The sequence below is a fragment of the Aegilops tauschii genome, chromosome 5 (assembly GCF_002575655.3).
Source record: "Aegilops tauschii subsp. strangulata cultivar AL8/78 chromosome 5, Aet v6.0, whole genome shotgun sequence".
Lineage (NCBI taxonomy): Eukaryota > Viridiplantae > Streptophyta > Magnoliopsida > Poales > Poaceae > Aegilops > Aegilops tauschii.
In genome coordinates this window covers 319,601,920-319,674,008 of record NC_053039.3, presented here as the reverse complement: position 1 = coordinate 319,674,008, position 72,089 = coordinate 319,601,920, and the positions used below count along the sequence as shown (strand labels likewise).

Below are 72,089 nucleotides of genomic sequence, written 5' to 3'. Positions count from 1 at the left end.
ATCTTCACAATGTTTTGAGTTGGAGTTCATTGCCTATATATATATATATATATATATATATATATATATATATATATATATATATATGTGTGTGTGTGTGTGTGTGTGTGTGTGTGTGTGTGTGTCTGTGTGTGTCTGTGTGTGTCTGTGTGTATGTGTGTGTGTTTTGTCCTCTACAGCATTCACTTATAGCTATGTCTTCAAGTTGCCTTTTGTGCACTAAGTGAATGTGATCGGACCTCGACCCCATCTGTGCTTATCTCTCCTACTCTCTCTATCTCTTCATATGCATTATATTGACATGTGTCGATTGTCTTCACTGTGTCCTTGTCAGTCGAAGATTAAGAGACTAACATTAAAAATGCTTTTAATATCCTTATCCTTTTTGCCTAAATCCGGAGAAGCCGGAACGACCACCCGACAAACCTGGCGCGCATGGGGTCGTGGCACAACATTTGAGTTATTGCATGCATGCCACGTGTCACTCAGATGTGAATCGCCAGGGGTAGCTGAGTAATTTCACTGCTCCACCTCCCTCCTTATAAATACTCGGCGGCCACGGCCATTAAATCTTACTCCCCTGTCTCGCTCAAAACCCTAGCATCGTCGCTAGCTTCCGTCGTCGCCGGACACCAAGCACTTCGCTGCCGCGACTTCTCCGTCATCGTCATCACGCCGGTCACGGTCTTCTACACCCCGCCGCCCCCGTAGGTGTCTTCCGCTGCCAAGTTAGGGCGCGGGAGATCGAACTGCTCGGCCTCCGTCCCACCTCATCTAGCAGTTCTTCGTCTGTTCTTGAGTAGTAACTAAAAGCTTACTTTTTACCGCACGTTTGATCCGATGAGTTTTCTATATCTTTAGAAAGTTGTTTTACCACTTCCAAACCTAGATTTTCATTCTCTGTATCTCATAACTTGCAAGTACCTTCGCTTATGCTTCACAAATAGTTTGATTCCTCACTTGTACTTATTCATGGATTCGTACAAATTTGGAACCAACTTATCACGATAAGTGAATGTCTTCGAACTATGAGGTCAATATCTTCACACTGATTTATCTTCAAAATCTTTTGAGAATGCATATGACCTCTTCCCCTTCCCTCACATCTCTAATGTTGTCATATGTACATGTCCGTGGGTGAGTCCGTAGGTTCTCATAGTCTGAATTCATTTGCAGACTACTTACAGGTTCACCTTGAATCTCCTGCAGCCAGTTCTTGTCTGACCAGCAAAGCGAAGCCTATCACCTCTGTGAAGCCAATCAGTCTTGTGAAGCCAATGGCCAGTGGAAAATCTGTAAAGAAAGGGGGCAGACAGCACCATGATAATACTGCAAAAGACCTGCCTCCAAATCTTTACAAGTTCTACAAGTCTGATCCTGAAGAAAGCTATGGAGAGCGCAAGTCCAGAGTTCAATGGATTCGTAGGTACTGGGCTGAACAGTGGTTTCTATATAACTTTGTGACACCTGAATATGCTGACAAGAACGCTGTGAGGTCGCCGTGGGCTGATATTGTGTACAAGAAACTTCACCCAAAGACAAAGGTTGAAGCCATTCGACAAGGTTTCTACCCCTGTATGGTAAGGGGGCCAATGCCACAGAATGCTGACCCATCCAGTCTTCGATGGTGTCATAAAGATGATATGTTTGAAGCCAATTATCAGTTCACCAGGGCTTCTGCAGTTCAAAGCAAGAAAGACCTTGGAATTGACATCAACCCTGGACCACCTAAACCAAGGCCCGATGGTAGCCGTGAAGCCGAACCCAATCTGATTGGTCCCTTCAACAACTTCAATGGGTTTCTCACACACATAGCTGAGCAAAGAGCTAGTGTTGACGCTGCTCAAGATAAGCCACAATCTGAAGACCCCGAACCCCCGAAGCCTGTGAAGAAGTAAAAAGCTTCAAAGTCTGCATCTGCACAAAAAGCTTCAAGAGTGAAGCCATTGAAAATTGCAGCTCCTGAATCCAGTGTGCATTCTGAAGATTTGTCTCGTACTTCTGCAAAGACAAAGAAAAATTTCTGGGCAAGGACTTACTCCAGCAAGCATTCTGCACAATGAGGGACATGTGATTGATCTGTCAAGTGATGAAGATCTTGTTGATGATGCCCTTGAGCTTCTGATCAAGAGCAAGCAGGAGGCCCAAATCTTCAAGGATTTGCCTCTGTTTGATGATGACATTTTGAACAATTTCATTGACGAATGGTTTGAAGATACTTCTCTCACCATTGATGATCTGCATCTGCCAATTGACATCAGCGTCACATTCCAGGGTTGCATAGCCAAAGAACTTGCTATTACTCAGAAGGTTGTTGAGCAGAAAAACAAGATTGATCATGAGAAAGCTCTCTTCAAGAAGCACATGGCAAAGCTCAGTGCAAGTGATGTTCAGAACTTCAAGAAGATGATGGTTGATCTTAAGGCAAAGTTCCTTAAGCGTCATGATGAAGCCAAAGGGTCCCGAGAGCACCTCAAATACTATGCTAAAAATGTGTTCATGCTCACAATGAAGCCCTGAAGATAAAGGCACTTGGGTGCCTAGGAATTGATCCAAGACTGGCTGCCAAGAAGAAAAGCCAGCTGAAGCAGAAGCGGAGGCTCCAAGGCAAGAGTGGCCAAGCATTGTCTTCCCTGCTAGCATGACTGGCTCAAAGCCAAAAGCTCCATCTGCTGCTACTGAAAGGAAACGCACAAAGTAGGCAGAGGCTGAAGCCAAGAAGAGCAAGCATCAAGAAGCTTCTACTGTCGCTCCGTCTCAGAAGAAGCTGAAGACAAAGTGTCCAAAGGCTTCAAGAAGGGCCCAAGCACCAACAGCTTCATCTACTCCTCAGGAGCTGCTGCTTGTTGAGCCCATCTCATTTTCTCTACCTACCTCTTCCAACTGTGAAAAAAGACTTATTGTGCATGAGCATGCTCCCACAGAGGCCCATGACACTGAAGAGATCCCAGCTGCTGGCACCACCGCAGCTGAAGACATTGGTCGTGAAGACAATGTTGACAGAGAAGATGATGAAGTCCTTCCTCAGGTTCCCCTGCCGACTCAGAAACTGGTATCATCGCCTACTCCCACAAGGAGTGAGCAAATCAGCATTGGCGGTCCCACGACGTCAATTACACAAGATGAGTTCTGGGAAGAGCAACACCCCAACTCCCCACTACACGAAGTCATACCACGCACTCCACCTGCTCATGTCACCACCCCAGTACTTGAGACACCCCACGCAACACCAGAAGACATGGAGAAGACTACCCCATCACCACAAGCTTCACCCTCATTCCGAAGGCTTTGCAAAGGCCCAAGGACATCAGTCTCCATGTCTAGCATTCCTGAAGAGGATGTGCATACCACAAGCTCAGTAGCACATCAAGTGTTCCTGAAGCCATCCCCTTAGTATCTTCTCAAGAATCTGAAGCCAAAGAGGCTGAAGATATTCTGGCTGCATCAGCCAATGAAAGAGAAGAAGAAGAGCAAGTTGTTATCCCCCCTGCTGCACCGAGTGTGATTCCTGAAGTGATTGTGCCTCACCCCCCCCCCCCAGTGATTGAAGCCTCTGTGTGACGCCCCCGATTCAATCGTACACTAATCATACACGCAAACGTGTACGATCAAGATCAGGGACTCACGGGAAGATATCACAACACAGCACTAAAAACAAATAAGTCATACAAGCATCATATTACAAGCCAGGGGACTCGAGGGCTCGAATACAAGTGCTCGATCATGAACGAGTCAGAGGAAGCAAAAATATCTGAGTACAAACATAAGTTAGACAAGGTGCCATAAGATGGCTAGCACAAACTGGGATACAGATCGAAAGAGGCGCATGCCTCTTGCCTGGGATCCTCCTAATTACTCTTGGTCGTCGTCAACGGTGGCGTCTGGCTCCTGGGCTCAAGCTACTGGTTGCGACATCCGAGAAGAAAGAAAAGGGGGAAAAGAGGGAGCAAAGCAACCGTGAGTACTCATCCAAAGTACTCGCAAGCAAGGATCTACACTACATATGCATCGGTATCAATGAAATGGATAGTATATGTGGATTGAACTGCAAAATGCCAGAATAAGAGGGGGATAGCTAGTCCTATCGAATATTATGCTTCTGGCAGCCTCCATCTTGAAGCATGTAGAAGAGAGTAGCAAGTGCAGCATCAAGGAACACCGCATAGCATAATCCTACCCAGCGATCCTCCTGTCGTCGCCCTGTGGGGAAAGCGATCACCGGGTTGTATCTGGAACTTGTAAGAGGTGTGTTTTAGTAAGTATCTAGTTCTAGATGTCATAAGGTCAGAATACAACTCCGGGTTGTCCTTTTACCGAGGGACACGGCTATTCGAATAGATAAACTTCCCTACAGGGGTGCACCACATTACCCAACACGCTGGATCCCTCTGGCCGGACACACTTTCCTGGGTCATGCCCTGCCTCGGAAGATCAACATGTCGCAGCCCTACCTAGGCCTAACAGAGAGGTTAGCACGCCGGTCTAAATCCTAAGCGCGTAGGGGTTTGGGCCCATCGCCCGTTGCACACCTACACATTGCGAATGCGGCCGGTGAGCAGACCTAGCAACCTCCATTACAAAGGAAGTTGCGTTACGCGGTCCAACCCGGCCCGCACCGCTAAGTCGGTGACGTCTAGGAGGCTTCGGCTGATACCACGACGTCGAGTGCCCATAACTGTTCCCGCGTGGTGGTTAGTGCGTATAGGCCAGTGGCCAGACTCAGATCAAATATCCAAATCTCGTTAAGCGTGTTATTTGAAGTATCCGCGGACGTCGACCAGGGACCAGGCCCACGTGTCTCCTAGGTGGTCACAACCTGCCCTGTTGCTCCGCCACAAAGTAACAGTCGGGGGCCTTCCGAAACCCAGGCCCATCACTACCTAGATGGAACCACCTGCCCCTTTAGCCCCCCACATCGAAATCACTTGCAGGTACTCTACGAGCCAACCCAACTTTAGTCACGTCATGTAACCTGTATAGTATGTATGTATTTATGTATATACCCGTGATCACCTCCCGAGTGATCACGGCCCGATAGTATAACATGGCAGACGGACAATAATGTCGGGCCATTGATGGAATACTAGCATCCTATACTAAGCATTTAGGATTGCAGGTAAAGATAACAACAGTAGCAACAATGACATGCTATGCAACAGAATAGGAGCTATCGAATCAACAATAGTAGCAAACCTAATGCAAGAACAAGAGAGAAGAGAGTGGGCGATATCTGGTTGATCAAGGGGGTTTGCTTGCCTGGAAGCTCGGTCGAGAAGGAGGGGTCGTCAACACCGTAGTCAATCGGGGCAGTAGCAGCGTCAGTCTCGTAGTCTACCAGAGAGAAGATGGGGAAGAAACAATGAATATAATGCAAACAGATGCATGATGATGCATGACATGACATATAACGGTGCTAGGTGTGCCCCAATGCGGTATTAGCTGATACCGGCAAGGGGGGGGACATCCGGGAAATTATCCCAGTGTTTGACGTTTTCGGACAAATGAACCAGAGGTGGATTGTTGCATGTTCGTTATGCTAGGGACGTGTGGTGGACGAACGGACTGCGTATTCAGTTTCGTCTCGTCGTTCTGAGCAACTTTCATGTACAAAGTATTTTCATTCGAGTTACGGATAATTTTCTATTAAATTTTCAACATTTTAATTCATTTTTCGAATTAACAAAATTAATTTATTTAAAGAATGCAATTATGATGTCAGCATGACATCAGCAGGACCAAAGGTTGACTAGGTAAACCCTGGCAGGTTGGACCCGTTCGTCATTGACTCAGTTCTATTTAAACAAAGCTAATTATTTTAATTACCTGATTAGGTTAACTAAATTTATTTAGTTTAATTAAACAGAATTAGTTAACTTAATTAATTCACTAATTAATTAATTATTATTTTTATTAAATTCATTTTCTTTTTCTCTTTTTTTAATAAACGTTCTAGGGCGTGGGGCCCCTGTGTCATAGGCAGGGTGAGTCCTTAGCGGGCGAACGGGTTACGGGCGCCGGCGCCCAGCCCGATTGGGCATATGCCCAGATCGAAGGAGGGGGCGCTGGCCATGGGCACGGCGAGGCCGGTCGCCGGCAGGCAGTGGCGAGACCATGGCGATGCGCGGGAGCAGGGGAAACGGCGGCGCGACAGTGGTGGGCTTCGGGCATGGCCGCGGGCGGCAGCGATGCTGGGTCGCGGAGGTGGCTGCAGCAGAGTTGAGTGGCTGCAGGCGCGCTGCATGTCGACGGGAGCGGTGGCAAGGCGACTGTAGTAGGGGCGGCGAGTAGCACGAGGCTCGGCGAAGTGGGCAGCAGCAGGCGGCAGTTGAGCAGCGGCGTCCTGTAGGGGCGAGCGGGAAGGGGGCGACGTGGCGCTAGGTGGCGAGCAGCAGTGGCCAGCAGCAGGGGTGGCTGGCACGCCTTTGGGAGGCCGAGTGCGGTGGGGTGCAAGGAAGGAGGCAGCGGGAGCGTGTGGCGCGGCCGCGAGCGCGGGTGGCGTGCGCGTGCGGTGCGACGGGAGCACGAGGCGGCCGACGCAAGGGGAACATCGAGCAGAGCGAGCAGGGCCGCGACGGGGCTCGTAGCACGCGCACAGGGTGTGGCCAGCGGACGGCCGGAGCGCGCGGGGGGGGGGGGAGAGTAGAGAGGGAGCATGGGGCGGTGCTCACGTTCGTCGTGAGAAGGGGGCGGCGAGGCTTGATGGGGCCATTGGGGAGGAGGACGGGGACGACGTGCGGCGACAGAGTTGAGCCGGCACGGGGCTCCGGCGATGTGGTCCTCCAGGTGGCGGTGACGCGGCGTCGAGCCCCGATCCAGATCTGGATCGGGGGGAGGGGGAGAGAGCGAGGGGGTTGATACGACTCCAACGTATCTATAATTTTGATTGTTCCATGCTGTTATATTATAAATGTTGGATGTTTTATAATCATTTCATAGTCATTTTATATCATTTTTTTGTACTAACCTATTGACATAGTGCCAAGTGCCAGTTGCAGTTTTCTGCATGTTTTTTACATCGCAGCAAATCAATATCAGACGGAGTCCAAATGCCACGAAACTTTACGAAGATTTTTGATGGACCAGAAGACACGTAATGGGCCCTGGCTGCGCCTGGGGGTGCTCCGAGGAGAGCACAACCCACCAGGGCGCGCGAGGAGGCCCAGGCGCGCCCTGGTGGGTTATGCCCACCTCGGGTGCCTCCCGGACCGCCTCTTTGCTCTATAAATACCGCAATATTCTAGAAACCCTAGGGGAGTCGACGAAATATTGATCCAGATGCCGCAGAGTCCAGAACCACCAGATCTAATCTAGACACCATCTCGGATGGGGTTCACCACCTCCATTGGTGCCTCTCCGATGATGCGTGAGTAGTTCTTTCTAGACCTTCGTGTCCGTAGTTAGTAGCTAGATGGCTTCCTCTCTCTCGCTGAATTCTCAATACAATGGTCTCTTGGAGATCCATATGATGTAACTCTTTTGCGGTGTGTTTGTTGGGATCTGATGAACTTTGAGCTTATGATCAGTTATATCTTTTTATATCCATGAAAGTATTTGAGTTTCTTTGATCTCTTTTATGCATGATTGCTTATAGCCTCGTATTTCTTCTCCGATATTTGGGTTTTGTTTGGCCAACTTGATCTATTTATCTTGCAATGGGAAGAGGTGCTTTGTAGTGGGTTCGATCTTACGGTGCTTGATCCAAGTGACAAAAGGGGAACCGACACGTATGTATCGTTGCTACTAAGGATAAAACGATGGGGTCTATCTCCACATAGATAGATCTTGTCTACATCACGTCATTGTTCTTATTGCATTACTCCGTTTTTCCATGAACTTAATACACTAGATGCATGCTGGATAGCGGTCGATGTGTGGAGTAATAGTAGTAGATGCAGGCAGGAGTCGGTCTACTAATCTTGGACGTGATGCCCATATAATGATCATTGCCTGGATATCATCATGATTATTTGAAGTTCTATCAATTGCCCAACAGTAATTTGTTCACCCACCGTTTGCTATTTTCTCGAGAGAAGCCACTAGTGAAACCTATGGGCCCCGGGTCTCTTTCTCATATATTTCCCTTTGGGATCTACTTTTCCTTTGCATTTATTTTCAGATCTATTAAACCAAAAATACAAAAATACCTGGCTGCGTTTTATTCTTATTTATTTTATTTGGCGTTCGATCTATCAATCTACTACAATTTCCTCACGTCCGTTTGCCCATCTTGAGGTGCTGCTACCCGAAAGGGATTGACAACCCCTTTTACACGTCGGGTTGCGAGGATTTGTTATCTATGTGCAGGGGCTGTTTACGTTGTGTTGCTTGGTTCTCCTACTGGTTTGATAACCTTGGTTTCTCCACTGAGGGAAATACCTACTGTCGATGTGCATCATCATCCCTTCCTCTTTGGGGAAATACCGACGTAGTCCTAGGCGACATCATGGGGGAAGGGGGGCGTTAGAGCTAGGGTTTCGGTCGGGTGGGGGTTAAGGGAGTGAGGGGGGCCGGTTAGGGTAGTGGGCTGGCCAGCTGGGCCGTTTGGCCCAGTTGGCCAGGGGGGTGGGGGTCCTTTTCTTTTTATTTCTATTTTTGTTTTGCCTTTTCTTTTTATGTAATTTTTCCTTTTGCTGTTTTATTCAATTTAGAGTATTTAAGCATTTTGTAAAAGTGTGGTTCCTTCACCAATATCATTTGTGATTTATTTGTCATATCCAGAACATTTTAGTTTTAATACTTGAAACTTTTACCGTTATACTTTATTTTGAAATTCAATTTGAATCGGTTTTGAATCAACGAGAGTTTATCAACGGTAACCAAGGTGACGTGGCATCATTAGCAGAGGTTCAGTTTAGCTTAATTATCCGGGTGTTACAATTCTCCTCCACTACAAGAAATCTCGTCCCGAGATTTAAGGGGTGGAGTAAGGGGGGAAGACTAGCTTATGAAATTCTAACGATTTTTCTTGGTCTTGGTTGCTCTTCTCGAAGAGGTCGATCCACTACGTTGATGTCTTAATTCCTCATCTCCAGGTCATCATGACAAAGTTGTCATCCTTTCTTCTGGGCCTTCATCGTACTTACGGAAGGACAAGGGGTAACTTCGGAAGAACGGACTTTACAAGGTTGACTATCTGGTAGATAGCTCAGGGAGTGTGGTAGAAAGTAACTCTCGAATTGAAACTTAAGATAATATCGAGAGCAAAGTAGGAAGGTGCAAAATGGAGTCAAGCGCGAGGAATAACCTTGGCAACAGGGGTGTGCAGGAGAGTCAGGTTTTGATCCTATGGAACTATGGGTTATGGTCCCACCATGTGGTTTAAAAGTAGAAAGAGCGGTGACATCTTGCACGGTCATGATAGCAAGGCAGGTCATAGCATAGCCTGTCATTTATGTTGGCAACAATGTCAGTACCAAGGGTGAGGGACAAAGAGAACCATTTTCCTGCTCGTTGAACGAGGCGGACCAATATGCAAAGTTCTCGACCATCGATGTTTACCGAAATGCCATCAACAAATGCAACAGGGTCTTACTGACACGGTTGTACACCAAGGTGTTTACATAAGCAGAAGAATATCACTACTTAGATCATATAGATCACAAGAAAGGTTAAGCAAATCAATGGAAAGGAAAATGCGACCATCAGATTAAACAGAACATTGGAAAGGAAAATGTGTTTAAACACTTATTTCAGGGTATATCCTTCCTAAGGACAAGCAGAGCATGATATCCATGACAGTGTAGAAAGTAGTAAACCATTTAGGTAATGGGAGAGGAATTTCATGACATTACCCATACAACGGTGTTACGATAATTGATAAAGAAAATTTAGCATTGTGCTTCAAATGTTCTTATTGAAGATCGGAGTACCACAAACATGCTTTGAGATAGCATTGACATGGTCTTCAAGCAAAGGCCAGACTATGGATACACAAAGGATCCATCGAAAACGACTTATCAAATAAGTCATACAATTTCAGCAAGGAAAAGATGAGGATGTGGCCGATGGGCTCAGCGATAATTCATCAAGATTTCCATAAACATGGATGTCCACAATTATGTGAACAAGGAGATAGCATTTGCCAGATCAAACGATATACTGACGTATGCTCGAGGAAAACATCCCCAATTAAACATTGATCGAAAAGTGCACCCAAAAATATGGACTAAGTAGCACCATCATTGTTAGGATGATGAGTCCATAACCAGCACATGAAGAATGAAACTATCATTCATAACTTACAAGCAATAGGGTTGCTAGAAGATTTGAATTCGTACATCATAGTTCAATTGTCAGTATTCCAGTTAGAAACAACACGGGGACCAAGGAATGAATGGAGATGGCGAGAAGTATTACGATATCAAGAATTCTTAAGAGGTGGAGCAATTCTCACAAAATCCTAGACATAAAATATGGTAATACTCCAAGGTAGAATAGAACATGAGCTAGATAGTAAGGAACTCAAGGTACAACTCAAAACATGAACAAGTTTGTGTTGGGGGAAGGCAAGGATGTTGTTGATGATAATGCAAACAATCGAGGGGAAAGGATGGTATTTCTCATCACGAATTCAATTGATATCCTGGAAGAGCTCAAAATGCTGATGATGATCACGACATACTTGTCGAGAGATTTCATGAAGATGTAATCGATCGGTGATGACATCAAGTCAAAGGAATGATGAAGCGAAAGGTTATTGGAACCATGGGTACGACACAAACTCGAAATCAAGTTTTATATTCAAGGACAAATGATATGACGAGGAAGATCGACGTAAGATTAGCTCACCGTCGCAATTTGTGCTCCGGGAAGAAGGACCAGGTAGCATAGTTAAAATTAGCATGATAATGATGTAGCCGAGTAGGCTAGGAATGACATGATGGAGTATTAAACTTGTAAGCAATGAAGATTTCTAATACTTGTTGAATCGCAATGCGGACTCGATTCCGTTATGGTGTCCTTGAGTGTCTAACAACTCAGAACCCGGGGAAAAATTGGAATCGGTGAGAAATAATAGTAGATGAAGAACTCGTAAGGAGTTATGTAGTTCCGTGATATTCTCGAGATACCAGTGGGTAAAACTCGAAGGTAGAGCAGAGTAGAGGTTGGGCAGACGTATTGATCTGCAGAAGACAAGTATTTTAACTTGTCTGAGAAAAGGGATCAAAGAAGATCAACATGGTCGGAACCGCGATTGCAAAAGACGAGGTCCCATATATAAGATGAACTTATACCGGGGAACATATACAAAATTAATTTAATTAAAGAATGCAATTATGATGTCAGCATGATGTCAGCAGGACCAAAGGTTGACTAGGTCAACCCTGGCAGGTGGGACCCGTTCATCATTGACTCGGTTCTATTTAAACAAAGCTAATTAGTTTAATTACCTGATTAGGTTAACTAAATTTATTTAGTTTAATTAAACAGAATTAGTTAACTTAATTAATTCACTAATTAATTAATTAATTTTTTTATTAAATTCATTTTCTTTTTCTCCTTTTTATAAACGTTCTGGGGCGTGTGGCCCCTGTGTCATAGGCGGGGGGTCCTTAGCGGGCGAACGGGTTATGGGCGCCGACGCCCAGCCCGATTGGGCATATGCCCAGATCGGAGGAGAGGGGGCGCCGGCCGGCAGTGGCGAGACCATGGTGATGCGGGCCCGCCCATCCGGAGGTGGGGAACGGGGCGATGCGTGGGAGCAGGGGAAATGGTCGCGCGGCAGTGGGGGGCTTCGGGCATGGCCGTGGGCGGCAGGGAGGCGGGCGGCGGCGATGCTGGGCAACGGAGGTGGCTGCGGCAGAGTTGCGCGGTTGCAGGTGCGCTGCACGTCGACGGGAGCGGTGGCAAGGCGACTGCAGCAGGCGCGGCGAGCAGCGCGGGGCTCGGCGAAGCGGGCAGCAGCAGGCGGCAGTTGAGCAGCGGCGGCGGCCTGTAGGGGCGAGCGGAAGGGGGCGATGCGGCGCTAGGCGGCGAGCAGCAGGGGTCGCTGGCGCACCTTGGGGAGGCCGAGTGCGGTGGAGTGCGGGTGAGGAGGCAGCGGGCGCATGTGGCGCGGCCGCGAGCGTGGGTGGCGTGCGCGTGCGGTGCGACGGGAGCGCGAGGCGGCTGGCGCAAGGGGAACGGTGATCAGAGCAAGCAGGGCCGCAGCGTGGCACGCAGCACGCGCACAAGGCGTGGCCAGCGGACGGCCGGAGCGCGGGCGCAATGACCACCGCGGGGGGAGCACAGCGGGAGCACGTGCTCACGTTCATCGTGAGAAGGGGGCGGCGAGGCCTGATGGAGCCGTTGGGGAGGAGGATGGGGACGACGTGCGGCGACGGAGTCGAGGCGGCGCGTGGCTCCGACGATGTGGTCCTCCAGGCGGCGGCGACGCGGCGTCGAGCCCGGATCCAGATGTGGATCGGGGGGAGGGGGAGAGAGCGAGTGGGGGAAGTGGGGGCATTAGAGCTAGGGTTTCGGTCAGGTGGGGGTTAAGAGAGTGAGGGGGCTGGTTAGGTTAGTGGGCTGGCCGGTTGGGCCGTTTGGCCTAGTTGGCGAGGGGGTGGGGGCCTTTTCTTTTTATTTCTATTTTTGTTTTGCCTTTTCTTTATATGTATTTTTTCCTTTTGCTGTTTTATTCAATTTAGAGTATTTAAGCATTTTGTAAAAGTGTGGTTCCTTCACCAATATTATTTGTTATTTATTTGTCATATCCAGAACATTTTAGTTTTAATATTTGAAACTTTTACCGTTCGACTTTATTTTGAAGTTGAATTTGAATCGGTTTTGAATCAACGCGAGTTTATCAACAGTAACCAAGCTGACATGGCATCATTAGCAGAGGTTCACTGTAGCTTAATTATCCCGGCGTTACACTCTGATGCTGCTGCTGCTGCCACACGTAGTGAAGCCAATGACGTTGTCATGGCTGAAGCTCATGCGCAGCCTGAAGCCAATCTTCAGACTGAAGCCCCTGACCCCACAGAAGAGATTCAACCATCCACATCGGATGTTGCTGCTGCACCACCAGTTCCACACACTATGGAAAGAGCTTTCAATCGTTAAGGTGAGTTGATCAGCGTCAGATAGCCAGTTCTTACGCCTCCTGAAGCTCCAGGGCCCCAATATGACTATCACATTGAGCAAATGCCTCAGATGAAGAAGCCTATGCCCAGAATGTCAAGGCATCCAAGCACCGTCACCACTCAGACATCCTTCAGCGTCTTAAGCTTCAGAGAGCACAACACATTTTTCAACAAGGCCGATAACCCCTACAAGAAGTCCAAGATTTATTCAGACAGATTCTGGAGTCATATTTAGCAAAGCTATTACTCATGCATCTTATACAACCAGGACAAGATTTTCCCGCACAAGCGCCTTTGTTGTGATGCCATGGCTGGATTGCCATGCCTAGAAGAAGCCCTTGATTGCTTCCGAGATGTTGGCTTGCTCCCTTTTGTCGTCGACAAGGAGCACTGGAATGAAGAGCTTCCTCTCCAATTTTATGCCACTCTACACATATCAGGCTACAATATGGATCCGAAGACATGGGTCTTTGAGTGGATGACAGGAGATGTTTACCATGAAGCCAAAGCTCAGGATTTCATTGACCTTACTTCCCTGCCCACTCCTGGTGATCTTTATGAGCCAGGTTGTCAGCTGTATGAGAAGGAAATTGAAAGCATCTTTCAGAAGCCAGAGCCAAACATGAGCCAAATGCTGAGCATGATGAAGCCATTGCCTGCAGATGCTGACTACCCAACGCACTTCTTCGTTAATGACCTCGAGTATTTGCCTCGCACCATCCACCACATTGTGCGGCATACTCTGTGGCCAATCAAAGGGCACTCTCCTCATGCAAATATTGAAGGCACAATGAAGACATTGATCTTTTACATTCTCAATGGCATCCGCTTCAACACTCATGACTTTTTCATCAGGGAGTTGGCAGCTTTAGGCATTGCTCTATTTGGCCAGAAATTCTATGCACCATGGATAATGCGGCTGATTAAGCTTCTTTCTTCAGTCAACTATCAAGTTTTAGCACGAAATCATGTTGTCTTCCTGCCTGAAGTTGACATGTCTCATGAAGCCATATATCCAGAGCCTGCCAAGGAACTAGTCCAAGAAGCCCATGCTGCCTTCCAGAGCTTCTCAGCACCACTTGAAGCCATTCATGTGCCAAATCCCCCTACTGTTGCTGGTCCCCTCGTCAGTTAGCTTAGGCTGCCACATCGTGCTCCCATTGATGCAACAGCCAGCACGGTACCTCAAAGGCCTCAGAAGCGTGCTCGTGTTCTAAATGACAGAGAACTTCTAGTTTCACTTCATCAAAAGCAGGATAGGCACCATGACTGAATGAAGCGTCAGATGCAAAATCTTCTCGTGGATGTCAATCACATTTGCAACCTCTCCATCAAGAATTCATTTGTTGCACATGAAGCCTGTCGGCGTGCCTGGAAGAGCCTCACTCTGCTCTGCTCTGAAGATGAACTCACTGCAGATGGCTTCACTGAAAGATTCAAGTTTGACACCAGGCCTCCACAATCAGCAAGTTGGCATCCTACACCATCTATTGAAGGTTCTGACTACTCATCATCGGCTCCCACTGTTGTTGCTCGAGTTATTGATAAGGAGGACGACGCCACTTCACCCGCTACGGCTTCACTGCATTAAGATGCTGCATCAGGCCCACCTACACCACCAAATCCAACATCGACCCGACTGCCCCAACTACTTCACCAACTCCTCCAGGGAACGCTTAGACACCCTATGTCTTCATTCATTTTTGGTCATCCGATGACAAAAGGGGGAGAAGCATATGAGTTGATAGTCTTCAAGCGAGTCCATATGGGTCGGCTGCTATATTTTTGTTAAGTTTTGCATCTCTCATTCTTGAACTGTTGGTTTTGAGTTGTAACACTTAAGCCCAGATGGGACGTCCACTACATTTTCTGCTATCCTTGATTGTGTGGTTAAATTTCTATCTTATGCACATGAAATCATACTGCAGACGCCATTTTTCATTGTGCATGTCATTATATTCAATAAATTTTTGTACGCACGATGATTCGAATTCGTGAACAGAAGGATATCTCCACAAAGCAAAACCTGCAATGTGCATTTGCATTCAAAGGCAAATTACTTGTATGCATATCTTCAGGGGGAGCCCTTTCAACTTCATGAAGCCAATGATCGCGTTCTTTAACTTTCACATATTTTTATCCCCATTGAAAACTTCAACAAGTTTGTCATCAATCACCAAAAGGGGCAGATTGTAAGTGCATCTAGTGGCACCCCTAGTTGGTTTTGGAGTATTGATGACAAACGTGGTTGAGGGACTAATGTGTTTGTGAGATTCACAGGAGAACACAGGTAGAAGTCCCTCATTGAATCGGTTTACCTATTAGAGATGCCCCTAAAAATGTATGAAGACATTGAAGACAATGGTGGTTCGTGAAGACATTCATGTAGAAGATAATGACGTGTGAAGACATTCACTTGAAGATAATGGAGTGCGAAGACATAGTTTCTTTCGTAGTTTCATTTTCTTCTTTCTTGAGTCATAGGAACTACCGAACTGTTAATTAGTGGGGTCCAGGTGAACAAAGTCAGAGAAACTAACGTGATGCTCAACCCAAATCCTATGTCTTTGAGTGAAGACAATGAGAGAAAATCTTATCCAGAGTTGGATGAGTCAGCTTGGCTTGTAGCCCAAGTCAAGCTATCGCGTGTGTTTGAAATCCGACCGTTGGACACGTGTCGTTCCTTAGTGACCCAGGGTCATTTCGGACATATCATGTCGGGTTGCCTCCTGGCTATCAATAGCCCGCCCCTACACCATAAATTCATGGCTGCTCAGAGTTAGTGCAGGGCTTTTGTCGTTTGAGAGCAACCCACCTCCGAAGCCTTTGAGAGAGAATCCTTGCAAGGACAAAACCCAAAACACCCAAAGCCCAAAGTGTGTTGGCATTACTGAAGTCTTTCTATCCGCGTGATCTGAAGACTTATTACATTTGAAGACTGTGTATCTTCCAGTCGGTTAGGCGTCACGTTCTGAGGATCCAAGAGTCATTGTGGATCGCCGGTGAATGAAGTCTGTGAAGGTTTGGAAGTCTACCTTGAAGACTTACCTGAGTGATTGGGCGGTGACTAAGTGACCTTAGCTCATGGGGAATAAGGTGAGGATGTGGTCTTCTGAGTTCAATCTAAGCCTCCCTAACCAGACGTACAGTTGTCAAAACAACTGGAACTGGTCTACCAAATCCTTGTCTTCACCAAGCAACTAGTTCTATCCCCTCTCTCCTTTAATTACTATTTAACTTCGTGAAGTCTTTGCTTGCTTTCCTGATCTGTTTGAGTTCATTGTTTGAAGAGTTTCACTCCGTTCACTAGTTTGGCTTCATACTATCTTCCTATTCCGATATGTTCTACCTAGCAGCTATTTGTCTTCGTGCTTTCATTGTACTGCTTACTTGACTATGGCCTCTCTAGTGTAGTTTATCTTCTGCTGCATATCATATAGGTGTTATTTGGTTGTCTGTCTTCGAAGACATTGCTTCTTCCTAAGACTTTCATAAAAATCGCCTATTCACCCCCTCTAGTCGATAACTAGCACTTTCAGATATGTTGGAGACGTATCAGCGACAGAGAAGAAGATCAAGCTCGAAGAGAGGAGGACCATGATCGAATAGAGGAAGGCAGCGCTCGAAGAAAAGAAGGTTGTGCTCGAGGAAAAGAGGGTGAAGATCGCGGCCAATGCGGAGGATGCCAAGATGTTGATCTTGAATATCGAATCTTTGGATGTTGGCGCTAGAATTTTCGTGCAATTCGTCCGCTACCAGATGTTGGAGCAGTAGAAAGATGAGTTGGAGGCGGCGGAAGATGAGGACACGGTAGAGGCGGAGGCGGACGCCGACCCGGAGGCTGCCTACGTGGCGGCGACGACACCTCCTTAATCAGGAAGCAACTTGCTGGGATGGTCGGTCCGGCAGGGAAGAAATGCACGGACTGCCGGATTGATGTTCTTTTGGATTTAGGCATGTAAAAACTAAGCATATTTGTCTCCTTTTGATTGTGATCGGGGATGCGATCCGGCATGGGTGTGATCCGGTGCGTTGTGTGAATTAGCATATATTTGAATTTGAATTTGCTGATGGACATAGGATGACGTCCTCTCGCATTCGTGTCCGCAGACTGATCCCCCTGTCAGCGAACGGATGCGGGAGAAAATTTACGCATATGCCCTTACAAGTATAACTTGGGGGTGCATATGAGCTGGAGCAGGTAAGGCGGGAGTAGTATTGAAGGATGAATGTATTTGATTACTTCTCAGGCAAATTAATTTGCGACTAAAAAACTTATGCCGGGCTGACTGTGGGTTCTATGTCTTGCACTAGATGCAAGAGTTTGATGGTGTCATGCTCAAGACTCCAGCAACTCCTTACTCCTGTGAGTTTGTGTACGAATGTCAATTCTACAGGTTTCGCATAGGATAGTTCACATTCTAATGGATATGTGCCTTAATTCAAAGTCTGATTTGCTATCTACGGAAGTAGATGGCTTATGAAGTGCTCACCTGGAAAGAAACCATGGTGACTACCTCAACCACATGTACGGGGGAATCTTGGAGTGATGACCTATTGTTACCAAATAAAAAGTGTGCCTTTCCGGTCTGAAAGCGGAACGAGTCACTCAGGACCAAACATATTCCCTGCCGAGCTTGGGCCCTATCATCATGTGAATGAATGCATGGCCCATGTTTAAGTGGTTTTGTAAGGGAGGCATCTTTGCGTGTTTGTGAACTGCAATTGTGGTATGGAGTGTTTCCGTAAGAACTTTGTGGATTTGAAGGTAATTTGGCATTGTAATTAATGGTTCTAGTTATTCGGGGCGTATTTGATTATTTGAAAGGTGTTGGCGAAGGTTGATAGCCATCCAACCGTAAGGGGCGGGTTTTCAGAGCATCTGTGCTCGATGGGATATTTTGCAAGCTTGTCTTGATCGCAAAGAGCCAATTGGAAAAATAATTACAAACCACCCCAGCCAAGCAGGTTGGTGGCATCTTGCAAAATCTTATATTTTTACATTGAAGCCTTTGACAAGCATGCTTTGGAAGAGCAGTGATTGACACAGGTGTCCAACAGGCATGAATTAATGTTGGCAACTAGGGGGTCATCTTTTTAACCTGCCTGGTTTTGTCAAGCAGGTTGTAAATGCATGCACGATCACATTCCGCAGAAGAGACTTCGCAACCACCATGGGCGTGCTTGGTTGCTCGTATCTTTTTTGCCCATTTGCATACTTGTCCCAGTTGGTCCTGGTTGAGCATATGCAGGCAAAAAACCAACATCTGCATGTTGATTGGTTGCCTGTATGTCCTCTCCCTGCATCGTAGCGACGCCTCTATGCATCGCGTTTGGTTGCTCGCATTATATGTGCACACACGAGTGCATGTTGCTTGGTTATATATGAGGATAGAGTTGTGCTCACCTTGTACCCTACTTGGTGAGCTTACCAATACTACTACACCTTACACACGTTCACACCGAGCACACTAATGCCACATCACTGCTATGACGATGAACTGGACGAAGATGATGAAGTTCTTCATCCCTAATGGTCGATCCACCTTGCCAACCTCAACCTTGCTGTATGAATGCTCTCGCACATACTTGGAGTAAGCATCTTCTGCCACCTGCCTAGTCTTAAACCCTCCTCTATGGTTGCTGTCACTGTACCCTGAAACTTATTTGTTGCAAGCTTCCCATGAATTGTAAACTCCTGGAACCCTACCTTCGTGTTGGGAAACATTGTCGGTGTCAAAACCGGCAGATCTCGGGTAGGGGGTCCCAAGCTGTGTGTCATGGATCGATGGGTAACAGGAGACAGGGGACACGATGTTTACCCAGGTTCAGACCCTCTCTATTGAGGTAATACCCTACTTCCTGCTTGATTAATCTTCATGAATATATGGTTACAAGAGTTGATCTACCTCGAGATCATATGTTGTGGTCTAAGACCTAAGGGTATGATGAGTAATGTCATAATGATCTAGCGACTAGCCTGGCCTCGGCTTATATAATGTACCAGAGGCCTAGGATAACAAGAGTCCTAGCCGAATACGTTGATGGAGAGGAGTCCTTGTCTTGGTCACCAAGTCTTGTGGAATACTCCTTGCATGCGGCATGGGCTGCCCGAAGTGGCCCATGAGTGAACTGCCATGGGGGTCCTCGGCCCGATCCACCTGGTCGGGAGACGATGTGGTGAGTACCCCCTAGTCCAGGACACCGTCAGTAGCCCCCTGAACCGGTCTTCAAGTTGGGGACGCTCCTCGATCCTTCCGAACTGTTCTTCATCTCCGGTCGTCGGTCTTGAAAACTGGTTCAACAAATCTTCTCATCTTCGATCTTAAGGATCGCCGAAGTAAATCCGAAGAGTTTACACGTCGGGTATCCGAGGAGTCCCTTTAAGTTCTCGGCCTTTATCAATGCCTTGTTATTTTTTACGCCACACCTCGTGTTTGAAGTTGTTCCCGTGCGGTGGTGTCCTCTTGCATCCGAGCTCCAACGCCGGACTGCATTCGAGATATCTTTTGCTGCCGAGCACCAATGCCGGACTATATCCGAGCTCCAACACCGGACTATATCCGAGCTCCAACGCCGAATTGTATCCGAGGTGTCATAGATCACCTTGGCTTGAAAAGATTTGAAGGAGGTTATCTGAGTTTAACGCTGAAAAGTTGTCTAGGGAACGAGCCATTTGAATCCGAGCTTTATGCCGGACCACTTCCGAGCTCCAACGATGGTCAGCGTCCGAGGTGTCGTAAACCACCACGGTCTTTTAAAAGATTGAACGAATTCAGCCGAGCTTAATGCCGGAAATGCCCTCTATGGAGCCAGCCACTTGCGCCCGAGCTTTATGCCAGACTGCTTCTGAGGTGGTGCACCACCCCGACCGCGGGCTGATTCTTTGTGAATAGTTTTAATAGGTGCAATTTATTCTCTGTCGAGATATAGCCAGTATATGTATATCCAGTAGCCCTCAAGGTGTGTGTCGGTCCAAAACCCGAGATGCACCTGAAGAAAAACATAAAACTAATGATCCTAGTAGCCCCTGAGACTCAGGTCAATTTGCAAAATCGGCCTAAGGATCAACTCCTAGCTCGGCAACATACGTAAGAATAGAAATGCAGTGTAATATATTAGAAATAATGATCGGTGCCGGACAAGCCCCTGAGAGAGGGTTGTGAGAAGTCGCCGTGATATATTAGCTTGATGCCTGATAGGTCCAGATGGTACCTATTGTTGTCCGAAGACGCGTTTGCACATAGTTCGGTCAAGCCGAACACTGAGCACTTTGAATTTTCTGCATTGAATAGACAATGCAGTAGCCCTCGAGACACTGGTCGGGTGGCAACACCAGATCAGGGGATCGATGTACCCCTTTAATATTTGTAAATGATAAGCACGAAGCCTAGTAGCCCCCGAGCCTTAATGTGGGCACATGTGGCCGAATTAAGGATCGATATCCAGAGTAAAATCACAAAGTATGTCTAATGATTCTATGTATCCAAGTACTCTACATCATTAATGCTCGGATCCACATTGTACAAAACTTTGTTGACCGACCATCGGCTTCAACCTCCTCGGCCAGCAGCCGAGGAGTGTTTGTCCTACTTTATAAAGCCTTTATGAGGGCAAAGATTTATGGCAAACAAGGCAATCCGGCCATACGGTTTTATAAACAAAGGTATGTGGAGAGATATGTTATATTACTTTTTAACGTAAGAAACATCTTCCAAAGAAAATAGTCCCGCTATCGGTTCCTTTCTTTAGGTTTTCATGCCAACCATGATCATGAAACCTCACCTCCGGTCAATCCAGGAGAAAAATATTGAGGATTTAGTTCGGGGAAAGTTCCCGAACTCTACGGTCTGAATGGACCAAAATTTTCACTTCCGTCGTTGCCGACCAATTATATCCTTTAAGATTGCTAGCTTTCGGCTTCACCCAGTCTGAGGTACTAACCCAGATGACCCGGTAGTAACAATCACAGAGGCGCTCCCTTTACCGCCTAGCCGAACAATCGGGAACGTAGGGGTAAGCACACGAGCCAGGCAACCCATGGCCAAAATCTTAAGTCAAATTGATGCATATTTATGGCTTTATAACGATGATTGCGGAAGGCAGCCCTCGTATATTAAATACAAATGCCGATGATATGTTTATTTTGACTCCGTTGCGACCGTTTATCAGTTGAAAGTGGACCATCGTCGGCTTCCACCCCCTTGTAGATGCTATGCAGGGTGTTTTCGCAATAACAAACCAACCCTTAGCCTACGTCTCGGCGCCCGAAGGCGGTTGTGTTAGCGGAAACGAGGCAATCAGATATGCGGGCTTTATAACTTTCACTTAGTCATAGGAGCTTAAAGTTGGGAGACCAGTTATTAGCCCCCGATTAGTGTTCGGCGACAGTCGAGGTCAAGCCGTAAACACTTCGGCCAATGTTATGAACGGACCGTCATTTAACACGGGGTGACCTCTATCGATCTTTATAGTTTAATACAGTCATCAAATCGCTGACTAGTTTACGCTTATTGTGACAGTCAGTTTTCGGCTTTCTCCACTGAGGCGCTTAACCATGCTAGCTCGAAGCACAATCACAGTGGTTCTCCCTTTGCGCACCTAGCTGAACAAAGCAGAACGTAGGCGACAAGCACAGGAGCCAGGCAACCCAACTATTGACCAAAGACACAATTCGAAACTGATGCATATAAAGCAATATCCGAGAATGTTTTTTCCAAATCTCTAAGTGGTTGTTTGGATAGCAAATATTAGGCGTTGTTTTATAGAAAATGAGTTTTTAGCTGATTTTTAGCAAAACAAGTTTTACTATCATTTCGGTTAAGAATGAGTTCGTATAAGACTACGTTTGGGTTGGAAAGTGTGTTTGTCACTTCCTTATTCGATAATGATTCAAAGTACTATTCCTATTCTGCGGTGAGTTTCTTATTTTCCCGTCACATTCCATCGAGGTACGCAAATACAGGAGAGTTGACTCATCGATCTCGCCGGACAGCCGTGTACACGCTCATGTAGAAGCTAGCTACCGAGGCAAGCGCTCGATCAATTCGATCCGCCTGCTGCCGGACGCACGAAATTACGGCTGTGAACACGCACACAGATGTAGAACCTTGCTGCCTAGAGCGATGACTGGATCAATTCTATCGGCCGGCTGCAGAATGCACGAAACAATGCCGCCCACATGTGTATGTAGAAGCTAGCTACCGACGGGAACAAGCTGGATCGATTTGATCCGCTGGCTGCCGACGCATGTACACGCTCAAGGAGCTGACCTTGGCGGCGACGATGACAAGACAGATGGCGCAGAAGAATTGGCGGCAGGCGGCTGGCGGCTGGCGGCTAGAGGATGACGGCGTCGAGGTGTGGCACACCAGTCAGTTCCCATCAAGGCTGTCACTGGTCACCGGCACATCTGCAGATTCTAATTCTTTGGCTGATGAACGTGCCCACGAGGATCAGCGGGAGAGATATGGGAATCGGATTTATAGAAAAATAACTAATAGTAGTTTTTGTACAAACCTGAAATTCCAGGTTTATAGGAATCCAGTTTTGCATATCCATGGATTAGTTAGAAGAGCCAAACGTGGTTTTAGTCGGTTAAACAGTTTTTCTGTTTTATATAGAACCGATTCTCTATATTCCATCTATCCAAACAACCCCTAAGGGTGTCCGGCATTGCATTGTGAGACTCATGCTGGAAACACACAAATAGTTTAAAAGTGCCATATGCTCGAAAAGCCAAAAAAACTTATGTAAAAGCTTGACGTCCGGACTAAATCGGGATTTGGTGCCAATCCGGAAATTGGTCTTAAAAAAACTGTGCTTCTGTCATGCTTTAACATGACACATCCGGTCTCTAGACATCAAGTGGGCCAGCCTTCAGCTTCAACCTCCCTATCCCGAAGGCAGAGTGTTTCTCAAGCCAGTTTAACGAACTAAGCGCGAGCGGCTTTAGAGAGAAACCAGGCAATCCGGTTGTTGACCATCCACTCGAGTCGAGAAAGGAGTGGCAGAAAAAGACTTTGCAACGACTAGGAAGAAAACATTTATTATAAAACGGCTCATATAAATTTAAGAGCCTCCAAGTGATTTGGGTAAAAGAATTTTACGTATAATGATTGTATGTACCGAAGTACTTATATCATATCTGTGTTCACCCAAACTTTAAACGCGTCTTAACCGACCATCGGCTTCTCCCTCTTCGGTCAAGGGCCGAAAAGTGTTATGTACTCCACCTGTCGAGAATATCGACGGTGTTTCCAATAACCAGGCAATCAGGCCATAAGGCTGTAACAGACAAAGCGCGCTTAGGGAACTTATGCTATATTACTGATGAAGTGTAGGAAGCATCTTCGAAGAAAATAGTACTCCCACCGATACCTTTCTTTGGTTTCTCATTGTTACTATGAGACTTGTGCAATAGATTTTTGTACTCATGAGTTCCTTTATGTGCCGACCATGATTGAAAACAATAAGAGTGCTAGCTTTCGGCTTCACCCAGTCTGAGGTCCGAGCTCGGATGACCCGATCGTGACAATCGCAGAGGTTCTCCCTCTACTCCCTAGCCGAACAATCGGGAACGTAGGGGTAAACACAGGAGCAAGGCAACCCAGCTTGCGGAACACTTAAGTCAACATGGCGCATATTGTGGCGTAATACACGAACAAGGAACGAAGCCATACAAGTATAATCATATGCAAGAGGAAAGGCTTCATAAAGGAAGCCCCCAAGTAAACGGGGTATTTGAATTTGTGTGTCACAAACAAAGTTTTGACAAGGAAGTTTTTCACAAACAACTTTTTGCCAAAAAAAGTATAATGCTTGGTTGAACCGAACAAAATTTAAAAATAAATGCTTTTGAGCATGAAAGCGACTTAGCTGGTTAATGTGTTCGGCATTGATGACGCGGTCCGAGCTAGATGCGGGACAAGGTTCCATCCCCCAAGCCGGTCCCGAGGTGGCGGAGCGAAGAGCTCGACACTCCGAAGTGGTGACATCACACGGCCAATGCAGGTCAGCAGAGTGACGCCAAAGTCTCCGACATGGGTTAATCAAGTGTTGACGAAGCCCCCGGTCCAGTCAAGGTGACGTGGTATGTCAGTACGCCGAGGTGACAACACTGCCCGACCCGAATCATTTACCTGTGCACAAAAAATAGTGCAAACCGGAGATAATAGTAATAATAATAAATTAAAAAAATTGTTGCATAATAAATAATTTATGCAAAGTGAGTAATAAAAGAAATATGGCCTGTGCGTCGAACGCTCGATGAGGTACAGCTCTCGCAGCGATGCCGAAGTCCCCGAGTTAACCGAACACGTTGGTATGGCAACACGACCAACAAGGTGATCATGCGAGCCGATTTATGCCGATTGGGACGATGACGTCGGCTTGCCGAAGTGACCGCGTGACGCAGTCGAAGTCGATTACCTACACACATAAAATAGTGCGGTCCAAAAAATAATAATATAAATATATATAACCCTCGCGTAATTAATTTACGCAAGATAATTTAGTTAAAAATATGTGGCCTGGCACCGAAGTCAATGTCGATGCAGGGCGTCAGCGTGATGCGGTAAAGGCGTGGCAAAGCCTGAATTCACAGGTCGGTCCGAGTTCTGGATGCGGCGTTCGCTGAACTATGCACGGAAACTTACCGAACTACCACGCGACCGTCGTTAATGTGGCCGCCATTTAATAGACCTGTGTACAGATGATGGAACAAACCAGAGTAATAATTCCTTCAAAAAAATAAACCCAAACAAGCAAAAATTGCTAGGATTAATAGCACCTGGTTTATTTGACATAGCAGTCGAAGAAAAGTGACTTCCAAAATTGGGGCTCGATCCGCACACCATTGCCCGATGGGCGGTGAAGCGACGGCATGGCGATGCTGGTAAAGGTTGGCTCGCCGAGGCAAAGCCCCCGGTCCAGCTAACGTGACGAAGCTGGTCAGCTGACGACGTCGAAGTCTCCGGAGTAGGTTGATGAAGGGATGGCGAAGCCACCGGTCCAGGCGAGGTGACGGAGCAGGTCGGTAAAGAGATGTTGCAGTTGCCATGTCAGCCGAGATGTTGAAGCAGTTCGGCGTGATGGACATCGGCTTGAAGAAGCAACAGTGCGGCCATGCCGACACAGGTCGTAACTTATGACGTGGTCATTGCCGGCTTGATGAAGTGACCGTGCGGCAATGTTGGTGATGATTTATCCTTCACGATGCCGAACTCTTGTTCGGCCTGCCGAGATGATGATCCGAAGAAGTTGAGCTCAGCTCAACAAAGCGACGACGTGTCTAGCGCTGGTCGGCAACCGTGGAGCAATGTTATCGGGCCGGTTTGACACCGGCACGATGGTGAAGACCATATTGGAAAGGACTTTAAAATTAGTGGGATGTGTTTGGGAACAAAACACAATACCCCATACAAAACATCCTTCAAAAAAGGATGTCTGAAATCCCGTTCATAAAAAAGACGAACTAGGGTCGGATTTGTTCTCGCGCAGAAAATCAATCTGAAAATTGATACACTAATCGGAAGGTTCCCGGAGTTTGGACGGTCGGATCTTCCAAAGGACGTCTGAGCTAGGTGCTGGACACCACGCCCTAAACTCGTCCAGATTCCCGTCTAGATTTGACAGGGCTCCGATATATCGTAGATTGCCAGAGATTCCTCCATCGGAACTCAACAAAATTTTGCATGGTTGTTGTAGACTTAATTCCGCACAATTCCACCAAAAGAATCGTCAAAGCGATGCTCGAGGAGGTGGTGGCAGCGGATACAAGTTTTCTGTCCAGAAAAACAGCTCGGTCACACGAGGGCAATGTTGACGTTGAGCCCCCGGGCTCCATGGATGATTCCTCCATGATTTTGAGAGAGATCGGAGTTGATGTTGATGAAGGTCATCGTCAGAACAAGACGATCTGACGTGGAGTGCAGTCCTCGGTCGAGCCAAGGTGACCAGTCGAGCCGGCGACGAAGTCACCGACGTCGCAGTTGATCTGCAGGCGAGCCATTTATCCTTTTGCCGACCACACAGCGAAACTCTCAATGAAAGCACCATTGTTAGTGTAAAAACCGGCATATCTCGGGTAGGGGGTCCCAAGTTGTGTGTCATGGATCGATGGGTAACATGAGATAGGGGACATGATGTTTACCCAGGTTCGGGCCCTCTCTATCGAGGTAATACCCTACTTCCTGCTTGATTGATCTTCATGAAATATATGGTTACAAGAGTTGATCTACCTCGAGATCATATGTGTGGTCTAAGACCTAAGGGTATGATGAGTAATGTCATAATGATCTAGCGACTAGCCTGACCTCGGCTTATATAATATACCAGAGGCCTAGGATAACAAGAGTCCTTGCCGAATACGTTGGTGGAGAGGAGTCCTTGTCTTGATCACCAAGTCTTGTGGAATACTCCTTGTATGCGGCATGGGCTGCCCGAAGTGGCCCATGAGTGAACCGCCATGGGGGTCCTCGGCCCGATCCACCTGGTCGGGAGACGATGTGGTGAGTACCCCCTAGTCCAGGACACCGTCAAACGTAGCATGCAATTTCAAAAAAATTCCTAGGCTCAAGCAAGATCTATCTAGGAGATGCATAGCAACGAGAGGGGGAGAGTGTGTCCACGTACCCTCGTAGACCGAAAGTGGAAGCGTTTGTTATCGAGGTTGATGTAGTCAAACTTCTTCTCGTTCCGACCGATCACGTACCGAATGTACGGCACCTCCGAGTTCTACACACGTTCAGCTCGATGACGTCCCTCAAACTCTTGATCCAACAAAGTGTCGAGGGAGAGTTCCGTCAGCACGATGGCGCGGTGACGGAGATGGTGAAGTGATCCGCGCAGGGCTTCGCCTAAGCACTACGTGAATATGACCAGAGGCGTAAACTGTGGAGGGGGGCGCCGCACACGGCTAACAATGTTTGATATGTCTTCTAGGCGCCCCATCCCCACGTATATATAGGTGGGAGGGGGAGGGGAACAGCCCTAGGGCGCCCCAAGTAGGAGGAATCCTACTTGGGGGCCTAGTCCAATTCGCCCCACCCTTACCATGTTTTCCGGAGGGAGAAGGAAGGAGGAGGGGGGAGAGAAGGAAGGGGGAGGCCAAATCCCTCCCCTTCCTTTCTCTCTTCCCCCTTTTCCTTCCTCTTCCTATTCGGCCTACATGGGGGGCTCAGGAGCCCATGCTGGCTGCTCTGTTTCCCCTCTTGGCCCAATAGGCCCATACCTTTGCCGGCGAGGGTGCCCGGAACCCCTTTCCGTGACCCGATATGTACCCGGTACCCCTAGAACACTTTCGGTGTCCGAATATCATCGTCCTATATATGAATCTTTACCTCTCGACCATTTCGAGACTCCTCCTCATGTCTGTGATCTCATTTGGGACTCCGAACAACATTCGGTCACCAAATCACATAACACATATAATACAAATCGTCATCGAACGTTAAGCGTACGGACCCTACGGCTTCGAGAACTATGTAGACATGACTGAGGCTCCTCTCCGGTCAATAACCAATAGCGGAACCTGGATGCCCATATTGGCTCCCACATATTCTACGAAGATCTTTATCGGTCGAACCGTTATGACAACATACGTTATTCCCTTTGTCATCAGTATGTTACTTGCCCAAGATTCAATCGTCGATATCTTCATACCTAGTTCAATCTCGTTACCGGCAAGTCTCTTTACTCGTTCTGTAATACATCATCCCGCAACTAACTCATTAGTGACATTGCTTGCAAGGCTTAGATGTGCATTACCGAGAGGGCCTAGAGATACCTCTCCGATACTCGGAGTGACAAATCCTAATCTCGATCTATGCCAACCCAACAAACACCTTCGGAGATGCCTGTAGAGCATCTTTATAATCACCTAGTTACGTTGTGACATTTGATAGCACACAAGGTATTCCTCTGGTATCCAGGAGTTTGCATAATCTCATAGTCAAAGGAATATGTATAAGTCATGAAGAAAGGAATAACAATAAAACTTAACGATCATTATGCTAAGCTAATGGATGGGTCTTGTCCATCACATCATTCTCCTAATGATGTGATCCCGTTTATCAAATGACAACACATGTCTATGGTGAGGAAACTTAACCATCTTTGATTAACGAGCTAGTCTAGTAGAGGCTTACTAGGGACACTGTGTTTTGTCTATGTATCCACACATGTATCAAGTTTCCAGTTAATACAATTCTAGCATGAATAATAAACATTTATCATGATATAAGGAAATATAAATAACAACTTTATTATTGCCTCTAGGGCATATTTCCTTCAGTCTCCCACTTGCACTAGAGTCAATAATCTAGATTACAAAGTACTGATTCTAACACCCATGGAGTCTTGGTGCTGATCATGTTTTGCTCGTGTAAGAGTCTTGGTCAACGAGTCTGCCACATTCAGATCCATATGTATTTTGCAAATCTCTATGCCTCCCTCCTTAACTTGATCAAGGATGGAGTTGAAGCGTTTCTTGATGTGTTTGGTTCTTTTGTGAAATCTGGATTCCTTTGCCAAGGCTATTGCTCCAGTATTGTCACAAAAGATTTTCATTGGACCCGATGCAGTAGGTATTACACCTAGATCAGATATGAACTCCTTCATCTAGACTCCTTCATTCGCTGCTTCCGAAGCAGCTATGTGCTCCGCTTCACACGTAGATCCCGCCACGATGCTTTGCTTGGAACTGCACCAACTGACAGCTCCACCATTGAATATAAATACATATACGGTTTGTGACTTAGAGTCATCCGGATCAGTGTCAAAGCTAGCATCGATGTAACCATTTACGACGAGCTCTTTGTCACCTCCATAAACGAGAAACATAATCTTAGTCCTTTTCAGGTACTTCAGGATGTTCTTGACCACTGTCCAGTGATCCACTCCTAGATTACTTTGGTACCTCCCTGCTAGACTTATAGCAAGGCACACATCAGGTCTGGTACACAGCATAGCATACATGATAGAACCTATGGCTGAGGCATAGGGAATGACTTTCATTTACTCTTTATCTTCTGAAGTGGTCAGACATTGAGTCTGACTCAACTTCACACCTTGTAATACAGGAAAGAACCCTTTCTTTGACTGGTCCATTTTGAACTTCTTCAAAACTTTATCAAGGTATGTGCTTTGTGAAAGTCCAATTAAGCGTCTTGATCTATCCCTATAGATATTGATGCCCAATATATAAGCAGCTTCATGGAGGTCTTTCATTGAAAAACTTCTATTCAAGTATCCTTTTATGCTATCCAGAAATTTTATATCATTTCCAATCAACAATATGTCATCCACATATAATATTAGAAATGCTACAGAGCTCCCACTCACTTTCTCGTAAATACATGCTTCTCCAAAAGTCTGTATAAAACCATATGCTTTGATCACCTCATCAAATCATATATTCCAACTCTGAGATGCTTGCACCAGCCCATAAATGGATCGCTGGAGCTTGCACACTTTGTCAGCACCTTTAGGATCGACAAAACCTTCTGGTTGCATCATATACAACTCTTCTTTAAGAAATCCATTAAGGAAAACAGTTTTGACGTCCATTTGCCAGATTTCATAATCATAAAATGTGGCAATTTCTAACATGATTCAGACAGACTTAAGCATTGCTACGGGTAAGAAGGTCTCATCGTAGTCAACTCCTTGAACTTGTTGAAAACCTTTCTCGACAAGTCGAGCTTTGTAGACAGTAACATTATCATGAGCGTCAGTCTTCTTCTTGAAGATGCATTTATTCTCTATGGCTTGCCAATCATCGGGCAAGTCAACCAAAGTCCATACTTTGTTCTCATACATGGATCCCAACTCAGATTTCATGGCCTCAAGCCATTTTGCGGAATCTGGGCTCATCCTCGCTTCCTCATAGTTCGTAGGTTCGTCATGGTCTAGTAACATGACTTCCAGAAAAGGATTACTGTACCACTCTGGTGCGGAACGTGCTCTGGTTGACCTATGAGGTTCGGTAGTAACTTGATCCGAAGTTTCATGATTATTATCATTAGTTTCCTCACTAGTTGGTGGAGGCATCACGGGAACGATTTTCTGTGATGAGCTACTTTCCAATTCGAGAGAAGGTACAATTACCTCATCAAGTTCTACTTTCCTCCCACTCACTTCTTTAGAGAGAAACTCCTTCTCTAGAAAGGATCCATTCTTAGCAACAAAGATCTTGCCTTCGGATCTGTGATAGAAGGTGTACGCAACAGTTTCTTTTGGGTATCCTATGAAGACGCACTTCTCCGATTTGGGTTCGAGCTTATCATGCTGAAGCTTTTTCACATAAGCATCGCAACCCCAAAATTTAAGAAACTACATCTTAGGTTTCTTGCCAAACCACAATTCATACGGTGTCGTCTCAACGGATTTAGACGGTGCCCTATTTAAAGTGAATGCAGCTATCTCTAATGCATAACCGCAAAATGATAGTGGTAAATCGGTAAGAGACATCATAGATCGCACCATATCTAATAAAGTACGGTTACGACGTTTGGACACACCATTACGATGTGGTGTTCCAGGTGGCGTGAGTTGTGAAATTATTCCACATTGTTTTAAATGAAGGCCAAACTCCTAACTCAAATATTCGCCTCCGCGATCAGATCGTAGAAACTTTATTTTCTTGTTACGATGATTCTACACTTCACTCTGAAATTCTTTGAACTTTTCAAATGTTTCAGACTTGTGTTTCATTAAGTAGATATACCCATATCTGCTCAAATCAACTGTGAAGGTTAGAAAATAACGATACCCACCGCGAGCCTCAACACTCATTGGACCGCATGTTGGGGAACGTAGTAATTTCAAAAAAATTCCTACGCACACGCAAGATCATATTGATGCATAGCAACGAGAGGGGAGAGTGTTGTCCACGTACCCTCGTAGACCGAAAGCGGAAGCGTTAACACAACGCGGTTGATGTAGTCGTACGTCTTCACGATCCGACCGATCAAGTACCGAACGCACGGCACCTCCGAGTTCAGCACACGTTCAGCTCGATGAAGTCCCTCGAACTCCGATCCAGCCGAGTGTTGAGAGAGAGTTTCGTCAGCACGACGGCGTGGTGACGATGATGATGTTCTACCGACGCAGGGCTTCGCCTAAGCTCCGCAACGATATTATCGAGGTGTAATATGGTGGAGGGGGGCACCGCACACAGCTAAAATATCGTATATCAATTGTGTGTCTAGAGGTGCCCCCTGCCCCCGTATATAAAGGTGCAAGGGGGAGGCCGCTGGCCTAGGAGGTGTGGCGCGCCAGGAGGAGTCCTACTCCTATCGGGAGTAGGACTCCCCCCTTTCCATGTTGGACTAGGAGTGGAAGAGGGGAAGAGGTGGAGGGGAGGAAGGAAGGGGGGTGCCGCCCCCTTCTCCTTGTCCTATTCGGACTGGGGGGAAGGGGGGCGCGGCCCTGCCCTAGCCTCCTCTCCTCTCTTCCACCTAGGCCCACTAAGGCCCATTAAGTCACCGAGGGGTTCCAGTAACCTCCCGGTACTCCGGAAAAATCCTGATTTCACCCGGAACACTTCCGATGTCCAAACATAGGCTTCCAATATATCAATCTTTATGTCTCGAACATTTCGAGACTCCTCGTCATGTCCGTGATCACATCCGAGACTCCGAACAACCTTCGGTACATCAAAACATATAAACTCATAATATAACTATCATCGTAACGTTAAGCGTGCGGACCCTACGGGTTCGAGAACTATGTAGACATGACCGAGACACCTCTCCGGTCAATAACCAATAGCGGAACCTGGATGCTCATATTGGTTCCCACATATTCTACGAAGATCTTTATCGGTCAGACCGCATAACAACATACGTTGTTCCCTTTGTCATCGGTATGTTACTTGCCCGAGATTCGATCGTCGGTATCTCGATACCTAGTTCAATCTCGTTACCGGCAAGTCCCATTACTCGTTCCGTAATACATCATCCCGCAACTAACTCATTAGTTGTAACGCCCACGATGCGGCTATATCTCCCACGTGTCGAGGCACGACTTAGAGGCATAACCGCATAGTGGTTTTGTCGCAAGAAGGGTCATCTTCACACAATCCCATGTAATGAACAAGAATGGGATAAAGAGTTGGCTTAAAATCGCCACTTCACACAATACATAAATATCATTCATACATCATCCAAAATACAATCATATAGACCGACTACGGTCAAAATCCAGATGAAAATAAGACAACCCCAAATGCTAGATCCCCGATCGTCCCAACTGGGCTCCACTATTGATCATCAGGAAAAGACACATAGTAACGACCACGTTCCTCGTCGAACTCGTCTCCCGGCTCTACCCAAGACAAGAACACAAACAAGCGGAATCACAATCAACAACGAGAAATGCGCAAGCAACATGATGCAAAACATGTATGATATGCAAAATATGATATGCGATGCATATGCATATGCGTGCTCCGGAAGAAAAATGATGAACATGGCAGTAACTTGGCAAATCAAGCATGCCACTGGAAAGATGAGGTGATTTCGGTCGAAATCGATATAAAGATCACCGGAATCGGATGCACGGTTTGCAAATGGCAAGCAAAACAAGAATGACACTAATCTGCGATAAACAGCAAGATAGCACTTAGAATGCAACAAGCAACAATTCTACAGCACCCCAACATAGCAACAAAGCATATGCCAGTAATCTACAGGAGATGCTTGACAAAAGATGAACACTGAGCTACGGCTAGTTCACAACATATCAAGCTCAAACAAGCATGGCAAAAGTGCAAAAGATAACAGGTTCACAGACTTAGTGAAAAACTGGACATGGCAGAAAACAGCATCAGGTAGCAATGTTCGGAGCACGAAATCAACATGCTACAGGAACTTAACATAGCAAAACAAGGCATGGTAGTGTTCTACTAAATGCACATGACAAAAGTCCCTTACTGACCATAAGCTAAAAAGGACAAGAAGATATGGTGGCAAGCATGTAAACATAGCAAGTTTCGTTATCAGGTTCAGACTTAGCAGAAAACAGAGCATGGCAGAAATATTAATATGTAGGCCTCTTTGTGAGCTTGATGCACTCACTACAGAACAATGCATGACAAACCCAGCATATCTACAGCAAGATGGCATGTTTATGAAGCTAATCATGGCCAGAACACAAGCATAGCATGTATGGATCAACTACAATAAGCTTGGAAAAATTGCATATCATGTTTAGAATCTGCCATAAATATTTTATAGCAAAAGTAGAGCAAGATTGAGTCATGCTATGGCACTCCATAATTGCAAAACATTGCAGGAATGGATCAATTACAACTATATCTACAAAACATCCTTACTGAACATCACCAAAATATGCAGGATCTCTCTGTAACATCAAGTTTACATGGCAACAAAATTACAGCAGACAAGGACTTAGAGAAATCACAGTCCCTGAAATCAGAATTATTATGGGGCCTAATTTGCATGCTTGTGCTAGTCACCACAGAGATCACAAAAATACATGGACTACACCACTGGAAAGATGGCATGGCATACTTCAAAACACATGTAGAGCTCATGCTCAAAAGATCCACAGATTAAATGATACAAAAATGACAAATCTCCAAGTTCTGATAAGAACCAGAGATTAACAGCAACTAGCCCTCTTCCAACAGATATTTGGGCATCAAGATGACCTCTAATGAACATGGTGCAATTGATCAAAATGAAGAGCATCACGAGACGAACAATTTGACATATTACACGCGCGAATCGGAGCTACATGCACGGAGTTATTGCATCGGGAACAAAGGCACATGCTGATAAAATTCCACGACTTAGAGAAAAAAAGAGGGGGCGAGAAGGTCAACGCTCACGAACAGATCGAGATCTCGCGAGGGCTACAGGAGCTCGAGCTCGGCCTCGCCGATGGCTCCGGTGGGCTGCTTGCCGGCGGGAGGAAGGAGGGCGGCGCGAGGCGGCGGAGGAGGAGAGGACGCCGCGGGGGAGCGGCGGCGCCGGCGGAGGCGCGGCGGCGGGGCCGGCGGGCGGCGGGCGGCGCGGGGCCGGTGGCGGCGGCGGGCGAGGAGGCGAGCCGGCGGCGCAGGGCGGCGGACGGCGCGGGCCTGGAGGGCCGGCCGCGGGCCGGCGGGCCTCGGGGCGAGGACGGCGACGTGGCGCGCTCCGGTTGGCCGGGCGGCGCGGCGGACGTTGTCCGGCCGGAGCGGACGCGTCCGGCGCGGCGCGGAGGGAGAGGGTTAGGGTTTGTCTGCGTATGTAATTCGGGATGCCCACATATTTATAGGTAGAGGGAGCTAGGAGGCTCCAAATGAGGTGCGGTTTTCGCCCACACGATCGTGATCGAACGACCTAGAGCATGGAAGAGAGTTTGGTGGGTTTTGGGCTGGTTTTAGAGGGGGTTTTGCTGGACACTCAAATGGACTTTGCGGATGCCCGGTTAACCGATGGAGTACCAAACGACCTCCGAATGGAACGAAACTTGACCGGTAGTCTCCGGGTGGTATATTAGGGCCACATGACAAGCCTCGGTCCATTCCGAGAAAGTTTGACACACGCACACGAAAGAAAACAAGAGGGGTGCACCGGAGGAGATAGGAGCGCCGGATTGGAAAACGGACAACGGGGAAAATGCTCGGATGCATGACACGAACACGTATGCGAATGCAATGCACATGATGACATGATATGAAAAAGCATGACATGACAAAAAACAAAACGAAAGACAAAACCCGACAACGGAGGGGAAATCATATCACAAAGCCGAAAATGGCAAGAGTCGGAGTTACAAATATGGCAAGTTATATGCGGGGTGTTACATTAGTCACAATGCTTGCAAGGCTTATAGTGATGTGCATTACCGAGTGGGCCCAGAGATACCTCTCCGACAATCGGAGTGACAAATCCTAATCTCGAAATACGCCAACCCAACAAGTACCGTTGGAGACACCTGTAGAGCACCTTTATAATCACCCAGTTACATTGTGACGTTTGGTAGCACACAAAGTGTTCCTCCGGTAAACGGGAGTTGCATAATCTCATAGTCATAGGAACATGTATAAGTCATGAAGAAAGCAATAGCAACATACTAAACGATCGAGTGCTAAGCTAACCAAATGGGTCAAGTCAATCACGTCATTCTCCTAATGAGGTGATCCCGTTAATCAAATGACAACTCATGTCTATGGCTAGGAAACATAACCATCTTTGATTAACGAGCTAGTCAAGTAGAGGCATACTAGTGACACTCCGTTTGTCTATGTATTCACCCATGTATTATGTTTCCGGTTAATACAATTCTAGCATGACTAATAAACATTTATCATGATATAAGGAAATAAATAATACTTTATTATTGCCTCTAGGGCATATTTCCTTCAGTCTCCCACTTGCACTAGAGTCAATAATCTAGATTACACAGTAATGATTCTTACACCCATGGAGTCTTGGTGCTGATCATGTTTTGCTCGTGGAAGAGGCTTAGTCAACGGGTCTGCAACATTCAGATCCGTATGTATCTTGCAAATTTCTATGTCTCCCACCTGGACTAAATCCCGGATGGAATTGAAGCGTCTTTTGATGTGCTTGGTTCTCTTGTGAAATCTGGATTCCTTTGCTAAGGCAACTGCACCAGTATTGTCACAGAAGATTTTCATTGGTCCCGATGCACTAGATATGACACCTAGATCGGATATGAACTCCTTCATCCAGACTCCTTCATTTGTTGCTTCCGAAGCAGCTATGTACTCCGCTTCACACGTAGATCCCGCCACGACACTTTGCTTAGAACTGCACCAACTGACAGCTCCACCGTTCAATGTAAATACGTATCCGGTTTGCGATTTAGAATCGTCCGGATCAGTGTCAAAGCTTGCATCAACGTAACCACTTACGATGAGCTCTTTGTCACCTCCATAAATGAGAAACATGTCCTTAGTCCTTTTCAGGTATTTCAGGATGTTCTTGACCGCTGTCCAGTGATCCACTCCTGGATTACTTTGGTACCTCCCTGCTAAACTTATAGCAAGGAACACATCAGGTCTGGTACACAGCATTGCATACATGATAGAGCCTATGGCTGAAGCATAGGGAACATCTTTCATCTTCTCTCTATCTTCTGAAGTGGTCGGGCATTGAGTCTTACTCAATCTCACACCTTGTAGTACAGGCAAGAACCCTTTCTTTGCTTGATCCATTTTGAACTTCTTCAAAACTTTATCAAGGTATGTGCTTTGTGGAAGTCCAATTAAGCGTCTTGATCTATCTCTATAGATCTTAATGCCTAATATATATGCAGCTTCACCGAGGTCTTTCATTGAAAAACTCTTATTCAAGTATCCCTTTATGCTATCCAGAAATTCTATATCATTTCCAATCAGCAATATGTCATCCACATATAATATCAGAAATGCTACTGAGCTCCCACTCACTTTCTTGTAAATACAGGCTTCTCCAAAAGTCTGTATAAAACCAAATGCTTTGATCACACTATCAAAGCGTTTATTCCAACTCCGAGAGGCTTGCACCAGTCCATAAATGGATCGCCGGAGCTTGCACACTTTGTTAGCTCCCTTTGGATCGACAAAACCTTCCGGTTGCATCATATACAACTCTTCTTCCAGAAATCCATTCAGGAATGCAGTTTTGACATCCATTTGCCAAATTTCATAATCATAAAAATGCAGCAATTGCTAACATGATTCGGACAGACTTAAGCATCGCTACGGGTGAGAAAGTCTCATCGTAGTCAATCCCTTGAACTTGTCGAAAACCTTTCGCAACAAGTCGAGCTTTATAGACAGTAACATTACCATCAGCGTCAGTCTTCTTCTTGAAGATCCATTTATTTTCAATGGCTTGCCGACCATCGGGCAAGTCAACCAAAGTCCATACTTTGTTCTCATACATGGATCCCATCTCGGATTTCATGGCCTCAAGCCATTTTGCGGAATCTGGGCTCACCATCGCTTCTTCATAGTTCATAGGTTCGTCATGGTCTAGTAACATAACCTCCAGAACAGGATTACCGTACCACTCTGGTGCGGATCTTAATCTGGTTGACCTATGAGGTTCAGTAATAACTTGATCAGAAGTTTCATGATCATTATCATTAACTTCCCCACTAATTGGTGTAGGTGTCGCAGAAACTGGTTTCTGTGATGATCTACTTTCCAATAAGGGAGCAGGTACAGTTACCTCATCAAGTTCTACTTTCCTCCCACTCACTTCTTTCGAGAGAAACTCCTTCTCTAGAAAGGATCCATTCTTAGCAACGAATATCTTGCCTTCGGATATGTGATAGAAGGTGTACCCAACTGTCTCCTTTGGGTATCCTATGAAGACACATTTCTCCGATTTAGGTTCGAGCTTATCAGGTTGAAGTTTCTTCACATAAGCATCGCAACCCCAAACTTTAAGATACGACAACTTTGGTTTCTTGCCAAACCATAGTTCATAAGGTGTTGTTTCAACGGATTTTGATGGTGCCCTATTTAGAGTGAATGCAGCCGTCTCTAAAGCATAACCCCAAAACGACAGCGGTAAATCAGTAAGAGACATCATAGATCGCACCATATCTAGTAAAGTACGATTACGACGTTCGGACACACCATTACGCTGTGGTGTTCCGGGTGGCGTGAGTTGTGAAACTATTCCGCATTGTTTCAAATGAAGACCAAACTCATAACTCAAATATTCTCCTCCACGATCAGATCGTAGAAATTTTATTTTCTTGTTACGATGATTTTCAACTTCACTCTGAAATTCTTTAAACTTTTCAAATGTTTCAGACTTATGTTTCATTAAGTAGATGTACCCATATCTGCTCAAATCATCTGTGAAGGTGAGAAAATAACGATATCCGCCACGAGCCTCAATATTCATCGGACCACATACATCTGTATGTATGATTTCCAATAAATCTGTTGCTCTCTCCATAGTTCCGGACAACGGTGTTTTAGTCATCTTGCCCATGAGGCACGGTTCGCAAATACCAAGTGATTAATAATCAAGTGATTCCAAAAGTCCATCAGTATGGAGTTTCTTCATGCGCTTTACACCGATATGACCTAAACGGCAGTGCCACAAATAAGTTGCATTGTCATTATCAACTCTGCATCTTTTGGCTTCGACATTATGAATATGTGTGTCACTACTATCGAGATTCATTAAAAATAGACCACTCTTCAAGGGTGCATGACCATAAAAGATATTATTCATATAAATAGAACAACCATTATTCTCTGATTTAAATGAATAACCGTCTCACATTAAACAAGATCCAGATATAATGTTCATGCTCAACGCTGGCACCAAATAACAATTATTTAGGTCTAAAACTAATCCCGAAGGTAGATGTAGAGGTAGCGTGCCGACTGCGATCACATCGACTTTGGAACCATTTCCCACGCACATCGTCACCTCGTCCTTAGCCAATCTTCGCTTAATCCGTAGCCCCTGTTTCGAGTTGCAAATATTAGCAACAGAACCAGTATCAAATACCCAGGTGCTACTGCGAGTATTAGTAAGGTACACATCAATAACATGTATATCACATATACCTTTGTTAACCTTGCCATCCTTCTTATCCGCCAAATACTTGGGGCAGTTCCGCTTCCAGTGACCAGTCTGCTTGCAGTAGAAGCACTCAGTTTTAGGCTTAGGTCCATACTTGGGTTTCTTCTCCTGAACAGCAACTTGCTTGCTGTTCTTCTTGAAGTTCCCCTTCTTCTTCCCTTTGCCCTTTTTCTTGAAACTAGTGGTCTTACTGACCATCAACACTTGATGCTCCTTTTTGATTTCTACCTCCGCGGCCTTTAGCATTGCGAAGAGCTCGGGAATTGTCTTGTTCATCCCTTGCATGTTATAGTTCATCACGAAGCTCTTGTAGCTTGGTGGCAGTGATTGAAGAATTCTGTCAATGACGCTATCATCCGGAAGATTAACTCCCAGTTGAATCAAGTGATTATTATACCCAGACATTTTGAGTATATGCTCACTGACAGAACTATTCTCTTCCATCTTGCAGCTGTAGAACTTATTGGAGACTTCATATCTCTCAATCCGGGCATTTGCTTGAAATATTAACTTCAACTCCTGGAACATCTCATATGCTCCATGACGTTCAAAACGTCTTTGAAGACCCGGTTCTAAGCCGTAAAGCATGGCACACTGAACTATCGAGTAGTCATCAGCTTTGCTCTGCCAGACGTTCATAACTTCTGGTGTTGCTCTTGCAGGAGGCCTGGCACCTAGCGGTGCTTCCAGGACGTAATTCTTCTGTGCAGCAATGAGGATAATCCTCAAGTTACGGACCCAGTCCGTGTAATTGCTACCATCATCTTTCAACTTTGCTTTCTCAAGGAACGCATTAAAATTCAACGGAACAACAGCACGGGCCATTTATCTACAATTAACATAGACAAGCAAGATACTATCAGGTACTAAGTTCATGATAAATTCAAGTTCAATTAATCATATTACTTAAGAACTCCCACTTAGATAGACATCCCTCTAATCCTCTAAGTGATTACGTGATCCAAATCAACTAAACCATGTCCGATCATCACGTGAGATGGAGTAGTTTCAATGGTGAACATCACTATGTTGATCATATCTACTATATGATTCACGCTCGACCTTTCGGTCTCCGTGTTCCGAGGCCATATCTGCATATGCTAGGCTCGTCAAGTTTAACCTGAGTATTCCGCGTGTGCAACTGTTTTGCACTCGTTGTATTTGAACGTAGAGCCTATCACACCCGATCATCACGTGGTGTCTCAGCACGAAGAACTTTTGCAACGGTGCATACTCAGGGAGAACACTTTTATCTTGAAATTTTAGTGAGAGGTCATCTTATAATGCTACCGTCAATCAAAGCAAGATAAGATGCATAAAAGATTAACATCACATGCAATCAATATAAGTGATATGATATGGCCATCATCATCTTGTGCTTGTGATCTCCATCTCCGAAGCACCATCATGATCACCATCGTCACCGGCGCGACACCTTGATCTCCATCGTAGTATCGTTGTCGTCTCGCCAACTTATTGCTTTTACGACTATCGCTACCGCTTAGTGATAAAGTAAAACAATTACATGGCGATTGCATTGCATACAATAAAGCGACAACCATATGGCTCCTGCCAGTTGCCGATAACTCGGTTACAAAACATGATCATCTCATACAATAAAATATAGCATCATGTCTTGACCATATCACATCACAACGTGCCCTGCAAAAACAAGTTAGTCGTCCTCTACTTTGTTGTTGCAAGTTTTACGTGGCTGCTACGGGCTTAGCAAGAACCGTTCTTACCTACGCATCAAAACCACAACGATAGTTTGTCAAGTTGGTGTTGTTTTAACCTTCGCAAGGACCGGGCATAGCCACACTCGGTTCAACTAAAGTGAGAGAGACAGACACCTGCCAGTCACCTTTAAGCAACAAGTGCTCGCAACGGTGAAACCAGTCTCGCGTAAGCGTACGCGTAATGTCGGTCCGGGCCGCTTCATCTCACAATACCGCTGAACCAAAGTATGACATGCTGGTAAGCAGTATGACTTATATCGCCCACAACTCACTTGTGTTCTACTCGTGCATAGCATCAACGCATAAAACCTGGCTCGGATGCCACTGTTGGGGAACGTAGTAATTTCAAAAAAATTCCTACGCACACAAAAGATCATGGTGATGCATAGCAACGAGAGGGGAGAGTGTTGTCCACGTACCCTCGTAGACCGAAAGCGGAAGCGTTAACACAACGCGGTTGATGTAGTCGTACGTCTTCACGATACGACCGATCAAGTACCGAACGCACGGCACCTCCGAGTTCAGCACACGTTCAGCTCGATGGCGTCCCTCGAACTCCGATCCAGCCGAGTGTTGAGGGAGAGTTTCGTCAGCACGACGGCGTGGTGACGATGATGATGTTCTACCGACGCAGGGCTTCGCCTAAGCTCCGCAACGATATTATCGAGGTGTAATATGGTGGAGGGGGGCACCGCACACGGCTAAAATATCGTATATCAATTGTGTGTCTAGAGGTGCCCCCCCTGCCCCCGTATATAAAGGTGCAAGGGGGAGGCCGCCGGCCTAGGAGGTGTGGCGCGCCAGGAGGAGTCCTACTCCTACCGGGAGTAGGACTCCCCCCCTTTCCATGTTGGACTAGGAGTGGAAGAGGGGAAGAGGTGGAGGGGAGGAAGGAAGGGGGGCCGCCGCCCCCTTCTCCTTGTCCTATTCGGACTGGGGGGGAAGGGGGGCGCGGCCCTTCCCTAGCCTTCTCTCCTCTCTTCCACCTAGGCCCACTAAGGCCCATTAAGTCACCGGGGGGTTCCGGTAACCTCCCGGTACTCCAGAAAAATCCCGATTTCACCCGTAACACTTCCGATGTCCAAACATAGGCTTCCAATATATCAATCTTTATGTCTCGACCATTTCGAGACTCCTCGTCATGTCCGTGATCACATCCGGGACTCCGAAAAACCTTCGGTACATCAAAACATATAAACTCATAATATAACTGTCATCGTAACATTAAGCGTGCGGACCCTACGGGTTCGAGAACTATGTAGACATGACCGAGACACCTCTCCGGTCAATAACCAATAGCGGAACCTGGATGCTCATATTGGTTCCCACATATTCTATGAAGATCTTTATCGGTCAGACCGCATAACAACATACGTTGTTCCCTTTGTCATCGGTATGTTACTTGCCCGAGATTCGATCGTCGGTATCTCGATACCTAGTTCAATCTCGTTACCGGCAAGTCTCTTTACTCGTTCCGTAATACATCATCCCGCAACTAACTCATTAGTCACAATGCTTGCAAGGCTTATAGTGATGTGCATTACCGAGTGGGCCCAGAGATACCTCTCCGACAATCGGAGTGACAAATCCTAATCTCAAAATACGCCAACCCAACAAGTACCTTTGGAGACACCTGTAGAGCACCTTTATAATCACCCAGTTATGTTGTGACGTTTGGTAGCACACAAAGTGTTCCTCCGGTAAATGGGAGTTGCATAATCTCATAGTCATAGGAACATGTATAAGTCATGAAGAAAGCAATAGCAACATACTAAACGATCGAGTGCTAAGCTAACGAAATGGGTCAAGTCAATCACTTCATTCTCCTAATGAGGTGATCCCGTTAATCAAATGACTACTCATGTCTATGGCTAGGAAACATAACCATCTTTGATTAACGAGCTAGTCAAGTAGAGGCATACTAGTGACACTCTGTTTGTCTATGTATTCACACACGTATTATGTTTCCGGTTAATACAATTCTAGCATGAATAATAAACATTTATCATGATATAAGGAAATAAATAATACTTTATTATTGCCTCTAGGGCATATTTCCTTCACCGCATACATCGGTATGTATTATTTCCAATAAGTGAGTAGCTCACTCCATTGTTCCGGAGAACGGAGTTTTAGTTATCTTGCCCATGAGGCATGGTTCGCAAGCATCAAATGATTCATAATCAAGTGATTCCAAAAGTCCGTCCGCATGGAGTTTCTTCATGCATTTTACACCAACATGACCTAAACGGCAGTGTCACAAATATGTTGCACTATCATTATCAACTTTGCATCTTTTGGCATCAGTATTATGAATATGTGTATCACCACGATTGAGATTCAACAAAATTAGACCACTCTTCAAGGGTGCATGACCATAAAAGATATTACTCATATAAATAGAACAACCATTATTCTCTGATTTAAATGAATAACCATCTCGCATTAAACAAGATCTAGATATAATGTTCATGCTCAACGCTAGCACCAAATCACAATTATTCAGGTCTAAAACTAATCCCGAAGGTAGATGTAGAGGTAGCATGCCGATGGCGACCACATTGACCTTGGAACCATTCCCGACGCGCATCGTCACCTCTTCCTTAGCCAATCTTCGTTTAATCCGTAGTCCCTGTTTCGAGTTACAAATATGAGCAACCGGACCGGTATCAAATACCCAGGCACTACTACGAGCACTAGTAAGGTACACATCAATAACATGTATATCAAATATACCTTTGTTCACTTTGCCATCCTTCTTATCCGCCAAATACTTGGTGCAGTTCCGCTTCCAGTGACTAATCCCTTTGCAGAAGAAACACTCAGATTCGGGCTTAGGTCCAGACTTGGGCTTCTTCCCGGGAGTGGCAACTTGCTTGCCATTCTTCTTGAAGTTCCCCTTCTTTCCTTTTGCCTTTTTCTTGAAACTAGTGGTCTTGTTAACCATCAACACTTGATGCTCCTTCTTGATTTCTACCTTCGCAGCTTTGAGCATTGCGAAGAGCTCGGGAATAGTCTTATCCATCCCTTGCATATTATAGTTCATCACGAAGCCTTTATAGCTTGGTGGCAGTGATTGAAGAACTCTGTCAATAACACTATCATCTGGAAGATTAACTCCCAGCAGAGTCAAGTGGTTATGATACCTAGACATTCTGAGTATGTGTTCACTGACAGAACTGTTCTCCTCCATCTTGCAGCTATAGAACTTGTTGGAGACTTCATATCTCTCAACTCGGGCATTTGCTTGAAATATCAACTTCAACTCCTGGAACATCTCATATGGTCCATGGAGTTCAAAACGTCTTTGAAGTCCCGATTCTAAGCTGTAAAGCATGGCACACTGAACTATCGAGTAGTCATCATATCGAGCTTGCCAGACGTTCATAATATCAGCATCTGCTCCTGCAGCATGCCTTTCACCTAGCGGTGCATCAAGGACATAATTCTTTTGTGCAGCAACGAGGATAATCCTCAAGTTACAAACCCAGTCTGTGTAGTTGCTACATCATCTTTCAACCTAGCTTTCTCTAGGAACGCATTAAAATTCAAGGGAACGGTAGCACGGGCCATTGATCTACAACATAGATATGCAAAAATTATCAGGACTAAGTTCATGATAAATTAAGTTCAATTAATCATATTACTTAAGAACTCCCACTTAGATAGACATCCCTCGAGTCATCTAAATGATCACGTGATCCAAATCAACTAAACCATGTCCGATCATCATGTGAGATAGAGTAGTTTTCAATGGTGAACATCTCTATGTTGATCATATCTACTATATTATTCATGTTCGACCTTTCGGACTCTAGTGTTTCGAGGCCATGTCTGTACATGCTAGGCTCGTCAAGTTTAACCCGAGTATTCCGCATGTGCAAAACTGTCTTGCACCCGTTGTGTCTCGGCACGACGAACTGTCGCAACGGTGCATACTCAGGGATAGCACTTGTACCTTGAAATTTTAGTAAGGGGTCATCTCATAATGCTACCGCCGTACTAAGGAAAATAAGATGCATAAAAGATAAACATCACATGCAATCAAAATATGTGACATGATATGGCCATCATCATCTTGTGCCTTTGATCTCCATCTCCAAAGCACCGTCTTGATCTCCATCATCACCGGCTTGACACCTTGATCTCCATCGTTGCGTCGTGGTCGTCTCGCCAACTATTGCTTCTACAACTATCGCTAACGCATAGTGATAAAGTAAAGCAATTACATGGCGTTTGCATTTCATACAATAAAGCGACAACCATAAGGCTCCTGCCAGTTGCCGATGACTTTTACAAAACATGATCATCTCATACAACAACGTATATCACATCATGTCTTGACCATATCACATCACAACATGCCCAGCAAAAACAAGTTAGACGTCCTCTACTTTGTTGTTGCAAGTTTTACGTGGCTGCTACGGGCTTCTAGCAAGAACCATTCATACCTACGCATCAAAACCACAACGGTGTTTCGTCAAGTTTGCTGTTTTAACCTTCAACAAGGACCGGCCGTAGTCAAATTCGATTCAACTAAAGTAGGAGAAACAGACACCCGCCATCCACCTTTATGCAAAACTAGTTGCATGTCTATCGGTGGAACCGGTCTCATGAACGTGGTCATGTAAGGTTGGTCCGGGCCGCTTCATCCAACAATACCACCGAATCAAAATAAGACATTGGTGGTAAGTAGTATGACTATCACCGCCCACAACTCTTTGTGTTCTACTCATGCATATCATCTACGCATAGACCTGGCTCGGATGCCACTGTTGGGAAACGTAGCATGCAATTTCAAAAAAATTCCTACACTCACGCAAGATCTATCTAGGAGATGCATAGCAACGAGAGGGGGAGAGTGTGTCCACATACCCTCGTAGAACGAAAGAGGAAGCGTTTGTTAACGTGGTTGATGTAGTCGAACTTCTTCTCGTTCCGACCGATCAAGTACCGAACGTACGGCACATCCGAGTTCTACACACGTTCAACTCGATGACGTCCCTCGAACTCTTGATCTAGAAAAGTGTCGAGGGAGAGTTTCGTCAGCATGATGGCGTGGTGACGGTGATGGTGAAGTGATCCACGTAGGGCTTCGCCTAAGCACTACGTGATTATGATCGGAGTCGTAAACTGTGGAGGGGGGCGCCGCACACGGCTAACAATGTTTGATGTGTGTTCTGCCCCCCCCCCCCCGTATATATAGGTGGGAGGGGGATGGGAACAGCCCTAGGGCGCCCCAAGTAGGAGGAATCCAACTTGGGGGCCTAGTCCAATTCGCCCCCCCCCCTTACCATGTTTTCCGGAGGGAGAAGGAAGGAGGAGAGGGGAGAGAAGGAAGGGGGAGGCCGAATCCCTCCCCTTCCTTTCTCTCTTGACCCTTTTCCTTCCCCTTCCTATTCGGCCTACATGGGGGGCGCAGCAGCCCATGCTGGCTGTTGTGTTTCCTCTCTTGGCCCAATAGGCCCATATCTTTGCCGGGGGGTGCCCGGAACCCCTTCCGGTGACCCGTTATGTACCCGATACCCCCGAAACACTTCCGGTGTCCGAATATCATCGTCCTATATATGAATCTTTACCTCTCGACCATTTCGAGACTCCTCTTCATGTCCGTGATCTCATCCGGGACTCCGAACAACATTCGGTCACCAAATCACATAACTCATATAATACAAATCGTCATCGAACGTTAAGCGTGCGGACCCTATGGATTCGAGAACTATGTAGACATGACCGAGACTCCTCTTCGGTCAATAACCAATAGCGGAACCTGGATTCTCATATTGGCTCCCACATATTCTACGAAGATCTTTATCGATCAAACCGCATAACAACATACGTTGTTCCCTTTGTCATCGGTATGTTACTTGCCCGAGATTCGATCGTCGGTATCTTCATACCTAGTTTAATCTCGTTACCGGTAAGTCTCTTTACTCGTTCTGTAATACATCATCCTGCAACTAACTCATTAGTCACATTGCTTGCAAGGCTTATTATGATGTTCATTACCGAGAGGGCCCAGAGATACCTCTCCGATACTCGGAGTGACAAATCTTAATCTCGATCTTTGCCAACCCAACAAACACCTTTGGAGATACCTGTAGAGCATCTTTATAATCACCCAGTTATGTTGTGACGTTTGATAGCACACAAGGTAATCCTCCGGTATCCGGGAGTTTGCATAATCTCATAGTCAAAGGAATATGTATAAGTCATGAAGAAAGCAATAGCGATAAAACTTAACGATCATTATGCTAAGCTAACAGATGGGTCTTGTCCATCACATCATTCTCCTAATGATGTGATCCCATTTATCAAATGACAACACATGTCTATGGTTAGGAAACTTAACCATCTTTGATTAACGATCTAGTCTAGTAGAGGCTTACTAGGGACACTGTGTTTTGTCTATGTATCCACACATGTATCAAGTTTCCGGTTAATACAATTCTTGCATGAATAATAAACATTTATCATGATATAAGGAAATATAAATAACAACTTTATTATTGTCTCTAGGGCATATTTCCTTCACTTCGAACACCACATACCACTTCCCCTGGCAGTGCAAACGTGCAATAATTTCAAGCAACAAGCATTGGAACACACAACCATTAATCAATGAAGAACTGTAAGAGCAAGCAATGTAGCAGAAGAGCATTAGTAAGCATGCATGATCATAACAAGTTCAACCTACCACTACTTTTATGTCATCCTACTTCCACATCCAGAAGAGGGTGTAATCCTACTACCGCAAGTTCGTGATCACTGAGAGGATCACCGTGATGGGTTAGTATATATCATCTCACCAAAATATACAGATCGTAAGATTGTTTTCAAGCCTGACTACACAAAATATACGTCGTCATCGTCATCGTCGTCCTTGTCGCCATCGCCGTCGAGGATCATGCATGTCGTCACCACCAGCAGAAGCATCACTGGTAGTAGTGCTTGCTCAGCCAGGTCCTCAGCCAGAGCACCCTGTGGGTTGTTCCCATGGCAACAAACCCAACACCCTGGGCTTTGGTGTCCAGTAGGTGGCTGAGAGCCAACATGAGAGCCTCTAGGCTAAAGCCAAAATCTGCACCATGACGACGCCGTAGAGCTCAAGGTGGACGTCCACGCTCTTGCTCTCCCTGATGGCGGTGGGCACCTCCTTCACTGCCTCAGTCATGCTGCTAAAGACGCTGAGCTCCTCCTCCATGAAGGTTGCCCGTGTTAGAAATATGCCCTAGAGGCAATAATAAATTGGTTATTATTATATTTCCTTGTTCATGATAATCGTTTATTATCCATGCTAAAATTGTATTGATAGGAAACTCAGATACATGTGTGGATACATAGACAACACCATGTCCCTAGTAAGCCTCTAGTTGACTAGCTCGTTGATCAATAGATGGTTACGGTTTCCTGACCATGGACATTGGATGTCGTTGATAACGGGATCACATCATTAGGAGAATGATGTGATGGACATGACCCAATCCTAAGCCTAGCACAAGATCGTGTAGTTCGTTTGCTAAGAGCTTTTCTAATGTCAAGTACCATTTCCTTAGACCATGAGATTGTGCAACTCCCGGATACCGTAGGAATGCTTTGGGTGTACCAAACGTCACAACGTAACTGGGTGGCTATAAAGGTGCACTACAGGTATCTCCGAAAGTGTCTGTTGGGTTGGCACGAATTGAGACTGGGATTTGTCACTCCGTGTAAACGGAGAGGTATCTCTGGGCCCACTCGGTAGGACATCATCATAATGTGCACAATGTGACCAAGGAGTTTATCATGGGATGATGTGTTACGGAACGAGTAAAGAGACTTGCCGGTAACGAGATTGAACAAGGTATCGGGATACCGACGATCGAATCTCGGGCAAGTAACATACCGATTGACAAAGGGAATTATACACGGCATAGATTGAATCCTTGACATCGTGGTTCATCCGATGAGATCATCATGGAACATGTGGGAGCCAACATGGGTATCCAGATCCCGCTGTTGGTTATTGGCCGAAGAACGTCTCGGTCATGTCTGCATGGTTCCCGAACCCGTAGGGTCTACACACTTAAGGTTCGATGACGGTAGGGTTATAGGGAATAGATATACGTGGTTACCGAATGTTGTTCGGAGTCCCGAATGAGATCCCGGACGTCACGAGGAGTTCCGGAATGGTCCGGAGGTAAAGATTTATATATGGGAAGTCCCGTTTTGGCCACCGGAAGAGTTTCGGGCGTCACCAGTAATGTATCGGGACCACCGGAAGGGTCCGGGGGTCCACCGGGAGGGGCCACCAGCCCCAGAGGCCTACGTGGGCCAATAGTGGGAAGGGACCAGCCCCTAGGTGGGCTGGGGCGCCTCCCACCAAGGCCCAAGGCGCCCTCAAGAGGAGAGGGGGCAAACCCTAGGAGCAGATGGGCCCTAAGGCCCACCCTAGGTGCGCCCCCCTCTCTCCCCCTTGGCCGTCACCCAGATGGGATCTGGGGGCTGCCGCCACCCCTAGGGAGGGAACCCTAGGTGGGGACGCAGCCCCTCCTCTTCCCCTATATATACTTGAGGTATGGGGGCTGCCCAACACATGATTTGCTCTCCCTCTTGGCGCAGCCCTACCTCTCTCCCTCCTCGTCTCTCGTAGTGCTTGGCGAAGCCCTGCTGGAGTACCGCGCTCCTCCACCACCACCACGCCGTCGTGCTGCTGCTGGACGGAGTCTTCCCCAACCTCTCCCTCTCTCCTTGCTGGATCAAGGCATGGGAGACGTCACCGGGCTGCACGTGTGTTGAACGCGGAGGCACCGTTCTTCGGCGCTTAGATCGGAATCAACCGTGATCTGAATCGCTACGAGTACGACTCCTTCATCCGCGTTCTTGCAACGCTTCCGCATAGCGATCTACAATGGTATGTAGATGCACTCCCCTTCCCCTCGGTGCTAGATTACTCCATAGATTGATCTTGGTGATGCGTAGAAAATTTTGAATTTCTGCTACGTTCCCCAACAGTGGCATCATGAGCTAGGTCTATGCGTAGTTTCTATGCACGAGTAGAACACAAAGTAGTTGTGGGCATCGATTTTGTCAATTTACTTGCCGTTACTAGTCTTATCTTGATTCGGCGCCATCGTGGGATGAAGCGGCCCGGACCGACCTTACACGTACACTTACGTGAGACAGGTTCCACTGGCTGACATGCACTAGTTGCATAAGGTGGCTAGCGGGTGTCTGTCTCTCCCACTTTAGTCGGATCGGATTCGATGAAAAGGGTCCTTATGAAGGGTAAATAGAAATTGGCATATCACGTTGTGGCTTTTGCGTAGGTAAGAAACGTTCTTGCTAGAATCCCATAGCAGCCACGTAAAACATGCAACAACAATTAGAGGACGTCTAACTTGGTTTTGCAGGGTATGCTATGAGATGTGATATGGCCAAAAGGATGTGATGAATGATATATGTGATGTATGAGATTGATCATGTTCTTGTAATAGGAATCACGACTTGCATGTCGATGAGTATGACAACCGGCAGGAGCCATAGGAGTTGTCTTAATTTATTGTATGACCTGCGTGTCAATGAAAACGCCATGTAATTACTTTACTTTATTGCTAACCGTTAGCCATAGTAGTAAAAGTAATAGTTGGCGAGACAACTTCATGAAGACACGATGATGGAGATCATGGTGTCATGCCGGTGACGAAGGTGATCATGCCGCGCCTCAAAGATGGAGATCAAAGGCGCAAGATGATATTGGCCATATCACATCACTTTATGATTTGCATGTGATGTTTGTCATGTTTACATATTATTTGCTTAGAACGACGGTAGCATAAATAAGATGATCCCTCACTAAAATTTCAAGAGACGTGTTCCCCCTAACTGTGCACCGTTGCGAAGGTTCGTTGTTTCGAAGCACCACGTGATGATCGGGTGTGATAGATTCTAACGTTCGAATACAACGGGTGTTGACGAGCCTAGCATGTACAGACATGGCCTCGGAACACATGCGAAACGCTTAGGTTGACTTGACGAGCCTAGCATGTACAGACATGGCCTCGGAACACAAGAGATCGAAAGGTCAAACATGAGTCGTATAGTAGATGCGATCAACATGGAGATGTTCACCGATGATGACTAGTCCGTCTCACGTGATGATCGGACACGGCCTAGTTTGATTCGGATCATGTATCACTTAGATGACTAGAGGGATGTCTATCTGAGTGGGAGTTCGTTAAAAAATTTGATTAGATGAACTTAATTATCATGAACATAGTCAAAAGGTCCTTGCAAATTATGTCGTAGCTTACGCTTTAGTTCTACTAAGATATGTTCCTAGAGAAAATTTAGTTGAAAGTTGATAGTAGCAATTATGCGGACTGGGTCCGTAAACTGAGGATTGTCCTCATTGCTGCACAGAAGGCTTATGTCCTTAATGCACCGCTCGGTGTGCTGAACCTCAGCGTCGTCTGTAGATGTTACGAAACATCTGACATACACGTTTTGATGACTACGTGATAGTTTAGTGTGTGATGCTAACGGTTTAAAATTGTGGCGACAAGACGGTTTTGAAACGTCGCAGAACATATGAGATGTTCCAAAGACTGAAATTGGGATTTCAGACTAATGCCCACATCAAGAGGTATGAGACCTCTGACAAGTTTCTTAAGCCTGCAAACTAAGGGAGAAAAGCTCAATCGTTGAGCATGTGCTCAGATTGTCTGAGTACTACAATCACTTGAATCGAGTGGGAGTTAATCTTCCAGATGAGATAGTGATGGTTCTCCATAGTCACTGCCACCAAGCTATTAGAGCTTCGTGATGAACTATAACATATCAGGGATAGACATGATGATCCTTGAGCAACTCGCGATGTTTGACACCACGAAAGTAGAAATCAAGAAGGAGCATCAATTGTTGATGGTTAGTAAAACCACTAGTTTCTAGAAGGGCATGGGCAAGAGGGATACTTCATGAAACAGCAAATCATTTGCTGCTCTAGTGAAGAATCCCAAGGTTGAACTCAAACCCGAGACTAAGTGCTTCTGTAATGAGGGGAACGGTCACTGAAGCAGAACTACCCTAGATACGTAGATGAGAAGGCAGGCAAGGTCGACAGAAGTATATTGGATATACATTATATGAATGTGTACTTTACTAGTACTCCTAGCAGCACCAGGGTATTAGATACCGGTTCGGTTGCTAAGTGTTAGTAACTCGAAATAAAATCTGCGGAATAAACGGAGACTAGCTAAAGGTGAGATGACGATATGTGTTGGAAGTGTTTCCAAGGTTGATGTGATCAAGCATCGCATGCTCCCTCTACCATCGAGATTGGTGTTAAACCTAAATAATTGTTATTTGGTGTTTGCGTTGAGCATAAACATGATTGGATTATGTTTATCGCAATACGGTAATTCATTTAAGGAGAATAATGGTTACTCTGTTTATTTGAATAATACCTTCAATGGTCTTGCACCTAAAATGAATCTCGATCGCAGTGATACACATGTTCGTGCCAAAAGATATAAAATAGTAATGATAGTACCACATACTTGTGGCACTGCCATTTGAGTCATATTGGTATAGAACGCATGAAGAAGCTCCATGTAGATGGATCTTTGGACTCACTCGTTTTTGAAAAGATTGAGACATGCGAACCATGTCTATTGGTATATATGCATGAAGAAACTCCATGCAGATGGATCGTTTGGACTCACTTGATTTTGAATCACTTGAGACATGCAAATCATACCACATGGGCAAGATGACTGAAAGGCCTCGTTTTCAGTAAGATGGAACAAGAGAGCAACTTGTTGGAAGTAATACATTTGATGTGTGCAGTCCAATGAGTGCTGAGGCACGCAGTGGATATCGATATGTTCTTACTTCACAGATGATTTGAGTAGATGCTGAGAATATTTACTTGATGAAACACAAGTCTGAATTATTGAAAGGTTCAAGTAATTTCAGAGTGAAGTTGAAGATCGTCATGACAAGAGGATAAAATGTCTATGATATGATCATAGAGATATCTGAGTTACGAGTTTGGCACACAATTAAGACATTGTGGAAAGTGTTTCACAATTAATACCGCCTGGAACACCACAGTGTGATGGTGTGTCTGCACATCATAACTGCACCCTATTGGATATGGTGCATACCATGATGTCTCTTATCGAATTACCACTATCGTTTATGGGTTAGGCATTAGAGACAACCGCATTCACTTTAAATAGGGCATCACGCAATTCCGTTGAGACGACACCGTTTAGAGAAACCTAAGTTGTCGTTTCTTGAAAGTTTGGGGCTGCGATGCTTATGTGAAAAAGTTTCAGGCTGATAAGCTCGAACCCAAAGCGGATAAATGCACCTTCATAGAATACCCAAAACAGTTGGGTATACCTCCTGTTTCAGATCTGGAAGTAAACAGGTCCTTTCTCGAGAAAAAGTTTCTCTCGAAAGAATTGAGTGGGAGGATGGTCGAGACTTGATGAGCTTATTGAACCATGACTTCAACTAGTGTGTAGCAGGGCACAGGAAGTTGTTCCTGTGGCACCTACACCAATTGAAGTGGAAGCTTATGATAGTGATCATGAAACTTCGGATCAAGTCACTACCAAACCTCGTAGGTTGATAAGGATGCGTACTACTTCGAGTGGTACGTAATCCTGTCTTGGAAGTCATGTTGCTAGACAACAATGAACCTACGAGCTATGGAGAAGCGATGGTGGGCCCGGATTCCGACGAATGGCTCGAGGCCATAAAATCCGAGAGAGGATCCATGTATAAAACAAGGTATAGACTTTGGAAGAACTACTTGATGGTCGTAAGGCTGTTGGGTGCAGATGGATTTTAAAAGGAAGACAGACAATGATGGTAAGTGTCACCATTAAGAAAGCTCGGCTTGTCGTTAAGATGTTTTCCGACAATTTCAAGGAGTTGACTACGATGAGACTTTCTCACTCGTAGCGATGCTAAGAGTCTGTTGGAATTATATTAGCAGTTACTGCATTATTTATGAAATCTTGTAGATAGGATATCAAAACATTGTTTCCTCGACGATTTTCTTGAGGAAAGGTTGTATGTGATACAACCAGAAGGTTTTGTCAATCCTGAAAGATGCTAACAAGTATGCAAAGCTCCAGCAATCCTTCTAAGGACTGGAGTAAGCATCTCGGAGTTGGAATGTACGCTTTGATGAGATGATCAAAGATTTTGGGTTTATACAAAGTTTATGAGAAACTTGTATTTCCAAAGAAGTGAGTGGGAGCACTATAGAATTTCTGATGAGTATATGTTGTTGACATATTGTTGATCAGAGATGATGTAGAATTTCTGGAAAGCATACAGGGTTATCTGAAAAGTGTTTTTTTAATGGAAAACCTGGATTAAGCTGCTTGAACATTGAGCATCAAGATCTATAAGGATAGATCAAAAACGCTTAATAGTACTTTCAAATGAATACATACCGTGACAAGTTTTTGAAGGAGTTCAAAATACATCAGCAAAGAAGGAGTTCTTGGCTGTGTTACAAGGTGTGAGTATTGAGTAAGACTCAAGACCTGACCACGGCAGAAGAGAGAAAAAGGACGAAGGTCGTCCCCTATGCTTTAGACGTAGGCTCTACAGTATGCTATGTTGTGTACCGCACATGAAGTGTGCCTTGCCATGAGTTAGTCAAGGGGTACAATAGTGATCTGGGAATGGATCACATGACAGCGGTCGAACTTATCCTTAGTATCTAGTGGACTAAGGATTTTCTCGATTATGGAGGTGAAAAGGAGTTCGTCGTAAAGGGTTACGTCGATGCAAACTTTGACACTAATCCGGATGACTCTGAGTAGTAAACCGGATTCGTATAGTAGAGGAGTTATTTGAAATAGCTCCAAGTAGCGCGTGGTAGCTGCATCTACAAGATGACATGGATATTCGTAAAGCACACACGCATCTGAAAGGTTCAGACCCGTTGACTAATAACCTCTCTCACAAGCGAGATATGAACAAACCCCATGGGTGTTGGATTCATTACATTCACATGGTGATGTGAACTAGATTATTGACTCTAGTACACTCTTGGGTATTAATCACATGGCGATGTGAACTAGATTATTGACTCTAGTGCAAGTGGGAGACTGTTAGAAATATGCCCTAGAGGCAATAATAAATTGGTTATTATTATATTTCCTTGTTCTCATTTATTATCCATGCTAAAATTGTATTGATAGGAAACTCAGATACATATGTGGATACATAGACAACACCATGTCCCTAGTAAGCCTCTAGTTGACTAGCTCGTTGATCAATAGATGGTTACGGTTTCCTGACCATGGACATTGGATGTCGTTGATAACAGGATCACATCATTAGGAGAATGATGTGATGGACAAGACCCAATCCTAAGCCTAGCACAAGATCGTGTAGTTCATTTGCTAAGAGCTTTTCTAATGTCAAGTACCATTTCCTTAGACCATGAGATTGTGCAACTCCCGGATACCGTAGGAATGCTTTGGGTGTACCAAACGTCACAACGTAACTGGGTGCTATAAAGGTGCACTACAGGTATCTCCGAAAGTGTCTGTTGGGTTGGCACGAATCGAGACTGGGATTTGTCACTCCGTGTAAACGGAGAGGTATCTCTGGGCCCACTCGGTAGGACATCATCATAATGTGCACAATGTGACCAAGGAGTTGATCACGGGATGATGTGTTACGGAACGAGTAAAGAGACTTGCCGGTAACGAGATTGAACAAGGTATTGGGATACCGACGATCGAATCTCGGGCAAGTAACATACCGATTGACAAAGGGAATTATACACGGGATTGATTGAATCCTTGACATCGTGGTTCATCCGATGAGATCATCGTGGAACATGTGGGAGCCAACATGGGTATCCAGATCCCGCTGTTGGTTATTGGCCGGAGAACGTCTCGGTCATGTCTGCATGGTTCCCGAACCCGTAGGGTCTACACACTTAAGGTTCGATGATGCTAGGGTTATAGGGAATAGATATACGTGGTTACCGAATGTTGTTCAGAGTCCCGGATGAGATCCCGAACGTCACGAGGAGTTCTGGAATGGTCCGGAGGTAAAGATTTATATATGGGAAGTCCCGTTTTGGCCACCGGAAGAGTTTCGGGCGTCACCGGTAATGTACCGGGACCACCGGAAGGGTCCGGGGGTCCACCGGGAGGGGCCACCAGCCCCAAAGGCCTACGTGGGCCAATAGTGGGAAGGGACCAGCCCCTTGGTGGGCTGGGGCGCCTCCCACCAAGGCCCAAGGCGCCCTCAAGAGGAGAGGGGGCAAACCCTAGGAGCAGATGGGCCCTAAGGCCCACCCTAGGTGCGCCCCCCTCTCTCCCCCTTGGCCGTCACCCAGATGGGATCTGGGGGCTGCCGCCACCCCTAGGGAGGGAACCCTAGGTGGGGGCGCAGCCCCTCCTCTTCCCCTATATATACTTGAGGTATGGGGGCTGCCCAACACATGATTTGCTCTCCCTCTTGGCGCAGCCCTACCTGTCTCCCTCCTCGTCTCTCGTAGTGCTTGGCGAAGCCCTGCTGGAGTACCGCGCTCCTCCACCACCACCACGCCATCGTGCTGCTGCTAGACGGAGTCTTCCCCAACCTCTCCCTCTCTCCTTGCTGGATCAAGGCATGGGAGACGTCACCGGGCTGCACGTGTGTTGAACGCGGAGGCACCGTTCTTCGGCGCTTAGATCGGAATCAATCGCGATCTGAATCGCTACGAGTACGACTCCTTCATCCGCGTTCTTGCAACGCTTCCGCATAGCAATCTACAATGGTATGTAGATGCACTCCCTTCCCCTCGGTGCTAGATTACTCCATAGATTGATCTTGGTGATGCGTAGAAAATTTTGAATTTCTGCTACGTTCCCCAACAGCCCGCTTCCTCTTCCTATCAAGCACAGGAACGTGCTCACCATCCTTCCCAGGAGCATCAATGTTGATGGTGTCTGGATACTCTGGCATCGGCGATCCCAGCGGCTGACCAGAGCCTATGGCATGCTTGCTAGTTGCCAGCCCGAAGGAGAAGATCTGCTGCATCTGGTAGTAGTTCTCGATAGGGGTGTTGAGGAACTCTGTGTCCTTGGGGTGAGACTAAGAAGAAACAGGGCATAGAGGTTATTTAGTATGGCAATGGTCATAGGCTTAAACTGTTGGTTTGTTAGAATGGCATGGTTTGTGAGCTAACCGCGATGAGGCCTTGGTAGTGCTCTGCCTCCAGAAGGATCGAGCAGGTGTCCTCATCCCATGAAGCACAACTGAGGTCTCTGAGCTTGGACGCGGTGATCCACCTCGCTCTCCACTTCCTCAAGTGGTTGTACACCTGCGTCAAGTTGACCTCCTGTCCACAGAAGTCGAACACCTGCTTTCCAACAAGGTTCAAGTGCACCTCCTTGAAGCCCTTGTCAGTCCTCACCCCACTAGCTATGATCTCACACATCTTGTTAAGCACAAAAGTGGAGACGAATGGTTGCCATTTGATGTTGTTCCCCCGGACATCCTTCTTCTCCTTTGCGGCTGCGATTTGAGTAGCAGCATGAGCAACAACATTGGGCTGAGCCAGCACAAATGGAGGAACCATAGGAGGCACCTCGAAAACCTCTGAATCAGGAGGCATCTGGTCCATAGGAGGCTGGGAGTCCTCGATGTAGGACGGTGGGAACTGGGTCTCGGACAGCACGATGGCCTAACTAAACTCTTGCGTGGTCATGTCCTACAAACATATGCGTCATCAACACCACATGACACTACCAATGGATAGTAGGAACTAGCAGTAGAACATGGACAGATCGAACTAGCGGTAACACATGCACACATGGATGAGATCTAGTTGAAGACAGCACTACCAAATTCATCAAAGCATACCACAGCTCAACACAACATAACAAAGCACTAATCATGGACACATGGATGATCTTATTCAACACTTGCACACTAGAATGCCACCAATCCATCCATGACCACTAGCTACCAACACTTGCCCACATGGAAACAACCCCTAGCATGCTCCAAATCCATCACAACTAGCTACTACAACATCACAGTCAAACAGATCTAACGACCTAACCCTAGCACATGGACAGATCTAGCTCGAACTAGTAGAGAGGAGGTGGTGATTGAACTTACAGACGCCATCAGAACAGCTGCGGAGGAGGTGCCTGGCACATCGGAGAGGAGGAGGAGTCGACCCGTCTCCGCAGTCCACCGGTCGCTGGAGTAGTTTCCCCGCTACCTCATCGTCGAAGTGGATCCGCGTCGGAGGGAAAGCTCGAGAGGGGGGAAATGGTGGCGGGAGTTTTGCCGCGGCGGTCACCCTCAATATATAGGGCGACCGAATCAGTGGGCGGTGACTCGAATTCGTCTCGCTACTTTTTCGGAGATGCGCCATCACTCCCGCCATCTCCCTCCCTTACGCGGCGTGGCGTTCCCCTCTCCTACATCGCTCGAGCCTATCTCACTGGAAATGACCGATTCGGCCATTCCTAGCGGGCCTGGTTGAGGGGTGCTTTGAGGTTCGTGCTATGCGGGCCAAACAGTAAACACAGGCATCCAAACAGCCCATTTTTATCCCGCGCGGGCCTGGCCCGACCTAATGCAGCCTACCAAATGCACCCCATGTGTTCGCTGCAGCACATGGGGGCATGCGCGGTGCGTGAGCTCGGGCGTGCTAGCGCTCCGTCCATGAGAGCGTCCATGGGCACAATGCCCAACCGCCGGGGATGGAAACGACTCAGGGCGAGGTCACGGAGGAGCAGTGGGGTGGCGGGGTAGGGGAGCAGCGACACGACCAAATAGGCCGGGATGGGCTGCCGGCGAGGCGGTGATGACCCACAAGTATAGGGTATCAATCGTAGTCCTTTCAATAAGTAAGAGTGTCGAACCCAACGAGGAGCAAAAGGAAATGACAAGCGGTTTTCAGCAAGGTATTTTCTGCAAGCACTGAAATTATCGGTAACAAATAGTTTGGTGGCAAGGTAATTCGTAAGGAGTAACAAGTAACAAGTGTAACAAAGGTGCAGCAAGGTGTCCCAATCCTTTTTATAGAAAAGGACAAGCCTGGATGAACTCTTATATAAAGCAAAGCGCTCCCGAGGACACATGAGAATTATCATCAAGTTAGTTTTCATCATGCTCATATGATCTGCGTTCGCTACTTTGATAATTTGTATGTGGGTAGACTGGTGCTTGAGTGTTGTCCTTGACAAGACTCCCACTTATGATTAACCCCTCTCGCAAGCATCCACAAATATGAAAGAAGAATTAAGATAAATCTAACCATAGCATTAAACATGTGGATCCAAATTAGCCCCTTACAAAGCAACACATAAACTAGGGTTTAAACTTCTGTCACTCTAGCAACCCCATCTACTTGCTACTTCCCAATGCCTTCCCCTAGGCCCAAATCATGGTGAAGTGTCATGTAGTCGACGTTCACATAACATCACTAGAGGAAAGACAACATACATCTCACAAAATATCGAACGAATACCACATTCACATGATTACTTATAACAAGACTTCTCCCATGTCCTCGGGAACAAAAGTAACTACTCACAAAGCATGTTGACGTTCAAGATCAGAGGGGTATTGAATATCATGAAGGATCTGAACATATGATCTTCCACCAAATAAACCAACTAGCATCAACTACAAAGAGTAATCAACACTACTAGCAACCCACAGGTACCAATCTGAGGTTTTGAGAGAAAGATTGAATACAAGAGATGAACTAGGGTTTGAGATGAGATGATGCTGGTGAAGATGTTGATGAAGATTGGTCCTCCCATGATGAGAGGATCGTTGGTGATGACGATGGCTTTGATTTCGCCCTCTCGGAGGGAAGTTTCCCCAGCAGAATCGCTCCGCTGGAGCCCTAGATTGCTTCTGCCTAGGTTCCACCTCTAGACGGCGACGCTTTGTCTCGAAAGCCTTCTCTTTATTTTTTTCTAGGTCAAAACACCTCATATAGCAGAAGATGGGCATCAGAGGCTGGCCAGGGGGCCCACAAGCTCAGAGGCCCGCCCTGGGGGGTAGGGCGCGGCCCCAGGCTTGTGGCCACCTGGTGGGTCCCCTTCTGATATTTCTTCGCGAATATTTTCTATGTATTCCAAAGCAATTCTCCGTAAAGTTTCAAGACATTTGGAGTTGTGCAGAATATGTATCTCATATTTGCTCCTTTCCGGTCCAGAAATCCAGCTGCCGGCATTCTCCCTCTTCATGTAAATCTTATAAAATAAGATAGAAAAGGCATAAGAATTGTATCCTAAAGTGTAATAACAGCCCATAATGCAATAAATATCAACATAAAAACATGATGCAAAATGGACGTATCAGGCGGCTAGCTCGGGTTCCCGGAGCAGGCATGCGCAACAGAGAAACATGAATGTAAGGCTGGGGCGGGTTCACTCTTGTACGCAATGTCAGAGCGAGCGCGTCCGGGCGTGACCAGTCGTCCTCATATCGTCCCCAGATATGAGGCGGGTTTGAGGTACGCCGGACAACTCGGATGTATAAGAAGACTTTAGGGGATCTTCTTGGGTCGGTTTTATTTGACGGGGCACGGAAGAGACTATCCGCCTAGGCATTTAGGGAGGCTTTGAGGAGTCCAGTTGTAGATGCTCTTAGATGGCCGCATCCTCTAGAGGATATTGACAGAGCAAATGGTGACATTTCAAAACTGACAAAGGTGCTACAGGTTTGGCACATGGGTGAAGACATTTTGAAACTCAATAGTCTGCCAAACATCTATTAAGGAAATACACCTTAACATTTGGAATCCTTGGTCGGCAACAAATTGAAAAATCTCTAGCGAAGTGGCTTACCTGAAAGTTGCAAGATTTTTCAGCAAACCCGAAAAACAATGGGTTGCTTAAAATATTATTGTGGGTGGGACACTATCGATGAGCGCCCTGCCGGGCGCCAGTTACGGAATTCGTTTCAGCGAACAAGCACCATCGGTACAAGATGGTGCGGTCCGAGCACATTATCAAAGCTTGTTGGTGTAGCAACTTAGTTCACTAGAAAGATGGCTTCGGGGTAATCCGTGTATTCATTTTGTCAGACTCCGTTGAATAATAATAAAGATGTTTGTGTGCATGCTTGATGGTTATCCTCCTTTTTTGAAAGAAAAAAATTTGTCCTGGAATTGTTTTCGTCATTTTTTTAACACAGTACAGACGCAAGCGCTCATATACACGCACATACACTCACCCCTGTGAACGCACACACGCACACCCTACCCCTATGAGCACCTCCGAAAGACTGAGCCAACATATCATCTTGAAATTTACGAAGTCGCCGTAGGCACCTCGTCGTCGACGGGAACGTATCCTCCCACTAAATGTGCATCGCCGGAAATCCTGAAATAAATCCAGGAATAAATGCGAGCACCAGGACTTGAATCCTGCTTGACTGGGGATACCACAGTCCCTCTGACCATCCAACCACATGTTCATTCGCGTTTTCGTCATTTTGGTGTGGCTAGGGTTCCACATGTCCATTCGCGTTTTCATCATTTTGCTGTGGCTAGGATTCTTGTTTAAATTTGGGGGGTCGTTGTATCAAGCATGTCGGATCATTCCTCACTTTTTTAAAAAAAATCCTCAAGAAAAAAATGTGGGATCAGCTGGCCGGTTAAAATAACAACGTGTGATGTGGACCGAGCCAACCCCATAATGTTACGTGCCCTTTTCACCATCGAGACAAGCCATTGGCATAGTTCGGCATAGATCCCATCCGGCGTCTGCTGCCAGGCGTACCCAGCCGACCGTCCGCTATAAACCTGTGTGCGGCCGTGACATGATGGCATGCATCGGTTGTGTTCATAGTAGGCTTAGGATTGAGGAAGATGTTGCCAAGTTCATTGCGGCGGTCGCGTCTGAATAAGTTTTGTCGGGCTTCGTACGTGGTCAGGCGGGGCTCTTGCCTCTGTCTAGGAGCCAACCGGGTTGGGCATCCCCTGATCTCATTGAGGTCGCGGGCTATGGTGTCTCAAGGACGATCGGCACTGGCCGAGCAAGTCCTCGGGTGGTTGGTGGTTGTGCGGAGATGGAGCTTCTTCTTCCTCATCGTTGGTATGATCTACTGTTGTTGTTCATCCTTTTTTGTGTTGCTGCTGGAGGGATGTCCCGCTTTGTCTACACGATTGGCCCGGCCACGACGCCAGAACTGGATCCTAGTTCTCTTCTAACCGGAAGGGGCACATATGGCGGTACTCAAAGTCGCAAATGGCGAAGGCTAGTGCAGGCTTGTTGGATACACAGGTGCGTCTTTGTCCTTTTGGCGCCGGAGCAAAGAAAAAGTGGAGCAGTGCGGCGCCGATGATGTTGTGGTTGAAGATGATGTCTGGCTTAGGGCTGGTTATAGATTCTTTTGTTGCAGGGGCCTTTCGCAAGGTTCAGGGGTGATAACACAGAGTTTCGAAGCTCTTCATATTTTTTTAGTTGTGTTAGGCTCTTTGTTATTTTGCTTAATCATGAGTGTGTTAGTGTGTGCTTGTACGGGTTCAGAACTATGTACTGTTCTGTGATATAAATGCAAGCATATTTCTAAAAAAATAAAATACTAGACTTTCGGTGATCCTGTATGACCGACAGTAAGGCGAGTGATAGGCACTGGTGCGTCGGCCGAAATTTGGGCCGGTCGGACAAGTAGCGTTCGATCAAACATCACATAGCCACACGATTATGTCCCCTTCCTTCATCAGATCTGTTCTTCTTTCAGAAAAAAGCTTGCATCGTGCCGCCATGGACTGGAGACGCGCCCGGCCTCGAAGCACCGTGCGGAGCGTCTCGCCCCTCGCTGCCCCCACCGCCGGTCGTTGTCATCCCTGCAGGTCACCGTCGCTACCGTCGCCTCATGCGTTCTCGCTGGCCACATGCATGCAGTAGCGTGCGGCCACGGTTGCACCTCCCCGTGGCGACCGTTGTAGCTCCGGTGCGACGGCTGAGGGAGTCCTGGATTAATGGGTCCCCGGGCGTCCGGGCTATGTGACGCGGGCCGGACTGATGGGCCATGAAGATACAAGATAGAAGAGTTCCTCCCGTGTCCGGATGGGACTCTCCTTTGCGTGGATGGCAAGCTTGGTGTTCGGATATGAAGATTCCTTCCTCTGTAAACCGACTCTGTACAACCCTAGGCCCCTCCGGTGTCTATATAAACCGGAGGGTTTAGTCCGTAGGGGCAATCATAATCATACAGGCTACACATCTAGGGTTTAGCCATTACGATCTCGTGGTAGATCAACTCTTGTAATCCTCATATTCATCAAGATCAATCGAGCGGGAAGTAGGGTATTACCTCCATCGAGAGGGCCCGAACCTGGGTAAACATCGTGTCCCCAGTCTGCTGTTACCATCGATCCTCAGACGCATAGTTCGGGACCCCCTACCCGAGATCTGCCGGTTTTGACACCGACATTGGTGCTTTCATTGAGAGCTCCCCTATGTCGTTGACCGAAGGACCGATGGATCGCTTCGTCAACAACGACGGCACCACCGCCGAGGAGATCTTCCCTCCCGGCCAGCTTTTTGTGTTTAGGGGCTTCCCGCTCCGTGCCAACACAGAAGGCCACCTTGAGCAGGTTGAGAATTACGCCCCTGGCCATCGGGTCAGGTTTGGAAGCTTGAACTACGCTGCTGATACCCGTGGAGACTCGATCCTCGACGGATTCGAGCCCACGGCGACCGCTCCCTGCCACCACGATGAACATGACTTAAATCTGTCATCGGACCATACCCAGGAGATAGCGCATGTAACTGCTCTGGCCCTAGATCCGGAGCAGATCGCGTCATCCGAGGACGGGAAGCTCAACCCCGCCACGGAAGTCGCAGACTCAGCACCGTTGGAGCCGCACACAGACCCAACCTTGAGCGAGATCTGTGTTATCGGAACTTCGGATTCGTCTCCGGCTACAGGTTCCGAACCATGTGCATTTGCGTCCTTCGAGCTCGATCAGGCGCCTATCGTCGAATTCAGCTCCGCAGACATCTTCCAGCACTCACCTTTAGGCGATGTGCTGAACTCATTAAAAACCCTCTCCTTAGCAAGGGACTCACAGCCGAATTATATCCGGTTTGAACTGGAGGCTGATGATGGAGAATTTCGCTTCCCACCCACCACCCACTTCATAGCCACTGTCGAGGACTTAATTGGCATGCTCGATTACAGCTTCGAAGACATCGACGGTATGGATGACGATGTCGGAGAAGAGCAGGCCCAAAACCCGCCGTTCACCGGACGCTGGACGGCCACCTCTTCGTATGACGTGTACATGGTGGTTACACCCAAAGAGGGTAACGACGATAACGAGGAAAATCTAGTCAAGGATAAACCTCCTGAGATACCGCCAAAGCGACGGCATCAGTGGCGCCGTTCCAAATCACGCCGCAACAAAGAAAGTAATACTGGCAAGGGAGACGTTAACACTTTGGAGAATGCCGAAGACCCAGACGCCCCCATCGAACCAACATCCGAACAGGATGATGGGGAGGAGGGGCAGGGTAACCCCGGCGAGCTAGTCGGGAACGAGGACTCGGAGGACAGCAATTATACGCCGCCCTCCGAAGAGGAAATAAGCCTCGGCGACGAAGACTTCATCGTACCAGAAGAACACCTCGAGCAACACTACACCATGGCAAAACTTAAGAGGGCACCATAACTGCCGGGAAAAAGAGCCAGTGGAGGCAGAATAACTGCCGGGAAAGATTTTCGCCGGCATATATGAACTGCCCTTGAAAGTCCTGTCGAGAAAAACAATTCCCGACAGTTACAAGAATCCCCGTCAGATGCTCTGACCTACCTGGTCGAACCATTGCTAGCAGTTAGAAATATTCCCGGCACATAGTTTTTTGCCGGCAGACTGATGATGCAGGGCATATAGAGGATTTCCCGGCAGTCTATCTGCCCTTGAACGTCATTCCCAAGACAACAGATAATTGGCTAAATAGGGGCATTTTCTACATTAAAACAAACATAAACCAATATCTCAACTCAGCATTGCAATCCATTCATACCCAAAAATAGAACATTCAACATATGTGCTTCACATTTGTATATTACAAACCTAGTAATAAATCATTTCTGCAAGTAAGATATGTGCCACATACTAGCTACTCCCTCCGTTCCTAAATATTTGTCTTTCTAGACATTTCAAATGACTATCACATACGGATGTATGTAGACATATTTTAGAGTATAGATTCACTTATTTTACTTCATATGTAGTCACTTGTTGAAATGCCTAGAAAGACAAGTATTTAGGAACGGAGGGAGTACATATGAAAAGTTCATCCTAATTTATCAGATGTACTTTGTAGCCTTTCAGGTCAATACAATATAAAGTAAAAAAAAAAACTTGTATGGTCTTCGGAACAGGTGAAGCAAATGATTTCACTAGGTGACTTGTCCAGCCTTGTAGCAACGTTGCCAACCTGAAGAGGAAATTAAGTCAATTGACATGTACATGTACTGTAGAGGATTCATGCAGAAAAAAACTAAGTGCACACAATTTCAGAAATTGGAAGGAAGGTCGTAAGGAAACTTCGGAATGACCAAAAGCTAAGGGAAGTAAGACTGCCTGAGAACTCTATGCAGATATCTCATGATTGGCACAACAAAAATTGGAGTTGAGCTATGAGCTATGCTTATTCAGAGTCCTTTTAGTTTGTGTTTCACTTTCCAGGTTAGTTAAACAATAAATCTGGGTCTGTTAGACATGCTTAGGAAAGTTGAGTAATATCGTAGAGTCCAAACAGTAAAGGACTAGAAGTGCATGTGAGCACTATCTAAAGTCCCTAGCTGGCCATGTACCGGTGGTCAAGTTTTTGTTCAGTCATTGAAAAAAAAATGAACCTTTCCATTTAGCAAGTAAAATTATCAAAAGAACTTTACAAAACCTTGCATGAAACTACAAGCAAATAGGTCATTTTATTATATCACCGATAGCAGACCCTACGAATGGCAACTCAAACAAGTACATGTTACAGACAGAGAGGCTATTCTATATTAGATCAACTAGTCATCAAAACTACAAGATAAGATGCAAAATATTAGCCAAATCCTCTGCTGCAGGTTAATGAAAGAGAAAAATAAATTTATTGTACTATATTTCTCGATTGTCTGGACGCAATAAGTTATATATTTCGGCTGCAAACCTTACCTCCTACAGTGATAACACCTGCAACACCTTGATTAAAATAGAGTGAGTATTTCAGAAAATTATCAGTCGCGTGATGAGAAGCAAAGCACATTATAATCAGTCAGTACAAATGCAGCTTTCATACACAGTACACGAAAATCAAATATTACACTGAAGGTTAAACCAAAGTACATGACAATACTACTTTTACTTTATATTCTGCAAGAACATTTAATATAGTTTTAAATTGTTGCATAATCACGTTCAAGAGGAACAGGAAAGATAAGGATGCAATCTTTATGCAAGATAAAAGATGCTCTTCTCCTGAAAATTACTTCTCAAATTCTCAATGGCCAAATTAAAGTTACTCCATAAAAGGAGGTTATTTTTTCAGAAAACTACTATAATAAGTGATGGCCATTCCACTCCTAGTGTCCTCTCTAAGTGATATGGAGTACGAACGACATCGCCGCAGCTTTCACTTCTGTGGATCTGTCAATTATTTCAACTTTTCAAGGACAATTGTTCAATATACTACCAAAAATATGCGCACACATAAATAGACAATGGTACAGTCTGCCTGATTATTAGAAAGAGCACCATTATTTAGTATCCTAATAACATCTTGACATACGAACTAGTACTAAGAAGTTCTCCGCATATATAAAGGAACATATTAAAATGGATTATTCCTTCTACTTTTTCGAAGGGTTTTCTTCTACTTTTTCGAAGGGGTAAGATGGAGTATTCCTTAAAATGTAAAGAAGTTTCTAATTTCGAACCGTTTGCTACATATTGCTCCCAGAAGAGTACAGTACAAAATCTCAGATCAACAAACAGATTTAAATAAAGCTAAACAAATTGATGATTTTCTCAAAATTTTCTCCAGGAAAACAACACACCTCTTGCTCATCATGCAAATGTAGTTGTCTACGAGAATGGAATACTCGCAGCAGTCGACATGCCCGTTGTCTTCCCGCTATGACCATTCGCCCGTCAACCTGCTGCAGGACTGTAGCTGCACGGTGCTGCAATTTCCATATCTGTAGATGTTTATGTTGTAAAACAGCAAAAACAGATAAGAGGATCTATCCAGAATCTTTAAATGTGAAGATTTAGCACCTACTGAACATAGATAGCGCCTACATCTATAAGCTTCAAGAAAATAAAATAGGTAACCAAATTAGACTGCATGACATTTTGAGCCATAATTATGGAAAAATCAGAAGTATATTGTTGAACAAATGATCCAATTCCGAATTTGCCAGGAAAGAGATAAATTTAATGTTGCTCGATGCACATAATGCAATAACGGGTTCAGCAGCCAACCATACAAAATTAACTACTCAGTATGTCAGGAATTGAGGAAAGGATTAGAGGATTCAGAGACAGGGGGAGGGGGTCCTGGCTGCCCTTCCTCACCTCTGCCTCCTTTGCTCCATTGCTGCCTCCTACGCTGCTATGTTTCGTCATGAGTCACTATAATTCTTCTCGAGATCGAGGATGAGAAGCTCACCTCCTAGACACAACGGTCGCCCGTGCTTCATCCAGTCTCGACGTGGCACTGCGCATGACTGCCACCACACAAAGGACGCCGGGGCGCACGGTCGTCCTTCTCCACCACCTACACGATGCAGCCGTGTCCGCCACCCTCGAAGTGAAGCCCTGCTCCAGCCACAACGGCGCCGCCCCGTGCTCCCTTCCCCTGCTCCACAACCAAGCCGTTTCCCGTGCTCCTCCACCAATCCTCAATCGTGGCGGCCAGATGCGGCATGTACGCGCGCGGAGGCGTCCAGATCGGGCACGGACGCGCGCGGAGGCGTCCAGATCGGGCAAGGATGCGCACAGTAGCACCCAGATCCAGGCAAGGATGCCCCACGACCCTGTCCCCCCCCCCCCCCCCCCCCCCCCCCCTCTCTGTCTCAATCGGCGTGGATGGAGGAAGCGGGTGCGGCGGCGCCCCACGACCCTGTCCCCCCTCTCTCTGTCTCAATCGGCGTGGATGGAGGAAGCGGGTGCGGCGGCGTGGTGATGGGGAATGGAGCAGCAGCCCTGGCGGGGCTGTGTGGATGCGGGGATGGGGAAGCGGCGGTGTTCACGGCGAGGAGTGCGGCGGCTGGGTCGGCTACAGATGGAAGAAGTCGTGGGGAGTGGCCGAGTGTGGGGTCTCTTGGCACGTGGAGGCTGCTTCGCGTAACTTCTGCTATTTTGTTTGTCCCGCGTGGTCCGCGTGACTCCGCGCGCTTTTCTCTCAAATATTTTTTGACCCCGCACCAATCTGGTTACGGACATTGTATTCGCCCTTGTTTTGATTCCAGGGCAGTTCAGCTGGCCTTGAAGTTGCCGGCAGATACATTGCCTTCCTTCCTAAATTATTCCCGGCAGATATTTTGACCTATAAATGTTTGTCCGGCAGTTAAAGTTTTACCGGCATTTAATTGACCTGAAATGTTTTCTTTTCCCGGCAGTTGATTGCCCCTACAGTTTTACCGTGGTGTAGTGCAAGAACGCCTTAAGTAACAGCTCATCACAACCGCGAGGAGCCTGAAAAGGAAGCAACAACGGCTTCAAGCCGAACAGGATACGCTCAACGACATATGGACTAATGTCCTGGCAGCCGAGGAATATGGACTTGCATGACCAACCAAAAGCTACCCAAAGTGCAAGTTGAGGGAGTCCTAAATTAGGGGATCCTCGGACAGCCGGACTATATCCTTTAGCCGGACTGTTGGACTATGAAGATACAAGATTGAAGACTTCGTCCCGTGTCCGGATGGGACTCTCCTTGGCGTGGAAGGCAAGCTTGGCAATACGGATATGTAGATCTCCTCCCTTGTAACCGACTCTGTGTAACCCTAGCCCCCTCCGGTGTCTATATAAACCGGAGGGTTTAGTCCGTAGGACAACAACAATCATACCATAGACTAGCTTCTAGGGTTTAGCCTCTACGATCTCGTGGTAGATCAACTCTTGTAATACTCATATCATCAAGATCAATCAAGCAGGAAGTAGGGTATTACCTCCATCGAGAGGGCCCGAACCTGGGTAAACATCGTGTCCCCCGCCTCCTGTTACCATCCGCCTTAGACGCACAGTTCGGGACCCCCTACCCGAGATCCGCCGGTTTTGACACCGAAATTGGTGCTTTCATTGAGAGTTCCACTGTGCCGTCACTGTAAGGCTAGATGGCTCCTTCGATCATCGGCACGATGCGATCCAGGGTGAGGTTTTCCTCCCTAGACCGATCTTCGTATTCGGCGGCTTCGTACTACGGGCCAACTCGCTTGGCCATCTGGAGCAGATCGAGAGCTACGCCCCTGGCCATCAGGTCAGGTTTGGAAACCTGAACTATACTGTCGACATCCGCGGAGACTTGATCTTCGACGGATTCGAGCCCATGTCAGGTGCGCCGCACAATCACGACGAGCATGACTTAGCTCTGCCATCGGACAGTGTTCGGGAGATCGCACTTGCAACTACTCCGGCCCTCAATCCGGAACAAATTGCGTCATCCGAGGACGGGGGGATGGACCCCGCCTCGGAGGCCGCACACTCAGTGGCAATAGGGCCGAATACTGACTTCACCTCTTACGAGACCCGTGTTTCCGAACCGTTGGATTCGTCCCCGGCCACGGGCTCCGAGCCGCCTGCGTCCGTGCCTATCGAATCCGATTGGGCACCGATCATAGAGTTTACCTCCGCGGATATCTTTCAGCACTTGCCCTTTGGCGATGTGTTAAACTCGTTGAGGTCTCTCTCCCTGTCAGGAGACGCTTGGCCGAACTATGTCCGGCTAGATTGGGATGCGGACGACGAAGAAATTCGCTCCCCACCCACCACCCACTTAGTAGCCACTGTCGACTATTTAACCGACATGCTCGACTTCGGCTCCGAAGGCATCGACGGTATGGACGACGATGCAGGAGACGAGCAGGAACCACCGCTCACAGGGCGCTGGACTGCCACCTCATCATATGACATATACATGGTGGACACCCCCAAACAAGGCGATGGCGATAAGACAGCGGAGGATAATCCCTCCAAGAAGCAATCCAAGCACCGATGTCAGCGGCGCCGCTCTTAGTCCCGCCATAGCAAAAGTAGCGATACCGGCACAAGAGACAATAACGCTTCGGATAGTGCCGAGGACGACGACAATCCCCTCCAGCCAGACCTAGAGTGGGAGGATGAACAAGCTAGCCCTCCGGAACAGGCAGCAAACGGAGAATTGGAGGATGACAATTACATGCCTCTCTCCGAAGATGAGGTGAGCCTCGGCGATGAAGAATTTATCGTGCCTGAGGATCCCGTCGAACAGGAGCGCTTCAAGCGCCGGCTCATAGCCACAGCAAACAGCCTGAAAAAAAAGCAACAACAGCTTCGAGCTGATCAAGATCTGCTAGCGGACAGATGGACTGAAGTCCTTGCGGCCGAGGAATCCGAACTCGAACGCCCAACCAAGAGTTACCCAAAGCGCAGGTTGCTACCCCAACTCGAGGAGGAAGCATTAAAACCTACATTACCAGCGTATGATGCGGCTGATCGGCCACCCCGTGGCCGAGACAGAGGGGCATGTCAGCCCGAAGTCCAGCCTGCACCCTGTCGCCAGACCAACAAAAACACCAAGGCTCGGGGCAACACGCGGGACCTGCGAGACGTATTGGAAAACAAAGCAGGACATACAAGATCAATCTACAGATCATGGGGTCGCGCCCCAACGCGTGACGGTGATCGTCACGCCGGATACACTAAAAGCAATTCCGGCCGGGCCGAATACAGCAGACAAGACTCGCATGAACTGCGTCGTGACATAGCCCGGCACAGAGGCGCCGCACACCCCCTATGCTTCACCAATGAAGTACTGGATCATGAATTCCCAGAAGGGTTTAAACCCATGAACATTGAATCATATGATGGTACCACAGACCCCGCGGTATGGATAGAAGACTTCTTCCTCCACATTCACATGGCCCGCGGGGATGATCTACACGCCATCAAGTACCTCCCCTAAAACTCAAAGGGCCGGCTCGGCATTGGCTGAATAGCTTGCCGGCAAACTCCATCGGAAGTTGGGAGAACCTGGCAGATGCATTCTTGGACAATTTCCAGGGCACTTATGTGCGACCGCCGGATGCTGACGATTTAAGTCATATAACTCAACAGCCAGGGGAATCGGCCAGGAAATTCTAGACCCGGTTCCTAACTAAGAAGAACCAAATCGTTGACTGTCTGGAAGCAGAGGCCTTAGCGGCATTTAAGCATAACATCCGTGACGAGTGGCTCGCCCGGCACCTCGGTCAAGAGAAGCCAAAATCCATGGCATCCCTCACAACACTTATGACCCGCTTTTGTGCGGGCGAAGATAGCTGGTTGGCTCGTAGTAACAACACAGCAAGCAAACCTGGCTCATTAGAGGCCAGGGACAGCAACGGCAAACCACGACGCAACAAACACAAGCGCCGCAAATATGGTGAAAACGCCGAAGATACGACAGTTAATGCCGGGTTTAGTGGCTCAAAGTCCGGTCAGCAGAGAGGGCCCCTCAAAAATGACAATTCGGGTCCATCCAGTCTGGACCGCATACTCGATCGTCAATGCCAAATCCATGGCACCCCAGGGACGCCAGCCACCCATACCAACAGAGAATGCTGGGTCTTCAAACAGGCCGGCAGGGCAGGCGCCAAAAACAATAAAGGGGGGTCTCAAAGCGATGATGGCGACGAAGAGCCCAGATCACCGAACACAGGAGGGCAAAAGAATTTTCCCCCGCAAATCCAGACGGTGAACGTGGTAAACACCACCCAAATTCCTAAACCGGACTCGATACGCACCCCCTAGGGATGCCGACTTAACGGAACCAGCCGTCCCACAATATAAACTAGGGCCGGTCACCTTCAACCACACAGATCGTCCGGTCAACGCCAATCAGGTCAATCTAGCCGCACTAGTCCTTGACCCAATAGTTAACAGGTTCCACCTCAGACGAGTCCTTATGGACGGAGGCAGTAGTCTAAACCTGCTTTATCAGGACACAGTGCGCAGGATGGGCATTGATCATTCGATGATCAAACCCACTACAACCACTTTCAAAGGCATTATACCAGGTGTGGAGGCGAGTTGTACAGGCTCCATTACCCTCGAGGTAGTCTTCGGATCACCAGACAATTACCGTACTGAAGAGTTAACCTTCGAAATCGTCCCCTTCCGCAGTGATTATCAGGCACTGCTCGGACGAATCACTTTCGCTCGATTTAACGCGGTGCCACATTACGCCTACCGTAAGCTCAAGATGCCCGGTCCACGCGGCGTCATCACGGTTAAGGGCAAGGCCGACCTTTCCTTTGGCAGCAACAAGTACACCGTTGCCTTAACAGCAGCAGCAGAGCAGCACCTTGCGGCCGAACCTCAAGTCAACGGCCAGGCTCCCGGATACCGCCAAAGCACGTCGAACCACTTCGCGACAGCATAGCCCGGCTTGTCTAGAGCTCAATTGAACACTCCGACGAAGGCCAAGATAGGCCGCATACAGCGACTCAACCACTCTCCGGCACACAAACATTTC

At 46.7% G+C, this 72,089-nt stretch overlaps 1 long non-coding RNA gene across 1 annotated transcript; it reads right to left on the bottom strand.

Moving 5' to 3' along the window:
• Positions 1 to 64,371: 64,371 nt before the first annotated feature.
• Positions 64,372 to 67,706, bottom strand: LOC109758617 (uncharacterized). The gene is made up of 3 exons (XR_002231837.3): positions 67,044 to 67,706; positions 66,430 to 66,570; positions 64,372 to 64,820 (listed from the first exon to the last, which is right to left on the bottom strand). It is a non-coding gene; the product is annotated as an uncharacterized lncRNA (long non-coding RNA).
• Positions 67,707 to 72,089: the final 4,383 nt, after the last annotated feature.